The sequence below is a fragment of the Ochotona princeps genome, chromosome 17, assembly GCF_030435755.1.
Source record: "Ochotona princeps isolate mOchPri1 chromosome 17, mOchPri1.hap1, whole genome shotgun sequence".
Lineage (NCBI taxonomy): Eukaryota > Metazoa > Chordata > Mammalia > Lagomorpha > Ochotonidae > Ochotona > Ochotona princeps.
Window position 1 is genome coordinate 20228711 of NC_080848.1, and position 67136 is coordinate 20295846.

A 67136-nucleotide genomic window follows, 5' to 3' on the forward strand; every position below is an offset into this window, starting at 1 on the left:
ATGCTGCTGCCCTTTCTACCCAGGTGGTGCTAATTGGTGATTAACATTTGACTATCTCCAGCTGCTGTCTGGAGCCTGTGTGTAACAGGGTACCCCAGGTACCCCCTCTTTTCTTCCCCCTCCTCTCTTCTGGGCTCGGGTCCACTAACCCTCTGTGCCTTACTTTCTAATGGGCAAAGAGGGAGACTTGGGATGGAGTGGCACGGGTCCACTCCTACAAGGCAATGGCCACCCCTGGGTGGGAAAAAGCAAGGCCATGGTGGTCCTCACCCCAGCCGGGCATGGGGGTTTCAGGATATTGGGTGCATCTGCAGGCAGGGGCCTAGCCCCAGAAGGCTGGGAAAGCAGTTAGTAAATGCTAAGGCTCCCCAAGGGTGGCTGGGGGACTAAAGGTGTAGGCTTAAGTGGTCCTGCTTAGAGACAGCTGGGGAAACAGGTGCATGTCCCAAGAACTTGAAAGAAGAAGGGATTAGAGACAACTTCCTCTCAAGATGGTGAGACCCTGGGCCCTGTACGATAGCATAGTGGTTAAAGTCCTCGCCTTTAACGTGCCGGAATTCCACATGGTTCTAATCCCAGCAGCCCCGCTTCCCATCCAGCTCCTTGTCTGTGGCCTGGGAAAACAGTTGAGCTCTGGGCCCAATGCAATAGCGTAGTGGTTAAAGTCCTCACCTTGAAAGTTCCAGGATCCCATATGGGCGCCGGTTCTGATCCTGGCAGCCCCACTTCCCATCCAGCTTCCTGCTTGTGGCCTGGGAAAGCAGTCAAGGACAGCCCAAAGCCTCAGGACCCTGCACCCACGTGGGAGACCTGCAAGAGCTCCTGGTTCCTGGCTTCGGATTGGCTCAGCTCCACTCGCTGCGGCTGCTTGGGGAGTGAACCATCAGATGGAAGATCTTCCTCTCTATCTCTCCTCCTTTCTGTATATCTGCCTTTCCAATAAAAATAAATAAATCTTTAAAAAAGAAAAGATGATGAGACCCAAGCCGCTCTCCTCTGATGCCCTTTTCTGCTACATGAGACACCTGTCCCCTGCAAGAATGGGGACACTATGGAGCTTCCCTTGTGTCTTGCTATTAGACAGAGACTTTGTTTTACTGGCAGATTTAAGGAGCTTGGAGACAGGGGCTCCCAAGGTTGAGGGTTGTTTCCCTCCACGGACTAGAGACTGCTCTGATGGGCACTGTTGCTTTCCTCCAGACGTTCCTGCTTGGCTCCGTGCACAGCAGCCCTCGGTTTGCATTTGCAACCGACCCTGAGGGCTCCTTGCCAGGCTCCCCCTTCTCAGCTGCCCCCGTGGGTACCTAGAACCATAAAATGTCAAGTTCATGTTCTGCCTATTAGCTCCAGGGTCTAATAAAGGCCACATTTCTTCCAGGTGAATTCTCCAGCAGAGTAAGAGTAGATTCAGCATGAAATTAAGTGCAGGTGTAGGAGAGGTGCCATGGCTAGGAGGGTCACTCACTCCCTGCTGCTTAGAAACCTCACTCAGCTGCCCGCCCACCTCTCAAGTAGGTGGAAAACCTCCCTGGGCAAGCTCACCCACTCCCATCTCCCAGGTACCCAGCGGCAGCGATTAGGCCTCTGTTCTCATCTGTCCCCCAAAGGGCTGTTAGTGATCTTGCTTTCTGCAGAGCAACCCAACTGGTGGACCCAGACGTGTTTGTCAAAACCCCAGCACTTCTGCCTGGAGGCAAAAGGAGACCAGGAAAGGGGCCATCATTTGCTGGGGGCCACGAGCCCCATACCAAGCCAGGGTCCAGGAAAGCTCTCCAAGTGGGTACCCACATCCCCAAGCCCCCCCACTGGTCCTCCATGGACTTGTTTAGAGGATGCGTTGCACTGAAGGCCTGTGGACTATGCATTCCCAGGCCACCCTCTCTCTCTGCAGTGTCCTCCCAATTTCTATTTGGTCTTTGGTTCTTATGCCCTGTGGTGGACAGACCAGGGAGAGGATGGCCTGGACCTTGGAGTTGTGGCGGGAGGGTGCCAAGCCCCAACAGCTAGTGCTCAGATTGGCAAGGACCAAGCTCCCCGGAGTGGTGGTACATTGTGGGAGAAGAAAAGTCACCTTCTCTCTCCCACCCCTCTTATGCCTCCTGCAGAGGCGGCCATATCAGAAGAAAGGCCAAACCTGGTAGGAGGTGGTGGGGTGGGGAGGGTTAGCCTAGACAGAGATCTTCCCCACAGGGCACTTGGGGAGGGAGGGACATGAAAAAACAAACAAAAAAAAGCTTGGGAACATTTATGGGAATTGAAAGGGCTCCTGGACTTGATCAAAATAACGCAATAAATCCCACTGGCAGCCCAGCCCGCCTGTCCACACCACAAGAAGGGCCTGGCGTGCAGAGTCGTGTGAAAGCTTGGAGACTGGAAAGTGGGAGGCCTGCGGGAAGAATTTCCCCCACCCCTTCCCTGCTCCCACTTTACTAGGGAGAATTCCAGGATGTATGGGAGCAGAAAGGACACTGGAAACAGGAAGCAGGAGGACACCCAAAGTGGCCTGAAGCCCACACAGTTGGAACGAGGAGTGTCTAGGGCTGAAGCAGGTGGCATCCCGGGGCTGTCCTGCTGTGAGAGAGTTGCAGGACCATGACCCAGACTCTCCCTGGTTTCATGCCGATGGCTCTGGGAGTGAAAAGTCCCTGGCAGAGACACGCATGGGGCAGCTGGCTGTGGCAGCCCCCACCAGGAGTGACTCACCGCCACCACCTCCTGCCTTGGCCACCACAGACATTCCCAGCCTGCTCCCCCAGACAGGCCAGAGTGACTCACAGGTCTGGCTGCAGAATCCTACCGGAGCCCCAGCTTTTGAAGTCCACTTTGTCTTGCAATTCATTACCTGATTCAGAAAGCTAATTTCCCCTCTGATCCCTTGGACTCCTCCAGCAGAGAGGGCGAAGGGTGACATGATACCTGACTGCCTTGGCCAACCCATCTGGTGTACCCCAATTCTGCAAAAGTCTACTTACTTACGCTTTCTTCTCCAGTCATATCACAGCCGTGGCTGAGGTTCCAAATTTTGTCCACAGCATCCCTGCTGTGGTAATTAGGTCAAGATAAACACTTTTTTTTAAAAGGTTTATTATTTTTATTACAAAGTCAGATATACAGAGAGGAGGAGAGACAGAGAGGAAGATCTTCCGTCCGATGATTCACTCCCCAAGTGAGCTGCAACAGGCCGGTGCGCGCCGATCCAAAGCCGGGAACCAGGAACCTCCTCCAGGTCTCTGATGTGGGTGCAGGGTCCCAATGCATTGGACCGTCCTCAACTGCTTTCCCAGGCCACAAGCAGGGAGCTGGATGGGAAGTGGAGCTGCCGGGATTAGAACTGGCACCCATGTGGGATCCTGGAACTTTCAAGGCGAGGACTTTAGCTGCTAGACCACCAAGCCGGGTTTTTTGTTTGTTTGTTTGTTTGTTTGTTTTTAGAGAGGAAGAATATACTACCTACAGTCTTTTCAAAATACCTGCTACAAGCAATTAGTTTGGAAGTCCCCTCTCAGTTTTAACTTCCACTCGTCTGTTTGTTTTCTCTTTCTCTGTCTCTCTCTCTTTCTTGAGATTTGTTTATTTTTATTGGAAAAAGAATTTTTTAAATATTTATTTTATTTTTTATTGGAAATGCAAATATACAGAGAGAAAGAGATAAAAAGAGAAAGATTTTCCATCTACTTGCTTACTCCCCAAGTGGCTGACAAGGCTGAAGCTAATCCGATCTGAAGCCAGGAGCAAGGAGCTGTCTCTGGGTATCCTACATGGATGCAGGGTCCCAGAGCTTTGGACTATCCTCCATTGATTTTACAGGCATAAGCAATGAGGCTGCACAGGAAATGCAGCAGCTGGGACACAACCCGGTACACGTATGGGATTCTGGCATTTGGAAGTGAAGGATTAGTCAGTTGAGCCATCACACCAGCTCCTTTCTTGCTCTTTTATTTTCTTTTTAAAGATTTATTCGTTTTTACTGGAAAGGCAGATTTCCAAAAAGAAGGAGAGACAGAAGGATCTTCCATCTGCTAGTTCAGTCCCCAAGTGGCTGCAGTGGCTAGAGCTGAGCTTATCCGAAACCAGGAGCCAGGAGCTTCTTCCAGGTCTCCCATGTGGGTGCAGGAATCCAAGGTTTTGGGCCATCCTCAACTGCTTTCCCAGGCTACAAGCAGGGAGCTGGATGGGAAGTGGAGCAGCTGGACATGATCTGGTGCCCATATGGGAGTCCAGTACTTGAAGAGGGAATTTCACCAATTGAGCCACTGTGCCGAGTCCTCCTTTCTAGCTATTTTTAACCACATTAGAAGGGAGCTGGATAAGAAGCAGAGTGGCCAACTTAAATCAATGCTCTGGTATGGGATGCTGGCATTGTAGGTAGCAGCTCTACTTCCTACACCACAACACCCACTCCAATGGTGTTGTTTTATACAGAGAAGACAAATCAAGCAAGTGATTTATTTGATATTCCACAAAAGCCAGCATAAAACAGCAACTAGGATGAATAGTGTTCTCAGAGGAACCTGATGGGTGGGCAGCAAATAGTGCCCAAGGTCTATCCACAGGGTTTTTTTTAAAATTCAAATTTAATTGAGTATCATGTATTTTTCTTGTCCAAATCTGGCAACGTGGGGGTCGGTACTGTAATGTAGAGAGGAAAGCTGCCATCTTTGTGGCAGACATCCCACATGAAAACTGGTTCAAGTCCTGGCTGCTCCATTTCCCATTCAGCTCCTTGCTAATGTCCTGGGAAAGCAACAGAGGTGACACTTGGGATTCTCAGAAGAAGCTCCAAGCTGGGCATGGTGTATTAATCTAGGGGCTAACTCCTTGCCTTGCATGTACCGGGATCCAGCCATTGCGAACACTTAGGGAGTGAACCAGCAAATGAAGATTTTCCTCGTTGTCTATCCTTCTTTCTATAAATCTGACTTCCCAATAAAAATAAATAAATCTTTTTTAATGTGATTTCTTCTTTTTCTTAAAGATTTATTTATTTTTATTGGAAAGATAGATATACAGAGAGAAGAAAAGACAGAGAGGAAGATCTTCTGTCCGATGATTCACTCCCCGAGCGGCCGCAACGGCCGGAGCTGAGCCTATCTGAAGCCAGGAGCCAGGAGCTTCTTTTGGGTCTCCCACGTGGGTGCAGGGTCCCAAGGCTTTGGTCCATGCTCAACTGCTTTCCCAGGCCACAAGCAGGGAGCTAGATGAGAAGCAGGAACACCAGGATTAGAACTGGCGTCCATATGGGATCCGGGCATGTGTGAGGCGAGGATTTTATCCACTATGCTATCGCGCCAGACCCAAAATAAATAAATCTTTTTTTTTAAAGATTTATAGATTTATTTATTTTATCACAAAGTCAGATATACACAGAGGAGAGACAGAGAGGAAGATCTTCCGTCCGATGATTCACTCCCCAAGTGAGCCGCAACGGGCCGGTGCGTGCCGATCCGAAGCCAGGAACCAGGAACCTCCTCCATGTCTCCGATGTGGGTGCAGTGTCCCAATGCACTGGGCCGTCACAAGCAGGGAGCTGGATGGGAAGTGGAGCCATCGGGATTAGAACTGGCACCCATGTGGGATCCCGGGGCGTTCAAGGCGAGGACTTTAGCTGCTAGGCCATGCCGCCGGGCCCAATAAATAAATCTTAAAAGAACAAGAAGGAGGAGGAGGGTAAGAAGAAGAAGAAGCAAGCCTGGCACGGGCCTGACGGCGTGGAGAGTGAATCAACAGATGGAAGATCTTCCTCTCTATCTCTCCTCCTCTCTGTATATCTGACTTTGCAATAAATAAATCTAAAAAAATGTTCATTTTTAGAAAGTTTGAAAGCAATGATCACACCACTTTTTCTAACCCTAGATTCTTCCCACCCTAATTGACTATGTAAACATTATCCAAAAAAAAAGAAGAAACAAAACCTTTCATTTTAAAATCATATCAAGTATATGGAGAAGTTACAAAAATAATTGGAGAACACCACTATATTTCTTTTTTTTGATTGTTATAGCTATTTTATTATAACTGTTTTAATTCCTCATTTTGTTTCCACCACTATAATTCTTACCGAGATTCATCAACTTTTTTTTTAAGATTTATTTTTTTTAAGATTTATTTATTTTTATTACAAAGTCAGATATACAGAGAGTAGGAGAGACAGAGCAAGATCTTCCATCCGATGGTTCACTCCCCAAGTGAGCGCAGGTGCAAGGGCCCAAAGCTTTGGGCCGTCCTCCACTGCTTTCCCAGGCCACAAGCAGGGAGCTGGATGCATACTGGAGCTGCCGGGAATAGAAAGCCGCCCCTATGGGATCCAGGTGCTTTCAAGGCAAGGGCTTTAGCCGCTAGGCCACTGCACTGGGTCCCTGAACCATCACTTGTTGTCTTCCAGAGGGCACGTTAGCAGGACGTTGGATCCAGTGTGAAACAGATGAGAATCCAACCCAAGCACTCTACATTGTTTTTATGCCTACTCCATATTTTTTTCCCTTATAATAAATAAGCAATCTACATGGAGACGACACAAGAATATGCAAATACCAGTTCCTTGGGAGACTTCCAACTAGATGCACAGTGTTGGCTCTTCTGTCTTGAACCCATCTTTGCAACGATGCTATAAAATAGGTGCTTTCCTCCATAGTACAGGGACTGAGTGTCTATCTGTCTGTCTATCTATCTATCTATCTATCTATCTATCTAGATCCAGAGAATTATAGATGGACAAGAAGTAACAGTGGGGCCCGGCGGCGTGGTCTAGCGGCTAAAGTCCTCGCCTTGAAAGCCCCGGGATCCCATATGGGCGCCGGTTCTAATCCCGGCAGCTCCACTTCCCATCCAGCTCCCTGCTTGTGGCCTGGAAAAGCAGTTGAGGACAGCCCAATGCATTGGGACACTGCACCCGCGTGGGAGACCTGGAAGAGGTTCCAGGTTCCCGGCTTCGGATCGGCGCGCATCGGCCCGTTGCGGCTCACTTGGGGAGTGGATCATCGGATGGAAGATCTTCCTCTCTGTCTCTCCTCCTCTCTGTATATCTGGCTGTAATAAAAATGAATAAATCTTTAAAAAAAAAAAAAAAAGAAGTAACAGTGGATAGAAACGTATAGACATACATATAGTTCCTATGCTGATTTGTTCCTCAAGCACCTACAATAGCTCCCATGTGAAGTCAAAGCCAGGAGCTGAGAATTCTCTCCAATCTGTTTTGAGATATTTAAAACATTGTAGGAGGGGCCCTGCTCAGGTAGCCTAGTGGCTAAAGTCTTTACCCTGAACACACCGTGATCCCCTACAGATGCTGGTTCATGTCCTGGTAGCTCCACTTCCCATCCAGCTCCCTACTTGTGCCCTGGGAAAGCAGTCGAGGACCGCCCAAAGCCTTGGGACCCTGCACCCTTGTGGGGGACCTGGAGGAAGTTCCTGGCTACTGGCTTTGGATCGGCTAAACTCTGGCTGTTGTGGTCATTTGAGGAGTGATCCAGCAGACAGAAGATGTTCCTCTCTGTCTCTCCTCCTCTCTGTATATCTGACTTTCCAATAAAAATAAAACTTAAAAATTGCAGGACACAGAACACTGTGGAAGTGTTAGTGACTTACCTATCTAAAATAGATGATCTTGTGTTTTTATGTGTCTGCTCCAGCAAAGCTACCACTACAATCAAAGCAGGGGTCTCAGTGATCCTATCTCCCATCGCATAAAGCATCTGTGAATCCTTTGGAATTCCTTTTTTTATATTAATATCCCTTTTATTTTATTTGAAAAGTAATTACAAAGACAGAGACAGAGAAAGCGATCTTCCATCCTCTGGTTAACTCTCCAAATGGCTGCTAAGGCTGCAGCTGAGCTGAGCCGAAGAAGCCAGGAGCCTGGAGCTTCTTCCAGGTCTCCCAAGTGAGTGTAGGGTCCCAAACATTAGGGCCAGCCTCCTCTGTTTTTCCAGTCCATAAACAGGGAGCTGATTGCAAACGGAGAAGCCCGGGACTTAAGCTGGTGTTCCAATGGGATGCCGGCATTACAAGGTGGCACCTTCACAGCGGCACCACAAAGCCAGAACTCCTTTTATACTCTCTTTCCCAGCACCCCATCCCCCACCCAAGCCGCTGCTGTTTTCAGTCATTGTAGATTCGTTTGCATTTTCTAGATTCATATGTAAATGGACTCATACAGCGTGCAAACCTCTCTGGGATATAGCTTCTTTTGTTTGACCTATTTATTTTGCGATGTATTTATTTTGTAGGATGATCAATACTTTATCATTTTATTGCCGAGTAGTGCTCTGCCATCATATGGAGATAGTTTGTTTACTCATTCATCTATGCTTGGCATTGGGGTTGCCTCCAATTTCTGGCAATTACAAATAAAGCTTACTAGGAGCATTTGTCTTCATATGGGCATATGCTTTTACTTTTCTTGAGTAAATATCTAGGATTGGTGTATGTTTAACTTTTTAAGAAACTGCCAAATTGTTTTCCAGGAGCATTGTAGGGCTGTATGTTCCCACCACACACGGGAGGTCTGGCTGGTCCTGGGTGCTAGCAGTCTTTCACAGCTTGGTCCAACAGACATCTGTCTTGTGGTGGTTCCACCGCGGAATTCCCTGATGACTTAATGACCTGTCATGCCAACCATCTTCTCACAGGTTTATGTGCCACCATTGGGTGCCTTATCAGGGGAAGGCTCTGCTGGAACTTTCTGAGCATTTAAAGGGGTGGAGGTTTTCTTGTTGATGAGTTTTGAGACTTCTTCGCTTACTTTGGATATAAAACTTTGTTCAGATATGTGAAATACAAATATTTTCTCCCACTCTGTGCTTTATATTTCTACTCTTTAAACTACTATATTTTTTAAAGTTTTATTGATTTATCAACTAGTTGAAGAGAGTCAGGGAGGTGAAGCTAAGAGCCTGGAACTATCCTGCTTTAACGCACGGACAGCAGGGGCCCAGGCGCTTCAGGCATCTCTTCTCTGCTGCCTCTCTGGATGCAGTAGCAGCGAGCTGGAGGGGAAGTAAGAGCAGCCAGGACTTGAACTGGTGGCTTCATCTGGTGGTCACAATGCCTGTTTCTTTCCATTCTTTAATAGTCATTTTTTTTTTTTAAAGTTTTTTTTTTTTTTAAGATTTATTTTATTTTCATTACAAAGTCAGATATACTGAGAGGAGGAGAGACAGAGAGGAAGTGGAGCTGCCGGGATTAGAACCAGCAGCCATATGGGATCAAGGTGAGGACCTTAGCCACTAGGCCACACTGCCGAGCCCCAATAGTCATTTTCTTTAAAAATAACTTAGCTCTTAATTTAAAAAATATTAACTCCTTATGAAGAGTTGTAACATTACAGGAAAAAAAAAAATCAGTGGAGGGGTTTGGGAAATGGGGGGAAGGGAATCCCAGACTATACAAAATTGTATGATAAATTTCAAAAATAAAAATAAAATTTTTTTTGTTTAAAAAATAATTTAAAATTTAATGAAGTCCTATCTGTTAATATGACTTTTTATGAATTGTATTTCTGGTGCCATTTTTAAGATATCTTTGCCTGGGCTGGGTGCGGTAGCCTAGTGGTTAAAATCCTCGCATTGCATGCTCTGGCTTCCCATATGGACGCCAGTTCTAATCTTGGAGGCCCCACTTCCCATCCAGCTCCCTGCTTGTGGCCTGGGAAAGCAGTTGAGCATGGACCAAAGCTTTGGGACCTTGCATTCGCCTTGGAGACCCGAAAGAGGCTCCTGGCTCCTGGCTTTGGATAGACTCAGCTCTGATCATTGTGGCCACTTGGGGAGTAAATCATTGGATGGATAATCTTGCTCTCTGTCTCTTTTCCCTGTATATCTGACTTTCCAATAAAAAATACATAAATAAAAATAAATCTAAAAAAATATGATTATCTTTATCTAAGCCCAACTTGTCAAGGTTTTCTCCCAGAAGTTTTTGGTTTTACACTTAGGCATATGGATTGAGGTAATTTTCATATGTATTTTGCAACGGAGACAATGTATTTCAGCACCATTAGTTGAAAAGCCTTTTTTCTCCATTGAGCTATCTTCAGGTTGTGAGATGTGTGTGGTTGCACAAAGACGCCCCAACACTCCAGAGCATGTGGGGTATGGGGGGAAACGTGAGCTGGGACTCACTCCGGGTCTCCCTGGAGCCAGAACGCTAGTTCTGCCACCTGCCTAAGGCAGAGCTCATCCATGAAGTACTATCATCTGTCTCCAGTGCTTGCTGCACTTTCTTGCAAAGTCCTCTCTCTGGCCAGTGTCTCTCTGCTCTTTCCTTTTCTGGTTCCCTCCCGTGCAAAATGTTGGCACTGGGAAAGCTGGTTCTGAGCTGCATCCCTGCTTAACATGCCCAGATCCTGGCTCCACAAAAGACAGGGAGCTGCAACGGATGCTATGGTATGTGTGGGACATTTTATATAAATAAGTCAGACATTTGCTCACACTGAGGCCAGGTAGGACCATTTCAATACCAGGTCCTTTTGCTTTTGGTGGAGTTAGTATCACCTCTGGCTTCTTGTACACAACAGGAGCCCTGTGTGGCCACTTGACAGTATATTTTTGCTGTTATTTGACCAATAAAGAATGTTTCTTTGAGTGACGATGTTTTTCAAAACACTGGACTCACTGGGAAATAAAAAAAGGAGTCCTAAATGGTGCAAATCATGGAAACTACTCATTTAGAGAAAGAAAAGTGGCAGCATGAGCTGTGATGGGCAATGCACTTTCAGATGTGGTCACGCAGCAAGAACGTTCCTGCTTCTCCTTTAGAGATTTCCAGTGAATGCAAAGAAAGTGACTCTTGGGAGTTGAAAGGACCAGTGACTTTGGACTCTAGGACAGACTAGCCAAGTGAGAGTGTCAGTGTGAGCTCTCTCCTAGGGCTGTGTCTCTGCTTCAGCACCTACTATTATAGTTTATTAGGAACCCCAGTGTAATCAATCAGACTTTTTAGCTAACGTCAAAGCCGTAACTGGGATAAGCAAGCTGGCTTGCAGTGACTGGTTGCTAATGGAACGAAGGAGAGTTTCCTTTTAAATTTATTTTCAAGGTTTATTTATTTAGTTGGAAGGCAGAGTTACATGTAGAGAGAGAGAGAGACCTAGAGAGACATCTTCCATCTGCCAGTTTACTTCTCAAAGGGCTCAGTGACTGAGAGCAAATTTTATCTGACTCCATTTACTGGAGTCAACCCCAGTATCTCCAAGGGTGAACATTAGCGGGAAGCTGGCGTCGGAAGCCAAAGGCAGCAATGTCAGGTACTCCAGTGTGGGACATGGACGGTTTAACTAGGCTCCATGTTCACTCCCCAATCTGTTTTTATTATGAAGTGATTTTGCTTCCAGCTAATTGAAAATGTGCATGTGCAGCTTCTTAAGTAACAAATCAGCACTCCAGCTGGCATTGTCTTTAGGGACTGGAGCACCCCCAGCATGTCCGCACAGTGTCCTGAGTGCCTGGCTAGGATGAGTCCTGCACCATGGCCCCGCTTTTAACTGCATTCTGACACTGTGTACTTATCATTAATTTGCTTCAAGGTTTTGTCTTTCTGGAGAAAGCACTCAAGGACATATTGTCTACTTGTGAATTTTTGAACTCACACCAACAGTACACTGCTGGGTGTTTGGACCCACATGGTAGGACTTGACCATGCGAGATGTGTTGCTGAAGGATGTGTTCAACACTCCTGCTCATCTGTCCTCCGCTGCAAGGTGACCGGCTCTGGCAGGTTTCCCTGGTCTTCTGCAGCTGCACCTCTCAGTCTTTTGCTCTTTTACTAAAGTGGAAAATGTTGCCAGGAACATTCTGGAGGCTGTCTTTGGGTACCCAAATGCAGCAGTTTCTCCAATCTTTCTTGCACATACAGTTTGTTTGTTTGTTTGTTTGTTTGTTTTCCCGAAAGGTTTGAATTGGACCAGAGCAATGAACAAAATTAGTTAAGTTTGTGTTGTGCCTTTTAGCCAACGTTTGCCGAAGTTTTTTTCAACCTCTTTGGAACATCTATTTTGTCAGCTGGCTATGTGTGGAGCATGACTGTTCTTAGTATTACTTGTTTTCTGGCAGCTAAAATGAACATATCATTTTTATATTTTGAACAAAGCCATGATTTTGCTTTTAAAAAGATCATAGTAAACCGTATCTAGCACATTTACAATTGGAATCGTTTTAAGTATAAAATTCAGTGACATTAAGTATATCCATATTGTGGTGCACTCTTTCACTCAAAACCTTTTTTATCCCAAATGGAAAGTCTATACTATTAAGGACAATAAGGATATTTATCGGTCTCTGATTTATTTCATTTAGCATGATGTTTTAGAGTCCATCCAAATGGTAGTAGGTGCTAGAATTTCATTCCTTCTGGCTGAATGATTTTTTTTTTTTGTAGCCCTAAAATATTAGACAAAGCTTGTATATCAGACTTAAAATTTTAAAAATCTGTGAAAAAAATGGAATTAATAGATACACAAAGATATAACTTTTTTGATCTGGAACTGGCAATCCTAGATACAGCATCCATGACATTCAAGACACTTTGTGAGACTCAGTCCATTCCTGAAGAACTGAGGGTTCTGGAAATTTTGTCATGCTAATGCAGCCTCTTTTTTCCGATGTGTGCCCTTAAGAATTCCTTACTTTTCAGAAACAAAAAGAATTCAAAAAGAGGCACATCAGGAGAGTAAGGTGTGTGGATGTCTAACAGTTGTCCTTGTGGGCTGAGAGGCATAACGGGGGGGGGGGGGGGGGGGGCGGGGGGGGGTGGGGGTGGGGGAGAAGGACCTTCCTGGTCTGCTTCTGTTTCCCTGCTAACTCTCTGACATTCTTAGCCTTCTCAAAAACATTCTCCAAAGAAGGAGATAGTCTTAGGCTTTCGCTTGCTGAAGGCACAGGAGCAGGGTTCCCTGAGTGTCCGGCAGAGGTGCCCTGCCCTTTGCTCCTTCCTGTCAGTAGCCAAGGCTTTGATTGTGCTTTGTTTTGAGGATTGTACTAGTAAAGCCTCATCTGCTCAGATTCTTTCAAGGGCTGCTCCAGGGATGTGGGGGCAAATTGTGTCAAATATCCATGGAACGCTCTGCGGTTGTGTGCCTCTGATCAGGGTAACCATTTTGGGGAGCCCTGGAACAGAAAGTTGACTCCACTTTAATTTTATAGTCAGGATTGGGTAAACGCAACCTATTGAGATGTCCCTGATGTTGGCTATTGTTTCTGCTACTAATCCTTGGTCCTCTTCCACGAAGTTACAAATACGACTAATTTGATCCCTGCAAGTCGATAGAGATGATGTGCTGCAGGCTTCATCTTGGACATCTTGCCTTCTTCAAACAGGCAAGCCATTTGGAAACGGCTGATTTCTTTGAAGCACTGTCCCCTTAAACATTTTGCAAAAACCCAGTGCTTTCACCATCCCTCCACCCAAGCTTCACCATAAATTTGATGTTTGTTCTTAATTAAATTTTAGCAGATTTCATGATGCTGTAATGAGGCTTTTAGCAAAATGATGTCTTATCCTTCTTAGTGCCTCAAACCAGATCCTGTTCTGACATGTTACACTAGTTAGAATGAGTTTATCTGGGCACACACAAATTTTTTTTTTAAAAATCAACACATAGGTTTCCCACAATAGATACTTTTTATGAACTTTTTGAAGAGAAAAGTATCTCAAAAAGCGTGTGGCACATGGCATTAGAAGATAAAGTTATTTTGGTACCAAACATTTGAAATCTCTATATATGAGAGGTCTTCAAACTATCAATGGAAAATATATATTATGGAAAAACTATGCATGGATTTTTTTTTAGCCCAAATGAACTTATTTTGAAATTCTCTTGTGTCATGAACTTTCTGGACTGTCTTTCTATGAGCAGATATCAGAGGAAGAGTGTGCTGTTTAGTTAAAACTGGGCACAGAACTAGCAACAAGCCCAGATACACTCCTCAGTGCCACCCACGTGCAGCCATTACCTTTAAGTAACTGCATTGACTTGTGTGTATTTCATCCGATGCCATGCTTGTGGTGTATTAATATTTCTTCTCTAAGAAGGGTACATCCAGGCTGAACATGGCATGTTGTCTGATGATAGTGACCAGGTGTTTCAGTGGTGAAAACTTAGTTCAGGTATTTTTATTGGACACCTGTCAGCATTAGTTTTCTTGGATACTTCATTGTTGGCTTTCAAGAATTTGATACAAAAAAGTGCAAATAACAAAAGTGCTTACAACCAATAAAAAACACAGAAAAATGATATAAAGAATTAAAGTGTCTAGTGAACCCACAGCCAACAAATGTGGGGATCAGGCTTGGGAGGGTTCTGTATCTGAATCTTTCTGGAATTTTCTTCCAAAATGTAGCAAGTTTCCCCCTTTGGGTGTAAAAAACAGGTCAAACACCTCTGCATCTGTCTCCTTTGCCGGATCTAACAGTGTGAATGAGAACAAATTAGTGATGTTGGAAAACGGAGAGGGAAAGGGGAAGGCGAGAAGAAAATAAAGTGTGGACAGGTATAATGATTCAAAAAGAGAAGAAACGATTTGAGGGGCAGAGGAACAGGGGGACAGAAAAAGGGGGAAGAAAAGTAACAAAGAAAAAAGAAAAATTGAAAGGAGGGTAAAGGTAAAAGAGGGGAGGAAAGGAATTGACAGTGTCGGGAGCAGGAAGAAAAATGGAGGAACAAAAGGAGAGGGGGAGGAAGAGAGTGGGGAGAGGAGGGGGAGGGGCAGGGAGGAAGAGGAAGGTAGGGAAGGAGATAGGATCAGGAGCCTCATTTCAAAGCAATTCAGACAAAAACTACTATTTGTTTCCTGCACATTTTATAATAAACACACTTTGATGCATGAAAAGAAAAATCCTAAAAATGGATTCAAGAATTCATCTTACAAATTCTGACCAAATATTTTCAGGTTATGTGTAAGAATGGAAATTAGATTATCTTAAAAGGAAATGTTTCTTAAAAATGTGGGGGTGTCTTACGGAAGATGTGAATGAACTGAAGGTCTTTCTAGATTGTTCGCCCAGGAAAATTAAAAGTCACTATTAGAATCCTATCACGGTTTAGTCAAACAGCCAGATTTTTTTTTTAATAGCATATTATTTGGCTGGGTTTCTTTGTAAAACTGGTTTGCATATGAAGAAAGGCTGAGATGTTTGTAAGAATTCTTTTGTGATAAAACATTGGTGAAATAATATATGTATTAATTTTTTGAACCTAGAAAATTACAAAAGCATAACATTTTTCCTTAAAAATTCTGAGATATTTAAAATAGTTCCTAGGAGGGAAAATTCTGACTAGAAATAGGAGTACAACTGATGAACTGTATCAGGAATAATTTTTTTCTTTAAAAAAGCAAACAAATAATTATCTTTCCAGTTAAAAAAAATTCTTTGAGCTTAAAATATAAAGGTTTTGTGGAGCTAAAACTGAGTTAACTTCATGCAGTTAACTTACAGACACTGTAAGGGATTCCTTTTAAATTAAAGTCATTTACATTCTTAGAAGATTTCAAGTAAAAAAAATCTTCATTACTATTTGCAACTAAAATAATATTTAGATATGCAACCCCTCTTTTTTGTTGCTTTTTAGAGTTTTTTAAATTTGAAAAGCAGTATATACTTTCTTGGTAGTACAGTTTTTCTCCAAATGAACCAGTGATCTATTTTATTTTTCATGCTGTAGGAACTAAATAAAATTGTTCCTTTTCTTTTTACCAAATTATTTTGGTGTTGAAAAATTTTCAAAAGGCAAAAATAGTATGTGCAAAGAATGTTATTGATGATTTTTTCCTCATGTGTTAACAAGGGTTAGCGGAGTGCTTTAATTTGCCGACAAAATTATTTTGAAAAATTATTTTAAAATTATTTTAAAAAATGTTTATAAAACACATGATTATTTTTCTTTCCTAAAAATTTTTGCTGCATATCTAGCCAAAACAAAAAGTTAACTAACCCATAGAAAAACAAATGATTTGCTCTATATTTCTGTAAAATGTAGATTCCTTGGTAAGGTTTTAAACATTGAATAACTTTTTTTTGAATACCTTTTGTTTTGTTTTGTTTATGGTGGAGAATGGGGATAATAATTGAGTAAATGATAATTTTCAGGAGGAAGATATCCTTGTTTTACTTGCAATTCTGTTTCACTTTATGACACATCTCAAACACAATTATCCTTATTTGACAGGAGATAATGCTGCATGCACTTCTTAAACTGGGACTAATTTACAGTTTGACAAGCTTTATAGGCATTTAAAAGAACCACACCAAGACTTCAACTTGTTGGAAGAAACAAAACATCACAAGGCAGTGGCAATGCGTAAACAAGCACACAACAACAAAAAACATTTAAAAACAAACAACATAAACTCTTCCAAAGACTTTGAAAATCAATGCAGTCATGAGTTAAGAAGTGAGGATTTTTTTTTCTGTATTTTGTAACAATTATTGTTTTATTTAAAAGTTATGATACAGAAGCACATTTTAAAAGTCTGTTTAAAGTATTTACTTCCTAATTTTTATTTTTGATGGTATTTATTCTGTTTTGAAACATAGTCAACTTCTTAAAAATTGTTAAATGTTAGGTTTAAAATTCCATCTTTATTTTGGGGATTTATCCAGGGGAGCTAATTCAAAAAAGAAGGAAAACTTGGGTGTCTCAAAATAACTGTTCAAAGCAAACAATCTGATGCAACTTGTGTATCTAAACATAATGATTATTGATTTACAGCTACTGAACTGGATAAAAATGAGATGAAAACTCAGAAGCAGTTTGTGAAAAATACTTTTCATGCAAAAGTAAAAACCAAGGTATAAAAATAAAATGTCAAAATATAAAACAATTACACATGGGACAAATGCTGGGAAAAACACTTTAATGTTGTAAAATGGTGGAATTTTTTTTTGATCTTCTATTTCCAATAATTTTTATTTCCATTTTTTAAAAAATAAAAAGTGTTTTTTGCAGGTTCATGTTGGAAGAAAATGAATCAAAATCCCATCTCAAATGGAGTCAAGTTCTCAGTGTTTTTGAATTCAGAAAGGAGCTGGGTTGCAGAAGTAGATCAAACAAATCCCCAGGAAAAATGGAGAAGAGAAGGAAGAAGTGTAGTAATAACAGTTACTCTTAAAGAAATAATTTGTCCTGCAGCAAGATTCAACTTTCAGAAACTAAATTTTACTCTCTATTGAAAATCCAGCTTTCCCAAAGAAATCAGAGGGAAAAAACGTTGAAAATAAATACAGCTCTGTGTTGCTTGTCTTTGATACCAAAATAATTAAGAAAAGTTAGATGAAAAAGGATGGAGTTCCAAGTTTGCCCATTCCTGTCCCTACCCTACAATGTGAGTCTGGATCAGAAAGAAGCCTTCTTTCAAGTTAATTTTAGTGTTTGGGGTCGCTGAAGGCCAGCAGTGGCAACACCAATCAACAGCCTTTACTTCCCCCAACTCCAGCCTAAAATAGCCAGGTCACTGAGGCAAGGCTGATTTGGGGGCTCAAAAGAATTCTCACTGGGAATCTCTCCCTCTTGTGAGGGAGCCTTTAGAGCCCCTGACTGCACACACAGAAACCCCCTTCTCCGGGGTGGAGAGGATTAGAATCCAGTGAAACAGCTGATTTGAAAAAAATAATTAATCCGTTTCTATTCAGCCGTAATTGGTACATTTTTAAATGATTTAAAACACTCCGTTTAAGCAAATTTATATTTTAGCCTTCACTGGGGATATTTTGAATTGCAGCTAAACAAAAGAGAAATTTGGGCTCTGTGTACAGTACTATTTTGGGAAAAAAAATCACTCCAAAAGAAAACTGAACGCAGTATTTTTTTTTTTTTTAATTTTGCTGTCCTTAGAACTGATGGTAGGAAAAGGTGGGCTGTATTTTGCAGGAAGTTCAGAACTCGGGGGGGGGGGTGATTTTCGGGTTGTTTGAAAAATGAAGAGACAAGATGTGCTGTCCAGATCGGAGGTATTTTTATGAATACCTACCGATTTTAAATTCCCACTCAAAAGTGCTAGCACAGAGGGGTGTCCTGATGGCGTCTGCTCTTGCCCTGCTCCTCAGTGTAACAAGAGATCGGAGGAGATGCGGGCCCCCGTCCAGGGCAAAGGCCACGGCACACAACAGCCCAGACCATCCTGTAGCCCTTTCAAAATCCACACAACAGAACCGCGTCCTCGGGCAACGCGGACCCCATGCACTCGGCCCAAGATAATCTGCTTTTTTCCCCTCCCCCTTCTCGCCTTCTGGACTTTTAATTTTCCTGAAAATTCTCGTGGCTCGGCACTTAGTATTAAAATAATAATAATAATAAAGGCCGAAAACCAAACCATACGGCAGACACCGTTCCCCGCACTTTGGTTCGGTTAAAAATGATGCTGTGGACCAACCCCACAATCAGGAGTCAGGGTAGGTGTAGTGGGTGGGACGCGGGCGTCTCCCACCGCCAGGCACGAGCGAAAAATCACTGAATATTTTAATTCCTGTTGCTTCTCAGAAAAAAAAAAAACAAACCACCAGAAATGCGACCAACACGTGGCTGGCTAGAACAAAACGGCTATTTGGGAGCCAGGGTTCCAAAGGTGGTGGAGGCGGTAGCCGGGTGGGGCGCCCGCCACTGCCCCGTCCAGGCCGAGCGCGTGGGGGACGGGGCCCCAGGGGGGGCTTGGACGCCGTCCTCCCGCGCCCCACTTTCGGAGCTGCAGGGCGCCGGGCCGAAGTAGCAGCCAGCCCTCCGACTCTACAAACGAAGCAATCTTCACAATGCACACCCGAACGGTTCGCGTCGGGGTAGTAGTCAACACGTGTTACGGGGGTCGCCCGGGCCCCAAGCGACGCAGACAATGGGGTCGGGGACCGCGGAAGGAATGACCCCCTTCTTCACCTGCCCTCGTCCGACAGAATCCTTCTCCTTTCTCCCCGCAGGCCCCCCAGAAAGACCGCCTCCCACCTCCCGCCTAGCCCTGGGGGACCCCGGCATTCCAGGGGAGGTCCACCCGCGGCCATTGCGCCCCTCCAGTTTCCAGGGCGAGGGGTTCCAGGGTCCCCCCGGCCGCCCCCTCCGCTCGGCCGGGGGACCCCGGGCGTGCGCTCGGGGCGCGCGTGCAGCACTCCGCCACAGATCCCGGACTCCGGAGCGCGCGATGAGCGGCCTCCTCCCCCACCGCCCAGACGGGGTGCGACCGCCCACGTGTCGCCCCCTTGCCCAGTGGAGTCCTTCCCTCGGGCTCGGGAGCCCGAGGCTCCGGAACGAGTTGGTCAAAGACGAGGGAAGGGATCTGGGCGGATCCGCTTCCCCCTCCCCACGCTCGGGCGGTGGGGCTGGAGGGGGAGAGACGGCCGCCCCCTCCCCTAAGCTCCCGCCCCTCGCTTCCCCCAGCTCCGAGCGGAAATTGCCCCTCCCCCTGCGGGTCTGACCTGGGGACGTGGGCGGGGCCTCGCAAGGGGCCCCCGCCCTCCGCCCCTCTCCCGCCTTTCCGAATTCTGCGCCCCCAAACAAAGTTCCGAGACCCCAACCCAGCGCCCGCGAGAGCGGCTGGCGGTGTCCCGGGTCCGCCGGGCGCAGGGGGCTCCACCTGTCTGCTGCCGCATCCGGGGAGGGGGACGGGGGTTCTCTCAGGTCTTCACAGGGTCACGCCCGGCCTGGGCTCCCCCCTCGGGCCCCTAACCCCTTGCTTCTTCTGTTCCCGGGGTCGTCCCGGGCCTGAGCCGGGCGGTCCCCTGGTGCGAGCCCCCGGTGTCTTCAGGGGGATCCCGAACACGATTTCCTGACGCGGGGTTCCTGGTTGCCCACGGCGCTCTCCGGGGCTCGCAGGGTCCCTGGTGGTGGCTTCCCAGGGGTGGGGAAGACTCCCTCCCTTCGAAATCTATGGAAAAGGCGCCTGTTTTTTGAAATCACCGGCTCGTGCGACCCCCTCCTGAAGACCCCAGAGTCCTCGGCTTCTCTTTGTCTATCTCGGCCGTTCCCCGCCTGTCAGTCGCTAGCAGTTAACTGAGGTGGGGTGGGCAACCCCGTCCCCCAAAACGCACAAAATAACACTACATTTTACCATTAAAGACCAGAGCTGGGGGGTTTCCGACCACCCTCTCCCCCCACCCCGCCCCACTCAGGCCTGGGCAGAGGAAGGGGGAGGGGTGGGGGCGGAGCGCGTCTCTGGGGGCCAGGTTCCAGCCAAGGGGGAGGGGGCGAGTAGCTCTTCGTTGGCTCACCCCCACCGGCCCGGGATCGCCCCCCTCGGGGGGGGGGATAGGCTTCTGCCCCCTCCCTGCCCCCGGGAGGGAGGCTGTAGGGCTGCGCCAGGTTTGCTGGGCTGAGGGGCCCTGTGGCGTCGGGGGTCTTTCCCTGCAGGGTGGGTGGGGGCTGTCACCACGTGGCTTCGTCTTTTTTTTTTCCGCTCCATTTTTTTTTTTCAAGTCGGTTTTATTTAGAGGCGGCGCCAGGGCGGCCACGGAGAAACGTGACACACCAACCCTCTCGCAGGGTTTTCGGACCGAAGGCGAGGAGCAGCGCCGCGCCGTCCGCCTCCAGCGCGCCGTGGACACTTCCCCGAACTCCCCCGCGACCCCCACGCGCCCTCAGGTCGCCCTCCGCGCCCTGGCCTTCGGACAGATTCCAGGGTGGGGTGCAAAGAAAGTTTGTGGCCGCTGCCTGTCTTCCTGCGCTCGGCCTAGGAAGCTCGCCGCCCTCGCCCGCCCGCTCTCTCGGCCTCGCCCGGGACCTCGTCCTTCCCCGCCACCGCCACCATGAACAAGCTATACATTGGAAACCTAAACGAGAGCGTGACCCCCGCGGACTTGGAGAAAGTGTTTGCGGAGCACAAGATCTCCTACAGCGGGCAGTTCCTGGTCAAGTCCGGCTACGCCTTCGTAGATTGCCCGGACGAACACTGGGCAATGAAAGCCATCGAAACTTTCTCGGGTAAGCGCGCAGCCATCTCCCCAGGCGCCTAGGCCGGGTCCTCGGGCCATGGAGGCCTGCGCCCCTCCCGCGCGGCGAACTTATGCATCCGCAGGCCTGTGGGGCCCGGCCTCGCCGCCGACCCCCGACATGCCTCCTCCGACGCCCCCGCCTCTTCCCAGGAATATTCGCGATTTTCCCACCCCTTCCTCCCAGCCGCGCTTGGAAGCTCGGACGCCCTTTGCGTCCACCCCGCCCCCCACCGACGGGGCGGTAGCCCGCCTTGAGGGCAGTGGTAGCGGGGAAGGTGGTCTAAGCGCTGGGCTTTAATCGCTTGTCCAACCCCTCTTTAGCGGCCGCTGGACGGCTCCCTAGCTAGAGCAGCCCCCCACTCCCTAACCCTAGGCCTGACCAGGCGTGCAAGGGATCCCCGCGAGGCCCCCAAACTCCCTTGTCTCCGTGGGGATCACAACTCTCGGGCCTGGCTTGGGAGAAAGGGGATCCCGCCTCCCGCCCAAGGCCCAGGGTTTGAGCCATTTTGATTTGAAAGTGGGGCGTGAGCGGTGGCGCGGCGGCGCGGGTCGCCATGCTGCTTCCCGAGACGCCGAGGCCGGGCCGAGAGGCGCGCGTCGCGCGGGACCCTCCCCGCCTTGCCCCGCCGCGCTGTCCCAGGGCCTCTGCTTTCCAACCGGCCCGACAGGTGATCGGCCTGCGGCCCGGAGCCTTTCTCCCAAGTCCCGCAGAAAAAAATAAAAGTTTCATTCTGCAAACATCCCGGCCCTCCCCCAACCTCAAAAAAGTCGGGGCTCCTGGCTCTCCGGCTTCTGCTCCTCACTTGTGGGAGCCACCGCGGCAGTGTGCGCACTCGAGTCCCCACGAACCTTTCCAGGTTGGGGGGGTCCTCCTAAGCGACCCATCCACTCAGCTAGCCTCAGTGGTTCCACAAAACAGAAATCAAGAATTTGTGGATGGCTCTCAGGTTCCTGCGGCGACCTTAACGCATCTGGCTGGGGACGCCACTCACTTGTTACCGAGGAAAGATTCAAACCCTAGCAACTTGGGTTTCCCTAGTTGTCCCTCTTTCCCCAAGTTCACCAGTTCACGCTCCCACAACTAATACCTTATTATTATTTTTTAATCCTTAGGAAAAGTAGAATTACAAGGAAAACGCCTAGAAATTGAACATTCGGTTCCCAAAAAACAAAGGTAGGAGAGAGCTCTTGCGGGGGTGGCTAGAGGCTGTGTTTCGGGGGTCCCCCAGCGTCTCCGGGGGGGAGAAACTCATTGCTAGCTTCCCAACCTCTACTCCGGATGTTGGGGGCTGGGAGGGAGGAGCGGCCGAGATCTGGTAATGGGTGGTTTACAGCTTGCGAGAGGAAAATAAGTCGGGGCTGGAGTGGGCAGAGATGACTTGAAGAATTAAAGACGCGGGAGAGGAGGGGAGGCTCGATAGAGGAAAACATCTCGTGGGGTCTGCTCCAAGTGTGGGGCCATTTTGGTGCGGAGGCTGTAGATTCGCGGGGCCATGCTGTGGCGGCCGCCCGGGTTCCTTCCTTCTCCCCACCCTCTTCACACCGTGGCCTTCCAGTGGGCGTGGGGGATGCTTTTCTGCTCCTTTGCACCCGTGGGACGAGCTTCTTGTTCCCTTAGCTCCCCCAGCCCTTGCATTTCTGGCAACAGGCAAAGGCTTCCTAAGGTACCCCTACCCCCCCAGTTCCTACCCATCCCCCTCAACTGGGTTTCCCAAAGAATATGCTTTGGCCCTACTATCCTGTGGCGCCCCCACCCCCACTGCTTCGGCCCATTGTTACCAGGGGGCCATCTGGGGTGAGAGCTTTGTGTTGAAGCTGCGAGCTGGGGCTCTTTGGAGGGTCTAGAACTCGATGAATGGAGTGTGTGTGTATATATATGCACCCGGCGCGGCAGCACCCCCAGCCCTCAGCAAAATGGGGTGCCTTCGTCATGCTTTCTGAAAATGCACAGTGTGTAGTGTGTTTCACATCTCGCCTCGAGTTGAACTCTGGCTGAGGAAGTGCGAGGACAGCGTGTTGGCTCGTTCAGTGGTGACTCTGCAAGAGTGTACCTCGTGTTGCTGGCTGGGAGCAGCCCTTAGGAAATCTTGGGCCCCCTCCCCACCATTTTAACTGGAAACTTGCCCCGTTTCAGAAGCCTCAATGGACTCTCTGAGTGGGGATGTTGGGGGGTGAGGGAGAACTTTGCGACGTGAATCTAGAAAGTTTAGCCAGAGAAATCTGTTCAGTGTGGTTCAGCTTGTTGTATTTAAGTTGGAACTATTGTATCAATAGATGATCAATACAGCTTGTTACTATGTTGGTAGAACTTGTGACCACCTCAGATGCCTGCAGTACTGTTATCGGAAAGGCAATTAGAATAAGGAGTAGACAGGTGACACCACAGGGAGAAACAAGTCTTACTTCATTCGAAGCCTTTTCTGGAGAGGAGGATCAAGTTGGTGGAAACCAGCACATTTGTGGAAGAGATTATGGAGAGTTGGTGAAAAATGAATGTGGCTGACAAGAAATACCAGAATAACTGCAGATTCTGAAATGAAGCGATATTCTCTTCTGCTATTGAAGATGGCTTACATTTTAAAGGGAATGAAGTGCAGAGGAAGAGAAATAACAAAATGTGATGAAATGGAACTCAAAACATTTATATTTTAATTTTCATGGTGCTCTGTATTTGGATCTCTTTGCCCAAACCATCTGCTCGCCTTTAAGCCATTTCTGGTCTCCTTGTTTCCTCCAAAAGGGGGCTTTTTTTTCCCCTTTGAGTTGGAATGGGGAGGGGGTTTGAGAAGCTTGGTTTAAAAAAAAACTTTTTACACACATTTTAAATTTAATCTTTGTTATCCAAACATTTAAGTCCAAACATTGCATTGAATAGGTTCTCTTTATTTTGTTTTTGGGAGTGGTGGTGAGGAACGACTTGAGTTTTGTAGAATAAATCCATTTTTTTCAATGCTCAGGTCTTTTTTTAAAATTTGTTTTCGTTAAGTCAGTTGCCTCTATCATTTTGTGTTGCTTGAGGAAGCTTGCTGTGGTGGTTGTCTTCATTCTGTGTCTGAAAAGTATTTCAGTTGAAATTTTTTCAATGGATGTGGCATAGGAAGTGGGTTTACTTAGTTACTAAGATTCTAAGCAAATTGAATTACTGCAGGTATAGAAATTTTGTGTGTGTGTTTATATTCTTGATTAAATTTTAAAATAAAGTTCTGGATGCATTTTGTTTCAATGTATTTATGATTTCAATTTTTAACATTCATAAAAACTCAACCCAGGGGTTTGGGAATTGTGTATCTGTGTTTTGTTTGTTTGTTTGTTTGTTTTTTTGAGGGGGGAATGTAACAAAAAACAAACTACAGCAGTTACTGTTGGGCACCCTGATTGTGAAGTTCTGAATCTGTTTGAACAAATTTGAATCTCTTAAGAATTCACACTGCATATTTAAACTAAAAACAGCAAAGAATCTGATTTTTTGAAAGCAACCTTTCCCAGATTCTCCCAGTGTTGGAATTTGCCTTAAGATTTAGGATTTTTGGTTTTGAGAATCTGTATGGTCATTGCCACACATTAATAAAAGGCAGAAAAACAAAAAGCATTTTTAACAGTTTTGGAAAGGATTTGTAGTTTTATTCTGAGAAATTGAGAGTCGTAAGGCTTGGGTAAGACTTGTTTATTTGGGGCAATGATTTGCATTTTAAGGGAATTAAACTTTTGTTACACTTGCCTTTGTGGTCAACCTCTTCCTCTCAAGGAATGTGACTTAAAGGCTACTGGTGTCATCAAAATAAAGGGTGTTGTTAAGATAAAAATGAAAGATATGTTGCACTTCGTTAGGTGAAATGTGTTCTTAGTTTGGTCATTTGTTTAGGCAGTTTAATGGTTGTTCTCTCCTCTTGAGTTGACTTTGAATGAGGTGAATGAACATTTTCCCCTAAGTATCCAGCTATCAAGCAAGAATTAGTCTCATAACCAGAAGCTTGATTCCTGTCTTACAGTTTAGTTTTTCCAAGTTTGGGCTTCAACAATCTTTGCAAAGGGATGTCTTGTAAACAGTAGGAAGTAGGTGATTTGTGAAGTCTCTGAAGAAATCACTTGCATCCCTAAATGTTTACAAAACAAGCTAAATACTTTTGCCCTCGGAACTGGATTTGCATTTAGGGTGTGAATGAATGGGGGTGGGGTGGGAGTGAAAAATAAAGAAGTGGAAAGTGCTAGAGTGAGGATGATTTTCAGGCACTTTTACTTGAATAGTTATGAATTAGTATCCAGATTAAAAAGAAAGTTAAGCAGAAAGCTGGAAGAGACTTGGTGATCACTATTCAGCAAGTAAGTTTAATGTGAAAGCAATTTTAGGATCCTTTTAGTAAAAAGTGTTTCTAAGTTGGGGCTGGATCTTTTGTTTGTTGTTTGAATATAAATGAAAAAATGGTTTTATCTTGAATTTTTTTTGTTTTGCACTATTGCAAGGAAAGGTAGAAATACAGCCTCAGGCTCCTTACTCCCTGTGTAAAAAAGAACTTGGCAGGTCCCTAAGTTGAGCTTTTTGGACCCAGAGGGAAGTACCTACATTGTTACTTAATGGTCAGTTTTTCAAGAGAGGATTTGTCCAAAGACAATGGGGGTTAACTAGTCTCTTGTTTTTAGAACCTCTTATTTTCTAACCTAAATTAGAAAGGTGATATTTTACTGTAATAGTTTCTTGGATAAAGAACTTTCTTTCCACTTAAGGGAAAGCATTTCAGTTCTCATCACTAATTTATTCAAAGTATAGCTAACTGCTCCAAATGTAAAGTTCTCATGGCACAGCTTTTGGTGGAGAAAACCAAAATGTTCTTATAATTATGCTTTGGAGATGAAATACAAAACATACATTAGCAAGGGAATGATCTTGATTCAAAGAGTCTGACTTCTAATCTTTTAAAATTGCCTTAAAATCTATCATTTGAATCCATTTTGTGTTATGGGTGCTTTTAAGCATATTTCTTTTAAAGAGTTTATTTATTCTCTTAATGTCTAACATTAAGTTGACAAAGATACCATTGAGATAGGCTGGTGGGAATACACTTTTAAAAAATGGAGAAATTTTTTCCTATTTGGATTGATTGCTGAGTGAAAAAAGGAGACCAGGAAATGGTACTTGTTGAGGGTTTATAGAAATTTTTTGTTTAAGATTTATTGATTAGACGTCTGATTTGTGTGTGGGGTGATGGTGGTGTCATTAGAACAAATGCATGAATCTAAGGCATTTGAAGAACAGACCTTGCCCCTAAGATCTCTTAGAATTTAAATTCAAGCTTGCTCAGTCTCATTCATTCTCTGAAAAGATGATTCCAGTGTGGCTAGGATCTTCCAGAAAGTGCTTTTTAAATTTTGTGGGTGAACGCGCAGGGGGAGAAAGGGGAGAGCTGGGGAGCCGGGGTAAGAGAGGGAGGGAGGGGGCCGTGGATTTCCTGCTCCCCCTTGCGGGGTGGGGGCGAGGGAGTTCGCGGTCACCTCCAAGGAAACTAACCGGGAGCCAGTGGTGGGGCCAGAAGAGCTGGGCAAGGCTGCTTTTTGCTTTCGGAGTTGTTCTTTTTTGTAAATTAGAAAGGGACAGAAAGTGGCGGCGCACTGGGGGCCCTCCCCGCAGAGTTCGCGCGGGCGCTGCTGCTCTAACCCTTGCTCACCCAGCCCGGTCCTGGCACGCGCAGTCTCTGCCGCCTGTCTCCTTTAACAAGCTCCCGATGGAGCCTTGCAGACTTACGTCTCGAGGAAAGAGCTCTTTTCCCGGGGTCCCCAGGGCGCCCCCTCCTCCAGGCCACGGTGCCCCGTAGCTCCAGTGCACCTTAGGTCCTGGGTCGCAGCTTCCCCGCGTGGAGGGTTTCCTTCCCGCGTCGTCGAGAATCCTCCAGTCCTTCCGCATTGCAAAGCCAGGGACTAGCTGGGGGCAGTGAAGTGCAGAGGCTGCGGGCATGAGAGAGGAGGAGACAGAAAATGGAGGGAGCTGGGACCCCTTGGCCATGGCAACCTTAAGAGTTAAAGGGTGTCTGTTTAAATAATCTCGTTGTGGATGGGCTGTTTGTCTCTCTGGCTGACCTCTGCTTGAAACAATTACTGGGGGCCCTGTGAATGGATTTTATTTCTGTTGTATGAGTACGTCACAGGTGCTCCAGGTGGGCTGCGGCTGAGGCCTTGAGGTCTTAGCGCCTTAGTATTTGTGAGCTTAAAACGGTCACTTCCCAGCTATTTCTACTTTTCCTTTCCTTCTCTGTATCTTTGTAGACAACTGTCTGGAAGTGAAAGCAAGTCTCAAAAGATGTGTGCCATGAGAAGATGCACACTCATTTGATTATTGATTTGGCTCTGCATGAGCCTGCGAAATATTGTATATTACACGGAGATCCAAGGATGCGACCTCTCCAGGAAGGTGTTCCCAGCTGGAGGAGGTGTCCATCAACGGCGGGGACTGGCTGTAGAATGGGTGGCGAGATGTCGCTCTGGTTTCGAAGGGTGTCACAGCGCAGACTTTCTAAATCCTGCTCTTTCTTTTGCAGTATAGTAGATTTGCAATAAACGCAACAGGCTGGGAACAAGCATAGTGGTGCTGGAATAAGATATGCCCTGATTGTGGCACATCCCAGGGAAAAGTAGACGCAGACCTTGTGCTATTGACAGTACGTGGTTGAAGCAAACCTGGTTGCAGCAGATGGAGAAGGGACTGTGTTGAGAAGAGATAGCCTCAGAAATGCAGCCTATGCCTGGCAGCCAGCAGCCAGTGCTGGGGAACAAAATGCAAATAGCTGGATGGCAAAGGAATATTTGCTTGGGCTACTCGGGTCTTTTTCAAGACCTTCCCCCCCAAGACACGTCTTGATCATGAAATAGCTTTTTGGTGTGCCGGAAGGCAAATATGGAACCTATTTTGGTGTGGAGTGGTTGAGAATTTAGCTCATGGTTTGGACCAAGACTCTGGGAACATTTCTCTCCTGTTAGATAGAGGAAGCTGGAAGAAGTGGAAGATCTCCATTTTCCTGTTCCTCTCTACTTGTTTGTTCTGTGGATTTTGGGTTAAGCTTCCCCACATTTCCTTTAGACAAGAAGGTTAAGCAGAGAGTTTTTTTTTCCCCCATCCTATATTTTGCATTGATTTCGGTGAAAAACATTCCTCCAGATGTTCGGACCACTTGAAATGGAAAATGTTCAGTCAGAGTGAACTCTGGTCGGACATTTTGGTTGATGGGGATAGAGAAATCAGAGAATCTGGAACTTTAAAAAAAAAGTTGTTCTCTGGCCTAAAGGTGGTTTGTGGGAATCTGACTTTGCACGTGGAGGGATGGGGTTGCAGGCGCAGAAGGCTGAGGGCACCCCTGGGTCCCACTTCCTCCAGGGAAGATCCAGGGCGGAGGCAGGAGTGCATGTGTTTTGCGACAATCCAGCAGGGCTCCTGTGTCCAGGAGCCACTGTTGTCTAGGCTGTTTCATTTGGAGTGTTTGCCTCTGCCCGTGTCCATTTGGTGCTGCTTGCCTGACAGCTTGGTGAGGGTGCCATGGGGGATGGCAGCCAGGGAGTTGCCAGCAAGCTTCCTAGGGGAATCTGTGGGCTGCACTGTCTGTGGGACAGTGATTGCAAGGAAAGGCTGTGGAAGGGGATCTGCGTGTAGGGTGCTTGGGTCATTCTCCTTGTGTGCTGGATGGGAAAGCCACCTACCTACCTTTGAGAGGGGGAGCTGAAGCCCACTAGGGTAGCCCTCTAGAGCGTCTCCACTTCCGTGTCCTATTGATTGCTGCCCGACCTCAGGCAAACGAAGCAGGCGCAGTGCAGAATGCTACAGATGTGTTCATTAGGGCAAATGGGCTAGGTTCCTACCAGGACTGTCACACTTGTGATCCCATGAAGGCAGTGTGTAGGGCATGGAGCATGGTGTGAGGGGAACCACCTGCACTGCAGGGGCGGTGTGGTGAGTTCTCTTGGTGAAGGCGGCTGGGAGAGCAGCTTCCTGCAGGTGATGGGAGGTAGTAGAGGTGGACATGTTAAAGTTTCAGCTCTTGCTGAAACTAAGGGTCCCAGCATTGCTCTGGAGGGGATCTACACCATCATCCTCTCTGCGCTGCCCTTGTGGTGGCCATATGGTCTCTCCCAGACCCTCTGCTCCCCGGGTGTGGGCACAGCCCCCATGGATGGATTTTTGCAGAACCAAGTTGCATGCTCACTTCCTCTTTGCTCCACTCAAAAAGCACATGGCAGGCACTTGCACAGGTATATACATGCATGCTTATCCACAACCCCTGCACACACATGTTCCCACAGCTACAGCCCAAAGAATGATAACTGAACCTTCTCTTCCTGGAGCGGGGCGGGGGGGGCTTCCAACCCGGATGTGGGTTTCAGCCCTTTAACAGGCTTGTGACTTTAATCAGCTCCTATAAAGGATTTTACAATTAGTTTATGCAGAAGGATGTGTGTTACTTCTGGCTGGATTGCTTGAGGCTTGTCAGCTTCCAATTCAGTCCTGTGAGGAGGAGAAATTGAGGGGTGGCAGGAACTGGAAGGGGGGCTGTTGGGTGGAGTTAACTTGTTAAGGATGTGTATTCAGAGTTAGAAATATTTATTCTTCTTCCTCTTGGAGGTCTCCAAGTTGCTTTGGGAGGAAAAGTCCAAGCATAGCCGAGAGCAGTGGCTTTGGCAGGAATTGGAGATGGGGCCCTAAATTAAAGGGAGTCTTCTCAGGGAGGCGTGGCCATGGGGGACAGCAGCCAAGGTATTCCCAGCAAACACTGGGTGGATTGGGCTGTGGCCGGGAACAAAGAATTTGGAAGAATCTTTTCTTCACTCTTAGTGTGCATTCTGGAAACCTTAGAAAAATAGAGAGATCTTCCACCTAATGGTTCACTCCCCAAGTACCTGCCATAGCCAGGGCTGGGCGAGGCTGAAGCCAGGAGCCAGGAGTGTCCTCCAGGTCTCCCATGTGAGTGGCACTTGGATGATCATTTGTTGCCTTCAAACCTGAAATAGCAGGAAGCTGGATGGCCAGGGGAGCGCCTGGGATGTGAGCCAGCGCTCTGGTGTGGGACCTGTGGACCTCACAAATGGAGGCTTGATGTTCTGGGCCACAGTGCTCCAGCAACCTTTGATTTAATTGTAAAAGTAGGGAAAATCTGGCTCAAGTTGCCTGTCTAGAGGGTTGTAGCCTCCCACTGTCGCTCCCTGTTGGGTGCGGCCACTGCTGGATTGTGCTTGCTGTCTGGGATGAGCTGTGGGGGAGGCTCGGGGTGGAGCAGGACAGTATAGACCTCAACTGTCTCTGAGAGATGTCTCTGTTTCACTTCCCTAGGCTGGCCCTCCTTGCTGGCTGTTCCTCAGGAATTTTCCTTTACCTTTTATTGTCCCTGGGGGTGGGAGGAAGAGAAATCCCACTTTGATCTCAACAACTTCTGCAAGAGCATATTCTTATCGCCCATTCATTGGTTTCTTAAAAATACAAATTTACTGCGGTGGCTTAGTAGCTGAAGTCCTGGCCTTGAAAGCGCTGATCCCATATGGGCGCTGGTTCTAATCCTGCCAGCCCCATTTCCCATCCAGCTCCTTGCTTGTGGCCTGGGAAAGCAGTTGAGGATGGCCCAAAGCCTTGGGATCCTGCACCCATGCTAGAGACCTGGAAGAAGTTCCTGGCTCCTGGCTTTGGGTCAGCACAGTTCTGGCCGTTGCGGCCACTTGGGGAATAAATCATTGGACGGAAGAGCTTCCTCTCTGTTTCTCCTCTATGTGTATCTGACTTAGCAATAAAAAAAAATCTTTAAAAAAATACAAACTTAAAACTGAAATCCATGTGCGAAAACAGTGAGCAACATGGTACTGATTTTGTGACAGCTTGCGTATTGGTGCAAGGATTGCTACCTCTAATCATGTAGTCATGCGTGCCTGCATGCCTTCATCCCCTTTTATCTTCCTATTAAGAGTTTGCTGCTGCCTGACATGCCTTCAGCTAGGTCCTAGAAATACAAAGAACCAGAGAAAGACTGGTCTTGCAAGGGAGGGGAAAGAAGCCATAATTTATCAGCTTATTTTCTTTTTATTTTTTAAGATTTATTTACTTTTATTATGAACTCAGATATACAGAGAGGAGGAGACACAGAGAGGAAGATCTTCCGTCCGATGGTTCACTCCCCAAGTGAGCTGCAATGGCTGGTGCTGCGCTGATCTGAAGCCGGGAATCTGGAACTTCTTCCAGGTCTTCCATGCCGGTGCAGGGTCCCAAAGCTTTGGGCTGACCTCGACTGCTTTCCCAGGCCACAAGCAGAGAGCTGGATGGGAAGTGGAGCTGCTGGGATTAGAACCGGCGCCCATATGGGATCCCGGGGCGTGTTCAAGGCGAGGACTTTAGCTGCTAGGCCACGCTGCCGGGCCCGATTTATTTTATTTTTTATTGGAAAGTCAGATATGCAGAGATGAGGAGAGAGAAAGATCTTCTGTCCAATGATTCACTCCCCAAGTGAGTGCAATGGCTGGTGCTATGCACTTATCCAAAGCCAGGATCCAGGAATTTCCTCCAGGTCTCCCACATGGGTGTAGAGTCCCAAGGCTTTGGGCCGTCCTCAACTGCTTTCTCAGGCCACAAGCAGGGAGCTGGATGGGAAGCGGAGCTGCCAGGATTAGAACCAGCGCCCATATGGGATCCCGGTGCATTCAAGGCGAGGACTTTAGCAGCTAGGCCCTATCAGCTTACTTTCTTCTAGAAGCTTTTTGTTGTTGTTGTTATTGTCTTCTTGATATTACACAGATGTTTTTGTTAGATACCTAAGACACGACATTGACCAGCATAACCATTTTGGAGTGTACAGTCCCCCTTGGTGTTAACATTCCAGGGTTGTTCTGCCATCACCAGCATCCTTTTCTAGAAGGTTCTTCATCTGGGTCAAGTGGAACTTTGTATCCATTAAATAGTCACTTCAGTACCTGACCATTTGCAGGATGCAGTGGAGCTGGGAAAAACTCAGAAAAGAAAAAGAAAAATCCACAAAACAAAATAGGCAACTCTTGACATTGTGTGTAACCGCTGCTGGGTTTCCTTCCTTCCTTCCTTCCTTCCTTCCTCCCTCCCTCCCTCCCTCCCTCCCTCCCTTCTTTCCTTCCTTTTTTTCTTTTCTTCTTCCTTTATTTCCACATTTTAAAAATTGTTTTTTATGTATTTTTTTATATTTTATTTTTAATTGTATGGTACAATTTTTTTCTTTATTTTTGACATCCTTTACATAATTAATTAGGGCAAAAAGGTTCAAGAGCTACAGAAAAGTGGGTAAGACTATTATTTCCACATTGTTTTTGTCATGTATCTGGGGTAAAGGGAGAGATAAAGGGAGAAGCCCCAGCCAGTCTCCCACCCATCCCAGGTCCCTGATGTGGGGCATACTCCGAGGGTCTTGCTCAAGTGGTTTTGATAGTTCAACAGTTATGAATTGCTGCCAGTCTCGCCATTCCAAGCACAATGAGATCGCTGCAGAATCCGTTGATTGACATAGTCCACCTTAGAGTCTCCATTTGCCCAGTTTTTCACTGCCAACATATGACTGAGGTAGTTGACTGACTTATTCTGTCCTCTTGTCTTTTCATGGTTAGGGTTCTGAGTCTGGCAGTTCGATTGGGGGGGATACCCAAAGAAACTTTGAGGTGTTCCCAGACCAGGTTCTTGTGTGTACTTGCAAGTACAGGGTCCGTCACAGTCCATCGCCCCAATCAGCTGGTGATTGCAGTTGCTGGGTCAGTTCTCTTTCCAGCACTGTCTTCCACTGGAACCAATGGGTGTTGCAGTCCTGGTTCTGCCCAGCACACACTTGGCCCTCACATGAACCAGTGGGAGCTCCAGCCTAGTCGGAGCGACCCACAATAACCCCACCAGGCTCGCCCTCTATCCTGGTTTGCCAGTATGTGCAGCAGACTAGTCCAGTCTGTCCCACATCCCATTCAGCTCTCATGTATGTCAATGGGCTTTGAAGCCTAGTTCAACACAACCAGCTCTACTGTCCACCCCACACACATGCTATTGGGTGCCTTTCTGTCTAGCCATCCCAGCCCCTGTCCTGGTTTTCGTGCCCTCCAGTGGGAGTGGTACCGCTGCCGGGTTTTCTACATGCAGTCACCTCTCCTCCTAAAGGCAGTTTTGGGGAGTTTCACTGCTGTTGTGTGAGTGGTGCGCTCAGCGGCTGCTGTCGGTCCATGCTTCCGCATCTCCCCGAAGCCCATCGGTTCCAGGTGCCCCTTGGATTTCCTTCCTGAGATCATGCCCACCCATAACCCCCATACTAGGTCCTTTTGGGGTGCTTCTCTGTTTCTTCCACACCCTGAAAGGAAGCCATCAGAACCTTCTGCTGTCTTTAGCAGCCTGGGTTGAGGTGTGCTCTTCTCAGCACTTTGGGCAGTGATGAGGGTTCACAGGCAGTTCCTCCCACAGAAACGGAGCGGGAGCCGAGCTACTGCTCCTAGCCCAGCTCTGTTACCTCCTGGAACCCGCCCTAAGAACCCTGAAGATGTTATCCTTACTCTGCAGAAAAAGCTGAACTGGCAGAAAGGTCAGGCTAACACTACAGTAAACACACGTGCTGGGGTTTCACCCACAGGCCTTTGTGGTTCCCAGGCTGGGCGCCTGTGACACTCAGGGGAGCCTTGAGTGTTTTGGAGGAGTCTAAGGTTGGCAAATAGGAGCCTGTCCGTGGCAAACCACCTGCTTAGCCTCCCTCCACCGCAGCAGTTCATCCCTGCTTTCTGTGTGCTTCCCATACCTTCATGGGAATTTTCAGGCCATCTTGAGTGGCTGAAGAAAACTCTCTTAAGAATTGATTTATTGGGCCTGGTGGCGTGGCCTAGCGGCTAAAGTCCTCGCCTTGAACGCCCCAGGATCCCATATGGACGCCGGTTCTAATCCCGGCAGCTCCACTTCCCATCCAGCTCCCTGCCTGTGGCCTGGGAAAGCAGTCGAGGATGGCCCAAAGCTTTGGGACCCTGCACCCGCGTGGGAGACCTGGAAGAGGTTCCAGGTTCCCTGCTTCGGATCGGCGCACACCGGCCCATTGCGGCTCACTTGGGGAGTGAATCATCGGATGGAAGATCTTCCTCTCTGTGTCTCCTCCTCTCTGTATATCTGACTTTGTAATAAAATAAATAAGTCTTAAAAAAAAAAAAGAATTGATTTATTTGGGGGCCATGAGGTGGCATAACACGATAATCTTCAGCCTGCAACACCAGCATCCTATATAGGCATCTGCTTGTGTCTTTCTCTGCCTCTCCCCTCTGTAAATCTGACTTTCCAATAAAATAAGTGCATTTTAAAAAAAAGGTTTATTTTATTGGAAAGTCAGGGTTACAGAGAGAGGAGAGAAAGATCTTCATCTGCTGATTCACTCCCCAAGTGACCGCAACAGCTGGACTGAGCCAGTCTGAAGCCAGGAGCCAAGAACTTTCTCCAGGTCTTTGATATGGGTGCAGGGTTCCAAGGCTTTGGGTTGTCCTCTACTGCTTTCCCAGGCCACAAGCAGGGAGCTGGATGGGAAGTGAAGTAGCCTTGATTGACATGAACCAGCACCCATATGTGATCCCTTTGCATGCAACGCGAGGATCTAGCCACTAGACTACCGTGCCGGACCAAAATAAAATAAACTTTTAAGAAAACAAAAACAAAAAGATTAATTTATTTGAAAGCGTGATAGGGACAGGGAGAGAAAGAGAGCCTAGAATTGCATCTAGATCCCTTACAGAGGAGTTAGAGCCCAAGCAGTCAGGCCTCCTACCATGCAGTTCCATTAGTTTCCCGGGTGCATTAGCAGGGAGCTGGCTCTGCAGTGCAGCAGCAGCTGGGACAGGCACCTCAGTGGGAATGCTGCTGTTTCCGCACCTGCGTGGAAGAAGACAGAGGCATGGGTTAGAACTTGTCTGGTTGGGCAGCTAACATGGGAAAGGGCCTTCTGCTGTTGCAGTGAAACAAGGCACAGAGAGGGAGCAGACGCAGGCGGGGTTAGAACTGAGGCCTCGCCTGTGCTGTCCCCTGAGGTCAGTGTCCCTCCAGGGTCTTTGTTTGCTTCCTCTCGCCTTGGGGAGAATATCTGCAGGCGCCTCCATTTTGGGCTAGTTCAGCAGCTCCAGGGTTAGAGCGAGTCTAGATGCTTCCCTTCCCTTCCTTCCCCCCCTCCCTTTCAGGAAGGGACAAAGAGCTGACCTTTGTCACATACCTGTAGATCATAATTCATAGTTCACACGTAGTAGCTTTTTTTTTTTAAGATTTCATTTTTTTTGAAAGTGTTATAGAGAGAAGAGGAAAAAAAAATACAGAGCCACTGGTTTGCTCCCCAAATGGCTACCACAGCCAGCAGGCCAGAGCTTCTTTCAGGTCTCTCACTGGGCCATTCTCTGCTGCTCTCCCACACGTACTAACGGGGAGCTGCATCAGAAGTGGAGAGCACTTGGGATGTCTGCCTGCACCCAAGGTGACAGCGTTCTGTGCTGCACCACAGAGCTGGCCCCTATACAAGGCAGTTTCTGAGAAGCAGGAGCCCAATACCTTTGTTCTGGCAGGAGGAAGCAGGCCACACGTTGTGGTGACATTGCCTGGCTGGTGCCACTTCAGGGCAGTCGCTTGACCTGTGCAGAGTTGAAGTGGTCTCCCGTGGTTGTGGGCATTCCCCCACTCTGCTGAGAATGTTTCGGCCTGGGAAGTCCTGAGCTAGGGGACCTTGTAACAAAAGCATTCCTCGATGACAGCCAAAAGACACTGACCACACAGGTCTGTTTGAATCCCCAGACAAAAGCCCTAGTATTACCTATGTAGGGTGAGATAGTGATTCTTGGGTTATAACTTCACTGTCGAATCTTCTAGAAGGCCATGGGGCCTTGCTCTGGGAGGAGAGGGTTGAAGGCTCCTCAGTTCCTGCCTGCTCAGTGGGAGGCCTCCCCAGCCAGTCAAGGTCTCTAAGGTATGCCGCCTCCCGGGCCATTTTCTTCCCTCCAGCTCCTGCGGCCCCACTCTCAGCCTCTTCCCAGCTCCCTACCCCCAGCCCTTTCCCACTTAAATGCTTGCAGGCCTGTTTGCAGGCGGGAAGCCCCCTCCCCCACAGGACCACCTCCGTCACAGCCCTGACCACCCGGAGGTCGCGTCTGGATTTACTAAAGGACCCGGAGGGGAGCCTGCCCCTTTCTGGCTGCCCGGCCCCGCCAGTGGGGTTGGGTTTCGGCCGGTGGCTGAGAGAGAGAAGAGAGAGAGACACACACACAGAGGGCAAAGTCCTGGTCTCCACCCCCACCCTGCAGCCCCCAGCGCACAATCCCTCCTCCACTGAGTCCTGGTGCAAGTCAAGGTCCCTGGGGAACTGCTTAGGGGGCTGGGGGACATGCTACGTCCCCCTCCTGTGTCCTGCCCACCCTGGGGGTGCGCAGTTAGCCTGCTTGGTTAGGTGAGAGGGGCTGGGGGAAGGGGCTGGCCCCGAGGGGCGCAGGCTGGGCCTCTCAGCTGCTCAGGCCTTCTCAATTGCTTCTTCATGGTACTCCCCTCCCCCACCCTCAGCTGCTGCCTCCCTTCGCAGGCGGCTCCTCTTTTTCCTGGGGACTGTTCCACTGTGAGGGGCTGTGTTCAGGGCCTGGGTCCTGCAATTGCCACCCCCCTCCCCTGGGCCAGCGTGGGCGAGAACTGGCTTGAGAGGCGCTGTCCATCCTCACAGCTGGGGAAGGATGCCTGCAGACCGGGTGTTGAGCCTCAAGGCAGGCTGAAGAGCTCCATGGTGTGTGTGTGGGGGGGGGGGCGGGGGCGACACCCACTGCGCTGCCCACACCTCCCCACCACAGACAGCCACAGGGGAGACAATCGATACTGTTTTGCAGGAATTGGGCACTGAGCATGGTTCCTGGTAGAAGTATGCTGGGACTCCCCAGCCAGGCACAGGAAGGATCCAGGGGCACCTAATTCCTCTGGGAGCTGAGCGGCTTTCGTTTTTCCTTTTTCTTAAGATTTATTTTTATTGGAAAGTCTGGTCTCCACAGAGAAAAAGAGACAAAAAGATCTTCCATCAGGGAGCTGGAAGGGAAGTGGAGCAGCCTTGACATGAACCGGAGCCCATATGGGATGCTGGGGGTTGCAAGGCGAAGATTAGCCACTAGGCTACCGTGCTGGGTCCCAGAACAGCTTGCTTTCTTCCTGCTGCGGCCCGCGGCTCCGGACCCCCAGGGGCTGGACCTTTAGCCTTTCTGCCCCCTGCACGGGAGAGGTAACCTAGGCAGCACCTGGTGAAGCGGGCTGGGGCTGGAGATGAACTTGGCGCCACCTGCCTTCCTTGTTGGCTTCTGGCCGAGCTTGTTAACCTCTCCCAAACTCTAAGGATGGTCTCCAAGTCCCTTCCCACTGCCAGGACGGAGAAACCTAGGGACAACTCACCGTGCTGCCCACGCTGAATCACCTGTGTCTGCTTGTCCACACTTCACATTTCTCCTGGTTTCCTCTGCCCTGCCCCACGTTGCCGGCCCTGCTGAACTCCCAAATGGTAAAGAGCAAGGTTGGGAGCCGAGTTGGCAGTGGTCCCAGGAGGACTTGGAATTTGCCTGCGAAGAGATCGCCTGTCCCGGCGCTTCTGTTTTGGCCTCCTCTGGCACTGCCCAGATAGGCAAAGGAAAAAGAAAAAGCTATGGGTTCCCTTGTCAAACCATTTTTATCTGAGCTGAGTGAGTTAAGCCAAGCGTCCTCGGCTGCCATGGTGGGGGCCAGTTAACGCCATCCCCTCGCCGCGTCCTTACACACTTCAGTCTCAGCTGCACTCCAGAGACAAGAGTGCTGGGCGGCTACTCTTTTTTCGCCCTGCGAACCAATCTCTGACAGTCACCCAGCCGTGTTATAGGGTAGTTAGCTTTTCTCCAAGTTTAGTCCCATGCCCAGATCCGAGCCGCATGCAGGGAAAGCCAATTGGCAGCTGCTTTACCATACAGAATGTGGGCATGTTTCCTGCTACTGACACTGGGGCCGCGGGCACACTCGTTGGCTGTGGTCACGCTTCTCCTGGGAGAACGCAGTGCCTGCTGATGGATCGCTGAGTGAACCCAGGCCGGCCTGGCAGGACTCCATTCAGCTCCCGAGTTTAGGAAAGTCTTCTTCGCTAGGCTTGATTGCTCCATCTAAGGGACCAGAGTTGCTGTAGGAAGCTCTGACTTGAGGGGCTTAGCTCCCTCACCACCATCCTGCCTCATAGTAGGAATTTCTTCAACTGCAATTTGACACATTAAGGGGTGTGTGTGTATCTATGTGTTGCTGCCATCTCCCGGTCTTGCTACTAAACACCTGTAGGAGAACCCTCTGAGGGAGAGGGGTTTGGGGTGCTGCTCAGAGCCACTCTCGGAGATGTGCTGCTGTTCTGTTCTCCTTTTCTTGCTCTCCTAGGAATTGGGGTGCATATGGGATCGTGTGTTTGTGCCACACAGATTTCTGTAGGAGATGGAGTATTCTGACTTACCGGTGCATTCCAGGGGTGCCCCTGGTCGCCACCACCCTGGCTTTTGTCTCCTGTGGTGGCATCTCTGCCTTGCCTGGTCCCTCCTACCCGTGTCCGCGGGCCACCCGATGGCCGGCCTGTCTGGCCGCCCTGCCTCTGGATCAGCCTGGCACTGGGCCCTGGGCACCGCGCCAGCTCCTCCTCCTTTCTCAGCTCCTGCCCTGACTGAAGCGTGCCAGGCCCGCCCCCCTCAACTTTTCCTGGACGATTTTTTTTTCCCTGTCACTTTTCCATCCTGTATGTAGACTGAAGGAGGCAGGGTAAGGAGGAAGGACTAAGTTAGTGATGATCTCCTAGAAGAGGCACTGGTTGGTACTTAGGACCTCCAGTTGGGGGAGATAGCTGGGAGGGGGCCCGCTGGGATCAGAGGACTCTTCTGCCCCTGGGTCAGCCCTGGGAGACCCTCTTTTTGGCACAGCCCTCCTCTCCTGCAGGAGGGGGGTGCAGTGGAGCCCTCCTCCACTCTGCTCCTGACACTGGCCATTACCACCCAGCCCAACCCCGTGGGGGTCACTTGCTGGACTAGAAGCTCTGTGGAAGCGGTGTCTTGTTTGCCACCTTGTGCCTTGCTTCACATGTTGTGCAATGCCCAGCATGGCCCAGGAGAAAAGCAGTACGAATGTGTCTGGGGGCTTTAAAGTCTCCAGTCACCACGATGAAAAGGAACAAGTATGATACACTGAAGTCGCCGCCTGCGGTGTTGGCTTCCCAAATGAGTGCCGGTGTCCCAGCTGCTCCACTTCCCATCCAGCTCCCTGCTAGTGACCTGGGAAAGCAGCAGAGGACGGCCCAAGTGCTTGGGTCCCTGCACCCACATGCAGAACCCAGAAGAAGTGTCTGTGTTTGGTTAGGCTCAGTTCTGGCTTTTGCAGCCATTTGGGGGAGTGAAATCTATGGATGGAAGGTCTGCCTGTGAAAAATGAGGTGAAGTTAGATTTAAAAATCTCCCAATACATAAAAAGATTATCCTCTCAATTTACAATACATACTGGAGCCGTTTTGTTGTTTAGTGGGGGTGGTTATCCAGTGTATGTTTTACACTTGCAGTCCTGTCAAAACTCACATGCTAAGTATTTTATTGGAGATATCCCAGTTTGTACTTGGATTTCATTAAAATGTAACAGTTGACAAAGCTAAGTGTGAGAACACTTTTAGTGAAAAGCAAAAATGCGGTTTCTCATTGGGGCTAATCACATTGCAAGTACGTAGTAGTCACATGTGGTTAGTGGCTTTCGTAGTGGACAGCGTAAGCCCAGTGTGGAGTAACTGCCAAGATAACATCTGTGGAATAAATAGCTCCAGCAGCTGGACTCCTGCCAGAGACTGGAGTCATGGCAGCCAGCCTCTTGACCACCCGTTAGAGACCGGTACCTGTAAGATACGGGGAGCATGGTAGACTGCTGGGAGCTGCTGCATTGCCTACAGTGCTCTATTCAGCTTTCTAATGACCACCCCAGGTTCACGCCCAGTCTAGCCTTGTTTTCTTTTTTTTTTTTTTTTTAAAGATTTATTCATTTTATTACAGACAGATATACAGAGAGGAGGAGAGACAGAGAGGATAATCTTCCGTCCGATGATTCACTCCCCAAGTGAGCCGCAACGGGCCGATGCGCGCCGATCCGATGCTGGGAACCAGGAACCTCTTCCAGGTCTCCCACGCGGGTGCAGGGTCCCAATGCATTGGGCCGTCCTCGACTGATTTCCCAGGCCACAGGCAGGGAGCTGGATGGGAAGTGGAGCTGCCGGGATTAGAACCGGCGCCCATATGGGATCCCGGGGCTTCCAAGGCGAGGACTTTAGCCGCTAGGCCACACCGCCGGGCCCTAGCCTTGTTTTCTTTTTTTTTTTTTTTTTTTTTAAGGATTTATTTTATTTTCATTACAAAGTCAGATATACTGAGAGGAGGAGAGATAGAGAGGAAGTGGAGCTGCTGGGATTAGAACCAGCGGCCATATGGGATCAAGGCGAGGACCTTAGCCACTAGGCCACGCTGCCAAGCCCTAGCCTTGTTTTCTTAAAAAAACTTTTTAGGGGGTGGAGGAGAAAGACTGGTATGATGGCTCAACCAGCTAATAGTCTGCCCGCAAGTGATGGCATCCCAAATGGGTATTCCGGCCACTCTACTTTCCATCCAGCTCCCTGCTGGTGGCCTGGGAAAACAATGGAGGATGGCCCCGAAGAAGCTCCTGAATCCTGACTTTGAATCTGCTCAGCTCCAGCTGTTGCGGCCACTTGGGGAGTGAACCAGTGGATGGGAGATCTTTGTCTCTCTTTGTAATTTTGTCTTCCCAGTAGAATAAAAATAAATAATTTTTAAAAAACTTTTTGAAAAATAGAGATCAATGAACTTCCATCTGTTTGTTCACTTTGTGCATGCTTGCAATAGATGGGACTGGTCCAGACCAAAGCCAGGAAGCTGAGGCTCTGAGTCTTCTCAGCAATGGTTGAAGTACTTGGACCGTCACTGACTCTCCCGTGGAACGCATCAGCAGGAAGGTGAAATCAGGAGCCAGTCTGGTCTTCCCATATGGGATGCTTGCGTCCCCAGTGGCCCTAACTGCTGGACCTGTAGGCCTCCCTGAGACTTGGAGAAGTTAAATGTGTACGTGTGAGTGAGGTTGGTGTGTGTGCTTGTGAGATTTCTGGCTGGACTCAGATCTTCGTGAACCAGGGAGTCATGAGATTGTGTGCAGCTGATTAGCATTTTCCTGGGGGAGTGTTCTGTGTTTTTTTTTTTTTTTTTTTTTTTTTTAAGGCAGACAGAGATAGAAAGAGAGGTCTTCCATCTGCTGGTTCACGCCCCAAATCTCTGCAACAGCCAGACCCTGACTGAAGCCGGGAACCCAGAGCTTCTTTTAGATCTCCCGGGTGGGTACAGAGGCAGAAGAAGGGAGCTGGATCAGAAATGGAGCGTCTGTATGGAAGGCCGGCAGTGTGGGTGGTGATTTAACCGGCTAAGCTAAAGTGCTGGTCCATTTTCTTTCATCGTGTTCATGGAGGGAGAAAAAAAAGAGGAGGAAGTTAGACTTTAGGGAACAGAAAATCCCTCCAGTGAGAAAGTGGTCTGTCCTGGGTAGGTAAGGACTGGTCCCTGAAAGACGGGGCTAATCCTACTGTCCCTAATTTTCCTGATCTGAGAAGCTGAGAGTTGAAGGCGCAGCCTTGGGGAGCATTGGAGGTGAGGACGAAAGGCCAAGTCCAAAGAAATGAATGTCTAGGCTTGGCTCACTGCAGGGGCTGTGGGGGACTGGTGCCCCTGAACCTGTTGAGATCCCCCAGACTGCTGATGCCCTGCTCCGTCCACTGGCTTAGCCCTGCCCAGGTTTCCAGGGAGGGGTGAGGCCAGCAACAGGATTGAAGGGGTCACTCACTGTCCCCTGTGGATGGCAGGTGGGAAGAGGGTTAGAAACATCTGCTTTGAGGCCTGGTTCTGTCTCCCTGGGGGTTGGAGATCCTGTTTGTAGCGTGTGCCCCTGGGAGGCTGCATTGTGAATGGGATCTTAGCTTGGGAATCCACTCCAACGTGTGTGTCTCCTTCATGCACCCAGGAAGCCATCCTGGCTCTGGATTGTGGCTAAGAGTAATAGGAGAACCTCATCACTGTTGAGTAGGTTCCATGCTTTTGGAAGCTTTGCTGACTTCAGAACTGGGCGGGCTTAGGGATTGCTTATGTTGGTTTCACTTTTTTTGCTTAAACTGTTGTTTTCTTACCGGAAGAAGTACCAGCGTATCAGAGAGGGTAACGTAGCAGGCCACCAAGAGCGTGCCCAGAGGCCAGCTGTGGCAGTTAGAGCCCACCCCGGCTGTTTGCATTTTCCTTCTCCCCTGATTGGGGTTGAAGTGAATCCTAAGTATCTGTATTTGTGAAATAGAACTGCAGTCCCGGAGGTCTGTAACAATGTGGGTCCTTCTTTAGTGTTCAGTATGGCAGAGTCACTTTTCAAGTAATGATGGCAGAGTACAGTTGGAAAGAGAAGTTAATGGCTAAAGATGGGATTTTTTTTTTCCCTGACTGAGCATCCTGTGTGACTGGCCCCCAGTCAGTCTGTGGTGTGAACCCAGTACCTTTCACCAGCCCTCAAGCCTAACACAACTGCACTTGGCCGAAGGCGGTTTGTCAGCTTTGTGTCTTCCTAAAGGCGTCTCCTGAGCAGTGCTGAGTATTCCAGCCTCCTGTCGTGGCCCTGCCTCTTACTCGCAATGGGACATGGGTCAGCTATCCATTAGCCATCTCGGGGGCCCTAGCAAAACTCAGCCACAGGCACCACCTCCTTGGGCCGTGGGAGGATTCTGTGAGACGATCATGCTTGCCTGCTGTTTCTCTTGGGTTCAGATTCAAAATTGGGCTTTGTCCTAACTGTGACCTGTGTTCCTTCTACCCCCTGTTCCCCCACCTCTTTCCCAGCCCTCCTGACTGTCCCCAGCATGCAGGCTCTGCTGCCCCCATGCCCCCTCCCATCTTGTGCAGGACACCCCTCCTACTCGTTCTGTAGGTCCAGGACCGTGCAGGTGAAGTCTGCAGGGCAGCCATTAGGCTGACACAGCCCTTGCCTTTGTTGCTTGGGGTTGGCATTTTCATTCTAGTTCACTCCCCAAATGGCCGCAATGAATGGAGCTGAGCTGATCTGAAGCCAGTAGCCTCTTCCTGATCTCCCATGTAGGTACAGGGTCCCAAACACTGGAACCATCCTTTGCTAATTTTCCAGGCCATAAGCAGAGAACTGGGTGGGAAGCCTGAGCCGTCACCACGCTGCTGGCAGCACAAGCAGAGGCACTGGCCCCAGTGTTTTAGTGTTCTATCCCTTTAAGCAACTCACCCGCCAGCTCTGCCTGCTTGCGTCTTTTCAGAGGGCCTTAGATGCCTGGGTTCATGAACTGAGCACTCAACCTGCCTCGCATACTTTCTGTATTTAATAAATAAACAAACAAAAATGCATTACACGGGTCTCAGTTGGTTAATCCTCCACCTGCAAGCGCCGGGATCCCATATTGGCAATAGTCTGTGCTCTTGACTGCTTCATGTCCGATCCAGCTCCTTGCCTGTGGCCTGGGAAAGCAGTAGAAGATGACCCAAAGCCTGGGACTCTGCACCTGCACGGGAGACCCACAAGAAACTCCTGGCTTCACATCAGCTCAACTGTTGCAGCCATTTGAGGAGGTGAATCAGCAGATGGAAGATCTTTGGCTCTCCTTTCTGTAAATCTGCCGTATAATAAAATAAGTAAATCTTTTAAAAATTCATAACACAGGACTGTGAAGGGAGGAGAGAGATCTTGTGTTTGATTTGCTTCCCAAACAGCCAGGGCTGAGTCAGGTTGAAGCCAAGAACCTAGAACTCAGTCTACCACGTGGGTGGCAGCAAGCAACTCCAAGAGCCTTCTCCGGAAGCTGGCATTGGAATAGGAGCAGGACCCTTAAACCAACCCAAGGTGGCTGGCATGCTGGTGTTTCAGTGCTCCCGCCCCCTAGCCCCGCCTCCTGAAACTGCTACAAAGCCTTCCCCAGAGGAAACCAAGGAGGCAGTTGGGGTGCTTCTGGCTTCCCCTCACTCCCCACCCCGGCTCTACCTGCCTTCTAAGATCTTGTGTGAGTGTGGGATGAGTTGAGTTTCCCAAGGGGTCCGCAAGCGAGCGTCCTGTCACAGTTGTACTGTCCTGGTACTGCCCTAGAGACCTCAGGTAGCTCCACTCTTAAGGGGAAAGTGGGCCAAGGGCTCAACACACACGGGGTCCCCACCACTGCTCTTCTCTCAGGCCCTCCATGTTGGCGTTTTCATCTGGGCTGGGGGCTTTGCTGAGAGTAGACCTGGGAGGGGCCTGGAGAGGGTTCCCAGGGTGGGGTGTATGCCCTAAAGGGGTGGGGGAGAGCAGCCAGGATGTCTCTGCCTTTCATTGGTGGAGTGGCCCTGCCCTCCTCCCCCTCCCTCTCCTGGAACATTCCAGACATTCCAGACGATCTGACTGCCATTGCTTTCAGGATATGGATTAACATCCCAGCAGAGATTTGATTTCACCTCCACCCTTCTCAACCCCCTTCCCTCCCTGAAAAAAGACCCCCTAAAAGAGCTGGGAACTAAAGGGGAACTTCCACCTCGATTGTACTAAGGGGCCATCTTGAAGGAGCAAACTTGGGGGTGCTTAAAGGCCTTAGCCCCTAAGCCGCCCTTGATTCAGAAGGGTTTCCTGGAGGGAGGGGCCTGGGCCATCCTTGTCTCTTCCTGTTCCTCTGTTCTCCACCCCTTTGTCTTTGTTGGCAAGGGGTCCTACCTTCATGATGTGTGGCTTGGCTAAGTAAGCAGGGCTGTGGGCAGAGTTCCCTAGGGGGCGCAGCGAAGTCACCAGGTGGCATGCTGGTGGGCTTTGAGATTCTGGCTCCAGGCTGGTTTCTTATTCCTGCCTGCTATTTTATCCTGCTTTCATCTTCCCCACTTGGGTCAGGTTCATGAAATGACCTAACCAGAGAGCCACAAATGTCTGCGCTTCGACCCATCTTGATATTTCTTTCTCATTCTGCATCCCCAGAAAGTGCGGAGTGAGAAGGGAGACCCAGAGGTGGCAGGGGCCACTGCTCAGGACAGCCCAGCCCAGCACATCTGTGGTTAGCCTGGACGCTTGCTGCTGAACAAGAGCAGACACGTCCCTGTGTGGCGAATGTGAGGCAGGACGTGGCTGGCAGATGGACATGCTCTCGGGCACAGGTGGAAGGTCAGAACCAGACTTTCTTGCTTTGGGATCCAGTTTGCCTTCAGGCCACTACAATTCTCAGACTGTGTTTTTTTTACAAAGTTCGCGATTTGGAAACTAGGAGGAAAAAAAAAAATCTATTGACCAGCACATTGGGTCATGCCTGAAGACATTTGATGTTTTCAACCCACAGTTGAGGGCTCAGGATAGAATGATAAGGGAGCCAGCCCAGAGTCATGGCTGAAGCTGTGAGTCGTTGGGGAAAATCACTGCGAGTGACAGGGGTATGGGGTCTTCTCCCACCGCACTTAGAAAACTTGAAGCTAAGCTCTTCATCTGCTACTGTTCCCATGTCCCCACCCGCTCTGTGGACACGGTTTGTTTGTTTCAAAGGAGGGACTGGGTCTCCAAGAAGGTGAATACTCTGGTTTGAGATCAGTGCTAGTAAATGGGGTTTAAGTTCATTTCTGGACCAAGGGCCCCCAACCTCTGCCCTGTGACCCCACCATCCTGGGCTCTGGCATGTTGTCTCCTGGGATGGGATGGGATGGGATGGGATGGGAGCACCCCAGGCCAGGCTGACTTTGCTTCTTGTGTGCGGCTCTAGCATCTGGAATGAGATTGATGCCAGTGAGAGAGTTGTCGGGTTCATCAAGAGATGTATTTATTTTATTTGAAAGACAGAGCTGCAGAAACAGAGAGAGAGAGAGAGAGAGAAAGAGGAGAGAGAGAGAGAGAGAGAAATCTTTTGTGTTTAGTTCACTCCCCAAATGGCCACAACAGCTGGGGTTGGGCCAGGCCGGAAGCCAGGAGGCTGGAGTTCCACCGGAGTCTCCAGCTTTGGCTATCTTCTGTTGCTCTTTTCCTAGGCTCGTTAACTAGCAGGGAGCTGAATCGAAAGTGGAGCAGTTGGCTTTGAACTGGAGCTTGGATTCCGACACCACAGGGGACGGCTTAACGCACTGCACCACAACACCAGCCCCTCTTCCTTCTTTTTAAAGAAATTGTTAGCAGGATGCCCTAAGCTTCTGGGTCTTTGCTTCCCTCGGTAGCAGTGACATCAACTTTGGTCTCTAAAAGCAAGATGCCCTTCCTGAAGGCTGCCCTCCTGAGCACAAGGTCAGGCATCCTAGGGTCTTAAGACTTCCAAGTCTGTCATGATTAACTCTTTTCCCTCTTCAATTTTAGGAGTCGGAAGATTCAGATCAGGAATATTCCACCTCAGCTCCGATGGGAGGTAAGGGGGAGCACCTAAGAGCAGGACCGGGGCAGGGAGGAAAGCGTCCCGGGAAGGTAGGGGAGGTGTTCCCCTCTCCCCAGTGGGCTGGGTCAGGCCAGGCCACCGTGTCCCCCAGCTCTGCGTTTGGTTGAGTCTCCTCCTTCACTGGGGCTTTCTGGTCTCACGGCGTGCATCAGCAGGGAGATGGGCACAGGATTGGCTGAGCACTGTTGGAGGTGGCGGTGGCGGTGACTGAAGGCGACAGAGGTGTGTGTTGAGACTCCTGCTCCGGGTTGCCACCATGGCGCTCCTCGGGGAGGAGGGGAAGGCTGGCAGGCCATGCTGGGCTCAGAGCGCTCTTCTGAGCAGGGCTGTGGCTTGGGGCTGCTCCGTGGCTGCCTGGGGGAGCTCAGGACCTTTCTCTCTGTATACCCGCAGGTGCTGGACAGCCTGCTGGCTCAGTATGGCACCGTGGAAAATTGTGAACAAGGTAAGAGTGAACTGTGGTTATTGGTGGAGTTTGGGGGACCTGCTCACTTCCTGGGATCAGTTCTCCCTGGAGGCTCTGCAGAAAGACACACATGCAGATAGAACAGCACAGAGTAGCTTCCACCCACTGGTTCACTCCCCAAATGGCCTCAAGGGCTGGAGCTGGGTCAGTCCAAAGCCAGGAATCGGGAGCTTGGGCCCTCTTCCCAGGCTGTTAGCAGGGAGCAGGATTGAAAGTGGAGTAGCTGGGACTTGAACTGGCAGCTTCCCTGGCTTGAGCCACAGTGCTGGCCTCCAGGGTTGTGCTCTGGTTAATGGCAGCCACGTTGCTGCTTCCCAGGTGGAAACACAGTTTAGGAACAGGAATTGTGTGTTCCACCTCATTTGGTACCCTCTGACTTTTCAAAGCCTCATGCACTCTCTCTTTCTGGCGGGAGCAATCCGTGAGTTGCTTCTTTTTAAGCTCACAGGCAGCTACATGTGCCCTTGTTAATTCATAAAAAATGCAGAGGGTTGGGCCCGACGGCGTGGCCTAGCGGCTAAAGTCCTCGCCTTGAAAGCCCCGGGATCCCATATGGGCGCCGGTTCTAATCCCGGCAGCTCCACTTCCCATCCAGCTCCCTGCCTGTGGCCTGGGAAAGCAGTCGAGGACGGCCCAAAGCTTTGGGACCCTGCACTCGCGTGGGAGACCTGGAAGAGGTTCCTGGTTCCCGGCTTCGGATCGGCGCGCACCGGCCCGTTGGGGCTCACTTGGGGAGTGAAACATCGGATGGAAGATATTCCTCTCTGTCTCTCCTCCTCTCTGAATATCCGGCTTTCCAATAACAATAAAAAATCTTTAAAAAAAAAATGCAGAGTGTGTATGATACAGTTGGAATGACAGGTAAAGGCTTTTGAAGAATGGGTTCACAGAGGCAACTTTGAGGAACTTTGAGGTAAAAGAGTTGGCTTTGATTTTTGAAGCTTCTTTATTGCTAGGATTGTGAATTCTTTTCTGTGGGAATGGGCCGAAACAAAATGCGGCGCGGTTTTCGGTCAACTGTAAGATAGTGGTGAGGTGGACAAGAATGGTTTAGATTTGGAGATCTTCAAGGAATAAGGGGATCATCGCTTCGCCCAAGATCGAAACCCACAGTTCAGCTCTGCTCACCAGCGTGCTAGATGAGCGCTTACAGTCTTTGCCTGCCCCAGGGCCTGAGGTGGAGCATCTGGGAGGCTGGCCCCAGCCGTGTCCAGTGCCCTGCACTGCTCACGGTGTGGATTAATGAGTTACTCTGAGACAAATAGAGTACGAATGAGCAGTGGCCCAGGAAGCAAGCGCCTGCCTGAGGTCCTTCCCACCCCTCCACACCACTGCAGGGCTCACAGCAAGGTCTGGTGTCACCAAGCCTTGCTGGGGAGCTGTGACACATGGTGTCTGGGGACAGTCGGGGAGGGGTTGCGTTTTGTGGGACATCAGAATAGGGAAGGTCCTCAATTCTGTTCCAGTGTCACCTTTCATTCATGATCCACCTGTCTGTCTGCCTTGTTGGAGATCGTCTCCTCCTCTTCCTCCCAACTTGGGTCTCGGCTTCTCCGCAGCACGGAGCGCTGGGGGAGGGTTTGTTCTGGATTGTGTTTTGTTGCCCCCTCTCCCGCAAGTGTGATCTCCAGGGAGACCAAGGTCAGGTGGGTGTGGGGGGCGCCACTGCAGTTCAGCCCCTGAGCAGTTTCTCTTGGCCTCCAAGGTGGCTGAGCCTTGACAAGGGGTTCCGAGTGTGCTGTGACCACGTGCCCTCGTTGTGGCTCTCTCCCCAGCTGAGCAGGCACAGATCGCAGCAATTCAGAAATCACCAATGTGGAAAACAGAGGCACATGTTAACTACAGTGAGAAATGTGCAGCCACATACTGGAATTCTGTTTACTTAGTATTTGAAAGGAAGGTGACAGAGACAGTTCTAGCCATCGTTTCATTCCTTAAAGAACCTGCAATAGCCAGGGTCTGGCCAGGCTGAAGCCGGGGCGGGCAGAGGAGGAGGGGCTGGTGTTGAGGCTGTACGTGCCTGAGCCTTCACCTGCTGCCTACACCTGCTGTGTGCATGAACAGGAAGCTAGAATCGGACCAGGGTTAGAACCCTTGGGCACTCCTCCAAGAGATGTGGGTGTCTCATGTAGTATTTCAACAGATGCACCCAATGTCCATACCCAAAGTGATCTTACACTGTGGCTTGCCTTGAATTGAAGTGTCCTGGTGTGAGGGGAATCCAGAGAAAACCCCCAGCTTGTTTGTAATCAGAGCCAAGGGTCCTGCTGGGATTATACTGGCTGGGGTCCAGAAGCTGCGGGAGCCCGGCATGCCCACGTGCACAGTGTTGCGAATATTCACCTGGAGAGGGTTCAGATCAGCGCCTCGCCTGTGCAGCCTCTGAACCTGTCGCCCATGGGGACCCCGTAACCCAGCCTCAGCACCCCAATCTGCTATGGTTGGGATGTTGCTGCAGGATCACAGCCCTTGTGAGCATTCAAGTCTTCCTTGAGCTGTATCGTGGCGTATCGGGCGCTGCAAGCCGCTCAGCTCACCCGATGTGTTGATTTTTAACTAGCTTAACCTTGCAAGGCTGTATTCATTGCCTAGGTGTGGGATGCCTGTGTGGACTTCCTAGGTGGCTGACGTGGCAGCCGCAGGCTCGGGGAGCGGGGCGGGGAAAAGGACGAGAGGAAAGGAAAACACAGGTGGTCACTTGAGCTTGGCCAGAAGTTCTGACGAAAGGCACTTCAAGGGAAAAAAAAAATCTTTTGGGTTTTAGTTTTATCTGTCAGCTGACTATCCAGATGTGTACATCGGCCCCTGGCTAGAACCGAATTTGGGAGCTGGGAACTCCATCCAGGTCTCCTCTGTGATGCCCACGGTTTGGGCCGATCTCTGCCATCTCCCAGGGAGGAGGGTGGAACGGAACCCAGGCACTTGGAAGCATGCCTGCCTCACTGTCATCGGGAGGCTGCCTCCGTAGCCTGAGACCACAAGGCTGGGGCTTTGCTGTGGTAGCGTGCAGGTGCGCTGACCCTAGACTCTTTTTCTCCGTCTCAGTGAACACCGAGAGCGAGACGGCAGTGGTAAACGTCACCTACTCCAACCGGGAGCAGACCAGGCAGTGAGTGTCGGGAAATGAGCCCTGGGGGTGGGAGTGGGCACTGCTGGACTCCACTGGGGCTCTCTCTCCTTCCAGAGGTGGGTCTCTTAGGTCCACTGTTCTGGGATCTGCTCGGTTCTGGGAAGGCGAAGATTGTGTGAGTGGCAGAGAAGTCCTCTTAGCCATCTGCTTGCCCGCGGGCCTGCAAGGACTTTGCTGTGATGATGTTGCCATCTAGTGGTGCTGAAGGGGGACTGTGGGTCCAGAAAGGTTTTTTTTTTTTTTCTTCTGTGGCGTTGAAACATGCGTTTTATTGACACCCTGGTCAAGAAGCTGGTGGCTTTTGTTTTTAGGATTTTAATTTGAAAGACAGAGTTACAGAGAGAGCGAGGAGAGAGAGAGAGGGAGGGAGGATCTCAAATGGCTGCAACATCTGGAGCTGGGACAATCCAAAGCCAGCAGCTCTGTCTGGGTGCCCCATGTGGGTGCAGGGGCCCAAGGCCTGGAGTCATCGTCTGCTGCTTTCCCAAGTGTATAGTAGGGGGCTGGATCTGAAGGGGAGCACCCAGGACAAAACCAGAGCCCTTTGGTGATGCGGATGCCACAGCTGGAGGATATGCATGCCAGGGGACCAGCCCCGTAGTAATGCTTTCTAATCCCTCATACCCAGAGTTTTCAGCTCCTTGGCCCTTGGGGTGAACAAGTTTCATCACACCCAGCTCATTGGAAATTACTGCTGTTATCTGGAGCTGACCGTGTTCCAGGATTTTTAGTGGTTTTTTTTTTCCCCTTCTGTTTGTCGTGTTTGACCTTGGGGGTGGGTTTTCTTGCTGCTTTAAAGTGCAGCCTGTTCCAACCAGGTGATGGTGATGCTTTGTAAAACTCGCTCGTTTCACAGCCCCCCAGGCTCGGGGTTTCCTCGAGGTTTCGCTGCCTCCTGCGGCTCCCTCTGCGCCTGAGCACTGGGATTAGATGACAAGTGCTGACTCTCTCCCAAGCCCGTTCAGCCTCTGCTTACATTTCTCCCCTGCCCCAGAGGCGTCCGTGTGTACCTGATGAGACAGCTGTGTTGTCTTTTTCAACTTTGCCGTCCAGGCTGGACTGATGGTGCAACTAATCTTTTGGAAGATTGGTTTGTTTTCATTTGAAAGGCACACTTAACAGTGAGAGAGACAGAAAGCTCTTCCATCCATTGATTCACTTCCTAGAGGGCCACAATAGTTGGAGCTGAGCCAGGTCTCCCACATGAGTCCAAGAGTCCCAAGGCTTTGGGCCATCCTTGACTACTTTCCCAGACCACAAGCATGGAGCTGGTTGGGAAAGCGGGGCCACTGGGACATGAGCTGGTGCCCATATGGGATCCTGGTACATGCAAGGAGAAGATTTTAGCTGTTAGGCCACCATGCTGGGCCCAGACCTTTCCCAGAGCTGTTCGGATCATGTCTGTGTGCCATGGGAGCCTAGACCTGTTTATGGTCAGCTGAGGCACCAGGAAAACTTCAGTGTGATATCCCCGTACACAAAGATGGACTTGCACACATAGTGAGGCCAGGTGCAGGGTGTCAGGTCGGAGGGTGGACACCAGCTTCCTACTGCGGTGCTGGGCATGGCTGCTGGGTGCCCAAGGATCTTGGCCCCACATTCCCTTAAGGTGTCTCAGGGTAGGAGATTCAGGGCTTCGCTACCCTGAGCTATTGGTTTCCTTCTTGGTACAATGAAGGTTTTGTAACTGGTAGAATTCCTTGTGCAGCTACCTCCAGCTGCTGTGGGAATGCAGGGACTGGTCTCTGCCGATACCCGTGGCTGCCAGTGGTCCAGAAGTACACTTCTCCAGTGGTCTACCTGAAAGTGAGCCATTTGTGCCAGCCAACGTGCTGGACATGCCAAATTAGCATCCTTTCCCACTGGGGGGGAGGGAGGTCTCTAGCTGTTCAGTCTGGAAGTTCTCCAAGGTGGAGGTGGGATGTGTGAGCGAATGCCAGGTGTGTTGCTAGCTGCGATGATATACAGTGCTTTGTGCACTTCGCTCGGGGTAGAGGAGTGACCCATTGACTCTGCCTGTATCCCCAGAGCCATCACGAAACTGAACGGCCACCAATTAGAGAATCACGCTTTAAAGGTCTCCTACATTCCTGACGAGCAGATAACCCAGGGCCCCGAGAACGGACGCCGCGGAGGCTTTGGCTCTCGGGGTCAGCCCCGCCAGGGCTCCCCCGTGGCGGCCGGGGCCCCGGCCAAGCAGCAGCAAGTGGACATCCCCCTTCGGCTCCTGGTACCCACCCAGTACGTCGGCGCCATCATCGGCAAAGAGGGTGCCACCATCCGCAACATCACGAAGCAGACCCAGTCCAAGTGAGTCTTGGCCAGAGAGAACAATGGCTGGAGTGTACGGAGGTCTCCTAGGGACCCACCTGGGGTGAAGGGGCACCCGGCCTGTGGGGAGGGAGTAGGGGCCTGGGGCACATCATTGGTGGCAGTGGCTTGGCCATGCACTGTAACTAGATGTTCTAGAAGTTCTTGTGCGGAGTGTCTCAGGGAGCCTCTGGCCAGCCCGGTGGTGGGTTGGGGCTGGCCTGTCTGGCCTTGATCTGAACATCAGGCCCTCCTTTCTCTAATCTTTGCAGCCGATCAGTGTGCTCAGTGGCAAAGAACGGGTCATATTAGCGGCACGATCATTATGAATTCCATGTCTATTCTTAGCTGGGGACAGGGTGTTGTGTTCCTGTTTCAATGGTGGTAGTGGTGAGGCATGACACTCCAGGGGGCAGGGAGCCAGGGTCGTGTCATGGGTGACGTTCTACCCTGAGCCAAATCTCTGTTAATGCAGACTTACCGGCCGTATCTGGCTCACCCTTGGCCCTTCCCAGTTCTGACCTGATTTATTTATTTGAAAGGAGAGTGATGAAGAGACATCTTCCATTCACTACTTCATGTCCTAAAATGGAAGCTGTAGCGGGGTGGGCCAGGCCAGAGCCAGGAGCCTGTGCAGGGATCCAAGCATTTAGGCCGTCCTCCGCTGCTTTCCCAGCACATGGATGAGTAGGGCGCTGGACTGGAAGTGGAGCAGCTGGAAATGGAGCTGGTGGGCTGCCAGAAGTAGCTGACCAATCTGCTCCCCCACTCCGGACCCCCCAGCTCTACCTTCCATTAGCTTTATTCGTAGAAGAGCAGGTTCTGTGCCTTTGACTCCTGTGAGTTGTGTGTTGGGGGGAACACCTGGAGCCGGGGTGTGGCTGGTGATGGCTAACCGGCTCTGCTTCCTGGCCTCAGGATCGACGTGCACAGGAAGGAGAATGCTGGCGCAGCCGAGAAGGCCATCAGCATCCACTCGACCCCCGAGGGCTGCTCCTCGGCCTGCAAGATGATCCTGGAGATTATGCATAAAGAGGCAAAAGACACCAAAACGTGAGCGCCCCACCCCTTCTGCCTTCCCTGTTTATCGAAAGTATAGGGTTCTGGGAGATAAGGGGTGCACACTCACAAATGGAACTCTCCTTCTTACTGCATTGTGTGATCTCTGAGGGATTCTGTGTGCTCACAAACGAGAGAGAGAGAGAGTTGGAGGGGGCAACGTGGGTGGATGTGTGCACAGGTGTTTTTTGTTTTTTGTTTTTTTTTGAAGATTTGTTTTTTATTGGAAAGTCATATATACAGAGAAAAGGAGAGACAGAGAGGGGAACATTTTCCGTCCATCGATTCACTCCCCAAGCAGCTACAATGGCTGAAGCTGAGCTGATCTGAAGCCAGAAGTCTGGAGTCTGTTCTGGGTCTCCCACACTGGTACAGGGTCCCAAGGCTTTGGGTTGTCTTCAAGTGCTTTCCCAGGCTACAAGCACAGAGGGAGCCAGATGGGAAGTGGGGCTACCGGGATACGAACCGGCGCCCATATGGGATCCTGACACGTGCAACATGAAGACTTTAACCTCTAGGCTACCGCTCCGGGCCCAGTCTCCATTCTTAAGGATTTAGGTCCCTGTGGGAAACCCAGACGGAATTCTGATTACCCAACTTCGACCCCGCACAGTGTTGGGAATCACGAGCAGATGAGAGATTTCTATCCATCTGTCTCTGTTTTTTATAAGTAAAATAGTGAGCATGTCCCTTGACACGTTTATACACCTGACCCTTTTTATAGCATTACTGAGGCTCAGTTTGTGGACAATAAACCACATTTTTCCAGAAATACTGATTCATTTCAAAGGCTGAGAGACAGAGAGATGGAGGGAGGGGGCCCATGATAGCCGGGATGTGCCTAGGCTGAAGCCAGGAGCCAGGAATTCCACCCGGGTCTCCTACATGAATGAAAGGGGCTCAAACAGGTGAACCGTCCTCTGCCACCTTTCTGGGTGCACTAACGGGAAGCTAGATCAGAAGCTGGGGAACTGAGACTCAGGTCGGCACTCCGACATGGTGGCTCATCCACAGAGCCACGTTGGAGACCCTTAAATCAATCATCCGCCTTCAGAGTGCACGTCTTGCTTATCTTCCAGGGCTGACGAGGTTCCCCTGAAGATCCTGGCTCATAACAACTTCGTGGGGCGTCTCATTGGCAAGGAGGGCCGGAACCTGAAGAAAGTGGAACAGGACACAGAGACGAAAATCACCATCTCCTCGTAAGACACTTACCCTGTGCTGGGGAGGGCGCGGCAGTGGTAGGGGGTGTACACAGGGCCCGTGGGGGCTGCCTCTCTCCAGCTGTCTCCCTCAAACCTGGACGTTTTCCTGATGGGGCAGAGAGCCCATCCCATTGTCTCAAGGGCTGAAGCATCTCCTTCCTGCCACCTTAGGGTGCTGGAACCTCCCCGGTCATGCCAGGTCCCTGTGCCTCACCCGCTACGCCCCATAGAGAGTAGCATCCGGAGGCAGGGCCTTGCTGGACCTCAACCTCTTCCTGTTCTCGTGCCCGGGGTGGGTGAGCTCCTTGCTGAGTAGTGTCCTTGAGTCACAGGAAGGAATTGGCAGCCATGGGGGCAGCGTGCAGGTACCAGGCCGCCTCCCTGAGACTTGCTTGCCTGAGTCTCTACAAGGTCAGGGTTGAAAGGACAGAAGCTGAAGAGCCTGTGGACATGGTGCAAAAGCCCCCCGACCCTGGGTTTTTGGGCTCACGCCCCAGGCAAGGCCTGCTCCCAGGCTGCTGCTGGCAGGTGACCCCGCTGGCTTCTCCCCCTGCAGGTTGCAGGATCTCACCCTCTACAACCCCGAGAGGACCATCACTGTGAAGGGGGCCATCGAGAACTGCTGCAGGGCTGAGCAGGAGATCATGAAGAAAGTTAGAGAGGCCTATGAAAACGACGTGGCCGCCATGAGCGTGAGTATTGAGCCAGAGCCCAGGGTACCACGTAGGCGTCAGGGAGCCAAGTGCTTGAACTGTGACCTGCGTGCCAGCATGGGCATTCGCGGGGGGCTGGCAAAAGGAGTGGGGTCAGGACTTGAACCCATGTACTGTGGGCATGGGGCGAGGTCAAGCAGTGTCTCGGCTGCCATATGCACGGTCCCAGAAGGAGGATGGCTTCCTGTGGTTCCCAGGCTAGGAGAGGCTCACCTGGGCTACTGAGCTCCCAAATAGGGAGTAAGATTTGTTGTTTAAGGTTCATTTATTTTTATTAGAAAGGCAGATTTACACAGACAAGGAGAGACAAAGAGAAAGATCTTCCACCTGGTGGTTCACTCTCTAAGTGGCCACAATGGTCAGAGCTGAGCCGATTTGAAGCCAGGAGCCTATTGCTTCTTCTGGGTCTCCCACGCGGGTGCAGGGTTCCAATGCTTCGGACCATCCTCTGTTGCTTTCCCAGGCCACAAGCAGGGAGCTGGACTGGAAGTGGAGCTGCCGGAGAGGGCGGCCCTCTGGGGCAGATCCACCTGTTGGCTGTTTGGTGGGAATCGGTAGTTGTCAGTGTGGCGAGCATGTCACAATGCTCATGTGATTGTGTGGACACCACGGTGTCAGAGTTGGTTGCAAGTGCTCCTGGTTCCTCCTGGTTTGGGGGCTCAGTTTTCCTTGGGGGCTGTCAATCCTCACATTGTGCCGGAATGCACGCGCAGTGGCCAGGGGAGCCGCAGGCTGATTGCTTCATCTTTTTCTCTCCAGCTGCAGTCCCACCTGATCCCCGGCCTGAACCTGGCTGCCGTGGGTCTTTTCCCAGCCTCATCCAGCGCCGTTCCCCCACCCCCCAGCAGTGTCACAGGGACGGCGCCCTACAGCTCCTTCATGGTAGGTGCAAGGTCAGGCTGCAGGGGACCTCTGGGCCTGTAGGGAGCAGGAGGGTGGGTGAGGATCTTCGGGGATACCTTGCTGATGTCATTCCTAGCAAGTGGCATTGCACTAGCCCCTGGCTGCTGGCTGTTCTTCCCTCCTCCTCCTTTTTTTTTTAAACTAATCCTTTTTTTTTAAAGATGTATTTTTATTTTTATTACTAAGTCAGATATACAGAGAGGAGGAGAGACAGAGAGGAAGATCTTCTGTCCGATGATTCATTACCCAAGTGAGCGCAACAGTCAGTGCTGCGCCAATCCAAAACCGGGAACCAGAAACCTTCCGGGTCTCCCACACGGGTGCGGGTGCAGGGTCCCAAGGCTTTGGGTCGTCCTCGACTGCTTTCCCAGGACACAAGCAGGGAGCTGGACGGGAAGTAGAGCTGCTGGGATTAGAACCGGCGCCCGTATGGGATCCTGGCACGTTCAAGGCGAGGACTTTAACTACTAGGCCATGCCACCGGGCCCTCTCCCCTCCTCCTTTAGTCCTGGTGTCAGAGGAAGTGGCAGTGTTCCTTGGGAAACCCAGTGTGGTCAGTCTGGGTGTGTGCAAACCCCATTCCTCCTGGATGGCAGTCTTCAGGGGAGTAGGCCTTCAGGCTTCTAGGCTAAGCCCCTCGGAGCCCCTGGATGATGAGGCCTCCTGTCCCAGCAGCAGGCCCCGGAGCAGGAGATGGTACAGGTGTTCATCCCAGCGCAGGCCGTGGGCGCCATCATTGGCAAGAAAGGGCAGCATATCAAGCAACTGTCTCGGTTCGCCAGCGCCTCCATCAAGGTGAGCCCCCATGCTGTCTTCTGGCTGCAGCACTGCAGTGGGCTTGGCCTCTGCCCGGGCCTCCTCCCTGTAGTCTGTGGTGCCATCTGCATAGCACTTTATGGCCCTTCGAGCTTTTGACCGCATTGCCCGTAGCTTTGTCTTCTGAACTCCCAAGGTCTAGGCTAGCTGCCTCCCACTGTCCCGGGTCCACATTGCAGCACTCCTTCCCTGTGTGCTGTGAGATCTGAACCCTCTCTATCCCTTGAGTGTTGTGCCAACCCTGCTGCCAGCGTGGTCATTGCCTGGCTACCACCCTGAACAGGTGCTGCTTGTCTTATGTGACTCCCGGGTTCATGGACATGGGAGAGAGAAAGCAGGCGTTACTGAAACTAAGGCACTGTTCAGTTTCGTAAATGTTAATCCAGCCATGTGGATGCCCGTGGACTTAAGGGCTTTGGTTCAAGGCTGTGGTATCTCCAGTGCAGGTTCAGCCGGCATCTTCCCAGCTAACACATCATGTCTGTGTCCCTGGCTCTCCACCAGGCTCCCCTGAGACATCCCGAGAGACTGGGACGGGTTGAGGGGTAGGGATGCCCTGTCTAGGAATTGTTGTTAAAATCTGGTACTGCTCTCACCTGCCCCACCTACTCTGCTGGCAGTTTCGGATGCATGACTTGTTCGGCATGGGCATCCAGCAGGGCTGACGTGGCAGGGTTCTTCCACAGCTCCTCTCTGACCCCTATTTGGTCCCCAGATTGCTCCGCCTGAAACACCCGATTCCAAGGTTCGGATGGTTATCATCACTGGCCCCCCGGAGGCTCAGTTCAAGGTTTGTATCTCTGTTTTTCTTGTTTCTTTTTTTTTTTTATGGATTGATTAATTTGTTATTTATTTGAGGGACAGATTTATAGAAAGAAGCAGAGACTTCTACGCTGGTTCACTCCCCAAGTGGCTACAACAGCCGGAGTTGAGCAGATCTGAAGCCAGGAGCTTCATTCTGTGTCTCCCATGTGGTTGCAGTGTCCCAGTGACTTGGACCGTTCTCTAGCTGCTTTCCCAGGCCATAATCAGGGAGCTTGATGGAAAATGGAGCAGCCAAGACTCAAAACTGGCTCCCATATGGGCTACTGACACTGCCAACCCCACCTCTGCTTTTCTAAGCTAGAGATGGTGCCCCTGGGGTGGGGTGGGGTGAGGGGCACAGCACATTACCATGTCCAAATACATGTCCTTATCCCTGGTCAGCACTCACCCAACAGTATCCCAGGGAGCAGGAGGCATGGTGGCAGGTGGCCCATCTGAGCCACTTACATTGCCTGCCTCTGACTAATGGTCCCAGGTTGGGGGTAATGGAGGGGGCGTGGAGCCTGGCAGTTGTGCCCCTGGGCTCCCATGATACTGGGGCCTTCTGGTCACCAGCATGGCCCTGATAGACGATCATCTTCTTTTCTCAGGCTCAGGGAAGAATCTACGGCAAACTCAAAGAGGAGAATTTCTTTGGGCCAAAGGAGGAAGTGAAATTGGAGACCCACATACGGGTGCCGGCCTCAGCAGCTGGCCGGGTCATTGGTAAAGGTGGCAAAACGGTGAGGCTTATGGGCTGCCAGTCTCTGGCCCTCTGCCATCCCGGCCGGTTCAGCCTTGGTGCTCCCCACGGCTTGTCCCCTCTCCTCCATCTCTTCCTTCGCTCCCCTGTGACTGGCAGCAACCTGAGCTCTTTGCTGGCTTTCCCCCTGCTTAGGTGAATGAGTTACAAAACTTGACAGCAGCTGAGGTGGTGGTGCCACGAGACCAGACCCCAGACGAGAATGACCAGGTCATCGTGAAGATCATTGGGCATTTCTATGCCAGCCAGGTGTGTGTGGCACCTTCCCCTATTGGGAGGGTGGTGGGCGCCCAGGGAGCAGTGCAGCCCTGGGCACCTGAGGTTGACTTGGTGGCCATGACCTGTCCCTGTGACTGTGACCTGTCCACCTGTCTCTGAGCTGTGGTCCTTCCCTCTGAGGCGCAGGAGTGGGATGTGAGGGTGCTGTATTCACTCCATCTTCATATCATGTCTCGGAGCTGGGACTTTATGTGTGTTAGATAACACCAAGCCTTTCCATTTGTCCAACCTTAAAGCCGTCTATCCCTCGCATGCCTGGGGAGTACTGCATGGCAAACAGACCCTGGGAATGAGCTCTTCCCACTCACTGATGAGGAGAGCTGGGCTCTCATGAGGGTGGCAGGAACCGTGTAGAAGCATCACATCTCCGCCAGTGTCTGCCTCAGCAGGGAACTGGAGTGACTCATGAGCTGCAGCTGGGAAATAGACTCCATTATTGCACCTGTCTAGCGAGTCAAGGAATGCACTTTGGGTTCAGGAGCATGATCAGCAGTGTCAGCTGCCCCTTTTCCTCCCCTACCTTTGCCCACTTATCCAGGGGATGCTCTGGGTCCACCCAGAGGCAGAGACAGAGGGGGGTCACAGAGCTCCCCACCCTTTGTTGATACAGATGGCCCAGCGCAAGATCAGAGACATCCTGGCACAGGTGAAACAGCAGCACCAGAAGGGACAAAGCCACCAGGCCCAGACGCGACGGAAGTAACCAGCCTCCCCCAGGATGGCGTGTGGGCGTGAAGCGCGTGCTCTCCCGGGCAGGCTTGAGAATGAATGGGAATCAGGGACAGGCGGGCCGGGCTGTAGATCAGGTTTGCTCGCTTGCTTGAGACCGATGGCTCCAGTGAATCCTGATCGTTTGCCCCCCACCACCCCACCCCAGCAAGCGGCCCGCCCCGAGAGATGTCCCCTTGAAAAATTTTAGCTCAGGGTGCTTTTAAACGTGGATTGTTCTAAAGAAGTTCTTCAGGCCCCCCTGAGACGGTAGGGGGGTCTGACCCCAGTGGGAAGAGAAATAAAATTTCCTCTAGGTTTTTAAAACATGCAGAGGGGTGTTTTAATCAGCCTCCAAGGATGGTTTGCTTCTTGAATCTTCCCAGTCCTTTTCCTTCCTACCTGGTTAGTTGATGGAAGTACCTCCTTTCTCACGCTCAAGCCACCTCCTCCGCTAGTCACCCTGATTGCTTTATCTTTACTGGTACCAGGGGAGAAAAAAAGGACATGCCTTGCCTTGTGTACAGTATTGACCCAATGGGGAAGACCCGTCAGTATCTGTAGTTGAATTCCAGTGTCTCTCCACAAACCGATAGGTACAGCAAGGAATAAAGAAGGGGGAGAAAAAAATGATTGAAATATTTAGTAATCCACGTTTAAAAGGAGTGCCCTCGTGGTTCATTTAGGTCCCAGGTCACTGTCTTGAAAAATTGGCACAAGTGAAATTGTCCCCCTCTCTGGGGCTTCCCCTCTTGGATTCCCCACCATACCCACCTCCCCCTCACCCTGCACGTGGGTGAGACCAGGTGCTACTCAGGATAGGGGCTCACCTCTGTCCCTGATTCCCGTCATTCTCAGGCAGATTTTATATATATTTTTTAAAGTCTATTTTAATGATTGGATATGAGCACTGGGAAGGGGACACTAACTCCCCTTGTTAACAAGTCTCTCAGTTCCACAGAGGACTTGGCGGCCAAAAGGCTGCTGCTGTGCCCCCCAACCCCAGCCTGTGTGTTCCCATAAGGGCTGGCTCCCAGAGGCCGGGGCTGCAGGGCACTCCCCACCACAGCACTGGTGGGCCATGGAACCCAACCCTGAGCTCCCGAGAGAGCAAACGTCTGTCATCTGGCAATTTCAGTAGCTTGGAGAGTCCTGTTTTCATTTAACTGGTATTTAACTGGTGGCTTCTGCCTCCATGAATTGTCAACATGATGAAGATTGTGTCAGAAAAGGAAGGAAAAAAAAAAAGAAAATGATAACTCAAATGAGTACCAGTTGCATTATGCACATAGGGGTAAGCTTAATTTATTAATTCACTAGGCTCAGTACGATCCCGTTGGAGGATAGCAGCCATCAGTTGAATGAGGCTAGGCCTCTCTCCTCCAAAATACTGTACTGATTATCAATGCATAATTAGCCAGGTGATGCACTTTAGCTACCCTGGACAAATACGATCATGTGTGCTGGGAATGGAGGACGGGAAGCCCACGCAGGGGGCATCCCATCCTCCTGACATTGCAACAACCGGAACAAGACAACCATGGCGTGTGGGCGAGTCAGGCAATGCTGTGTGCGAAGTGAACTACCTCAAGGTATGAAGTTACCTCAGCAATGATGTTCCTTTTTGTTCTCCCAAACCCCATTTTTCTTGTTTTTTTTGCTTTTCTTTTCTTTTTTTTTCCTTTTTTTAAATTTAAAAAAAAAAATTTTTTTTCTTTGCGGCTTGCTGATATTTTATATAAAAAAAGAAAGTGAAGCAAAAGAGAAGCTGATAGTCTTGAATATTTTATTTTTTTAATGAAAAGAAAAAAAGATGAGAAAGTTATGTTTCCTAATTTCCTACAACGTGAGCCAGTAGCCCTTCAGCAACTGTGTGTGTGGAGAACAGGCCCTGTGGGAAAGGCAGCAGGGGCTGGCCCCTCAGAGGGGAGCCTGGCAAGGTGGGAGGGAAGAAGGCCCCCGGGCCAAAGAGCCCTGAGCTTGGCCTGGCTGTGAACCCCAGCAACACAGCCTGCGCCTGGCTGAGCCCGGACGGGATCAGTGTCCTACTGCGGCCACTGGGCCCCTAGCCTCCCATCTCCTCCCCTTTGAAATAGCAACCCAGCCGGTTTTTCCCACCAGTGGTGCTGTTGATATTTAAACTAGTGCCTCTGTTTTATCGAGGAGAGAAAGTAAATGATAACTAAAGAAAATATACCCTTTAAAAAAAAAAACCTATATTTCTCCATCTGAAAACATGGAAGCCAAGATTTCATTCATGGAAGAAAAACCAGGCCACCGGCTGCTGCTCCCAGAGGCCCGCCTGGCTGATGGCGCAATGCTTTTCATGTTTTCATTTTTGTGGTGGTTTCATGTCCATCCCACCTTGCTATTCTTTGTCTATTCCCATGGACTGAGAGGCAAGCAGCTCCTCCGAACGCTGCCCCCACGCCATCTCCCTATGGGGCTGTAGAGTGATCTGAAAGTGGACTCACATCTAGGGGGTTCCTTTGGGTGGTGAGTGGTTCGTAGGAGGGGCAGGAGCACACGGCAGACCCGGTTTGGGTGGGCAGGGCAGGTTGCTGTCTCTCGCTGTAGTCTGACCGCTTTGCCCCCGGGCCAGCCCTCCCCAGGCCCCCAGAACTGTTTAGCCCAAACACAGGAGAAACAGGATAGCTTTTAGGGACACGTGTGAGGCCTTCAGACTGAAGCCTCCTGCCTGTCTGTCCCAACCACAAAAAAGGGTCTCCCAACTTTCCCCTCTCTGGCTCTCTGTTCTTTGTCCCAAAGTGGAGCAGATCAGCATTCAGACATTGGCCATTTAGTGATTGAGAGTGTATTTCCAGCAGCAAGCATGCTTTGATATCTGGTTCAAACCATCATCAGTAGAAGAACCCGTAGTCCCTGGAACGTGATTGTCGCAGTGTTCCGTTGCCACAGGGGCCTGCTCCCTTGCCAGCGAGCGCAGGCCAGGTCCTTTGGCCATCGGCCAACTCTGCTCCTTGCAGAGCCCTGGATGCGTGCATGTATATGTGTGGAGGGCCTGGGACGCTGCCAAGGGGTGAGCGTGGCCCCACACCTCGCTGATAACTTGCCCAGCAGGAAAAAGAAAAAGTTTCATGACCAGAAAGCAAAAGGACATGATTCGGTGGTTTTAAGGTTTTAGTGAGATGGAGGGCCCAGCTCTGGGGTCCTCCCTTGACTGCAGAGGGGTGGTTGGCTTCAGGGCCAGTATTCGCCCTGCTCAGCGCCTCTCTGTACCCATCCTTGGTGAGATACCAAGCCACTGTGAGAAGAGTGACTTTGAGCAGAAGGCGTCCTTCCGTGCTCTGAGGCGTGCGTGTGGGTGTGGTGGGTGTGCATGTGCCATGTTATAGTTTTAAGGAAGGAGCATCTCTGTTTTAGACTCTCTTGTTTAAATTCTCTGGAACAGATGGAAACCAAAACGGTTAGTCGATTGACTTGGAAGCTGCACCTGCCAGTTACACCCCAATGGCTTTAATCCCCTCTGGGGTTCTTCTCACTTCTGCAGTTGGGTCAGGATGTGGACTTGGCTCCCCGGGAGTGGGGTGGGGTGGGGTGGAAGAGGGACTCGGTAGGACTGCCTTCCTTCCCGTTCTGCCTACACAATCTTTCCCCCGCTTCCTCTGAGCTCCCCACTTTGGGGGCAGTTGAGAGCTATTCTTTCTTATGCCTTGCTTCTAACCGTGAGCCCATGTCCAGCCCAGAGACCACTGGAGAAGGATGCTCCAGTTGGTTTTGCTTGTCCGTTTTACCTCTGTGCCAAAGACAGACAGAAAGACCGAGGCTGAGAGAGGCCATTTCCAAGTCCATGCAGGAATTTCTCCCTAGAACCCCATTGACGCCCAGGCCTCCTGGGGTTGGGGTGGGGTCTAAAGGTGCTATCATAGGCCAAGGGGCGGGGACTTGAGAAAGGGGCCCGTGGCCTCCGCGTTGCACTTTGGGGAAGGAGGGGGAGGCAGGGACTCCTTCTTGGGGGCCCTTCCCTGTCGTCCCTGTCCCCACTGCAGAGATGGGTTGCAGCTCCCTTCCAGCTTGCAGACTGGCGTTGAGGAGGGGCCTCAGTTAGCTGTCAAGGGTGCCTTCCCCTCCTCCACCCCAGCTGGACCCTCTGCCCAGCTGGGAGCCAGCCGCACTGCTAACTACCTCGCAGCGCCCATAGGGCCTGCCCCAGCCTCCAGGCCACCGCCATATTCCCGCCTCATCACCTGGTGCACCTCCATGTGCCCTTGTGGTTCCAGTTCTGGCTGCTTTCCCAACCAACCAGAAGGAAAGCACGGCCTGTCACTGATGGCAGCAAGCAGAGACCTGGGGGGTGCTTTGGAGCCATTTTCTTTACAGTGCCCTAAGACTTGGATGCACAGCTCTCTCGCCCACACACTTGAGTACCACCAGCAGGCATCTTCTCTGTGTCTTTCTTTTGGGTGCACTGGGGCTTCTCCAGTAGGGGAGCAGGCCTCAGGGCCCAGGGTGGACGGAGAGGGCAGCCCTGGCCCTCGCCCTGGGCACCACCTCAGTACACACAGTTAGCAAGGTGCCCTGACGGGCGCCAGCCCTAGGTTTGAGTCCGGACTGACAAGACAAAAAAGAATTTTGTTTTTTCTCAAATGAAATAACAAGCTCTTTGGGAGCGTGTGTTTTGAGTAACCACAGATGATGGATGCTATGCGTAGAAACGGATTAGCTACCTCAATCCTTACAGTCAGATTGGAAGCTGAAATGAATTGAAGCTTGTGTCCTGAAAATTTGTCCCTGTGGGTGGGGGGACAGGCAGGCTTGCCAGGGACATCCCCTTTCCGCCACCCTGACAGGTTAGGCTCTGGGGACTGTTCCTTCGGCCCCCTGTATCTTCCTTGCCCCTTGCACCTCCTGCCTGCTGGAGCTGAGTTGGACCAGATAGTGAGGAAAGGCATTGCTATCCCCTCAGAGCCAGAGGGGTTGTGCCTGCTGGGGCTAAGGTCCGGATTTGGCCTGGTGTCCATCCCATGGCAGAACTGGGACCCTTTATAACAGTGTCTGTGACCTGCTACCTCCCCCTTGGGCCACCGTCGCTATGTTGAGTGCGACATTGGCTCTGGGCGGTGAGGAGTTGGAGCAGGGTCCTGGGGCTCCAGGACAAGCCAGAACCCCCCATCCTCTGGCTTGCTCAGGGGTCTTCGTAGTTGGGGAGCTCCACTGAGCATCACCAGCCACTCCCCACTTGCTGATGGACCCCCCTCATAGAAGCCCCATTTTCATTTTTGTTTTTTTATCTACCTCTTAGCAGACAATAGAGATGAATTAGGTAGTGGCAACTCCACTTGCTTAGGTTAGAGGGGGGAAAAAGATTTCTTTTTCCAAAGGAAAAAAAAAATATTACCTTAAAAATACTTTCCAAAAAACTACAAAAAGAAAAAAAAAACAAAAAAATTTTCATAAAAAGGAGATAATTTCCAGTGATCACTGGATTGTTTTTAAATTTCCCAACTCTGTTCTCCCCCCGCCCCCCGCCATCATAATGAAGTTTCACTCTTTGGCGATTTTCTTCACGTGTTTAGGATAGTGCGCTAGCTGTTCTAACAGGTGCAGCTGTCACGCTCTGCCCTCTTCGCTTGCCTCTCCCCCTCCCCTGTTCCTGCTAGCCAGTCCTATCTGGGCCCCTCACCTCCTCGCCCTCCCAGTCACGTGACGTCAGGTGCCCTGTCAGGAACAAAGGCATGTGTGTACGTATGTGTGCGTGTGGTAGACGCTCAGCTCTGCCGTTTTAGGGGCTGGGGAGCCACTTGTAACATTTCTGCTTGAATTTGCTGTAAGCCACTGTTACGGGAAGCTGTTGAGAATGAATTGCAGCCCATTGTGAGTTAGCTTGATGCAGGAACCACGTCCGCCAGGGTGTGAGTTCCCACTCTTTTTTTTTTTTTCTTTTTTTTTTTTTTTTTTCCTCCAAAAATCCTGACCCCTGGTCCCTGAAGCCAGCGTATGTATGTCACAGGATCCGTCTTGCCTGGATCAAGTGGGTTGATGGTGCAGTCCCGAGACATCGCTGACAGCAAAGTGACAAGCTTGTTTTTGTAAATGTTGATGGGGGGGAGGACTGAGGGCTCCTCTTGTGACTATTGTTTTTGCTTTATTGTTTTTCTTTTTCTTTTTTTAAACGAGTGCTACCTTACTCTGTAATTGTGACAACGTTTGAAAACTGTACATTACTGGAAACCTGCCAGCCATAACCACCCTGATTCTGATTGTACCCCTCTTCCAAGCCTTGAGTCTGTTCTGTCCTTGTCTGGGGTCGGGGGCAGCTGGCTCGGACCTGCGGAGGCTGCTCCTGTGACAGACGAGCCCTCCTCTGCTTCCCTTCCCCGTGATCAACCACTTCATTCCGCTGTTTGAATTTCAAAATAAAAGGAAACTTATATGGAAAAATCTGCTGTGACTGTCTCTGGAGGGATCTGGGACACTCATGAGAAAGGCGCATTTGGTATTTATGGGACTGGTACAATGGCTGTACTGGCTAATCCTCTGGGATCCCATATAGGCTCCAGTTCGTGTCCCAGCGGTTCCACTTCCCATCCAGGTCTCTGCTTGTGGCCTGGGAAAGCAGCGGAGGATGGCTCGAAGCCTTGGGAGCCTGCTGCCCTTGTGACAGTCCCGTGTGGAGTTCCAGGTTCCTTGTTTCAGCTTGGCCTGGCCCTTGTGGCCATCTAAGGAGTGAACCAGATGCAGCAAGAAGGTGACCCTCAGCAGTCCCAGGCAGGAAACCCCAAGAAAACCAGACCGACCCCTGCATTCTGGGAGTTATGCCATTCTCGTTCTCGACTCCCAGCTTTCGCAGTTCTAGCAAGCTGTGGCAGGCAACCTGCGGGCTGAGGACGCACCATGAAGACTCAGAGTGGCATTGGCTGACGCACCCACCGCAGTCAAGATACCATGATGGTAAAACTGCTGTGGCTGACTTCCTCATGCCTGTCACACACCTGATGCTCTGCCGCTTCTGAGACTTCATAAAAGGGCAAGAAAATGGTTGGGACTAAAAATCCCTGGAGCTCTCCACATAGTCTGAAAATTGCCCCAAACACCACTTCCTAGGGTTGTTCTCCCAAGATCATGTCAAAGGGATAATCCTTACTCAAGTATGTTCTTAGAAAAAAATAGTAATAATAAATAAATGGGCCCTATGCGGTAGACCAGCAGCTAAAGTCCTGTCTTGCATGCAACAGGATCCCATATGAGTGCTTGTTCTAATCCCAACATCCCTGCCTCCCATCCAGTTCCCTGCTTGTGGCCTGGGAAAACCGTGGAGGACAGCCCAAATCCTTGGGGTCCTGCTCCTGTGTGGGAGACCCAGAAGAGACTCCTGGCTCCTGGCTTTGGATCTACAGCCATTGCAGCCATTTGGGGAGTAAACCAGCAGACAGATCTGTCTCTCCTCTCTGTAGATCTGCCTTTCCAGTAAAACTAAATACATCTTTACCAGAAAAAAAAAAAAAAAAAAAAAAAAAAAACTGGCCTCAGGTGGAGGGAGGGACCTTTGATTTCTCTGGGCTACCCGTCCTGCTTGACTGCCTGGCAAATTTGAGAATGCCTACACACTTCCCAGTAGCCTTTGATTCCTCCACTTGAAACAGCAGGACAAAAGTAGATTAATGTTGCCACCTCTCCAGCATGAG

The 67136-nt window shown here is 50.2% G+C and overlaps 1 protein-coding gene across 2 annotated transcripts; it reads left to right on the top strand.

Annotated features, from left to right (window-relative positions):
• Positions 1-19849: 19849 nt before the first annotated feature.
• IGF2BP1 (insulin like growth factor 2 mRNA binding protein 1) lies at positions 19850-59636 on the top strand. 2 transcript variants are annotated; one of them, XM_058676668.1, is made up of 16 exons: positions 19850-19968; positions 20387-20890; positions 22015-22075; positions 46259-46307; positions 46728-46779; positions 49846-49909; positions 51959-52240; positions 53159-53293; positions 54379-54501; positions 55061-55196; positions 55977-56099; positions 56796-56915; positions 57652-57726; positions 58352-58483; positions 58639-58752; positions 59393-59636. In XM_058676668.1, exons 2-16 carry the CDS (start codon positions 20716-20718, stop codon positions 59483-59485), a joined length of 1734 nt encoding a protein of 577 aa, XP_058532651.1. In that variant the 5' UTR covers positions 19850-19968; positions 20387-20715; the 3' UTR covers positions 59486-59636. The 2 variants fall into 2 exon arrangements, with proteins under 2 accessions (XP_058532651.1, XP_004591143.1); XM_004591086.2 differs by lacking the exon at positions 19850-19968 and having other exon boundaries at positions 20345-20890.
• Positions 59637-67136: the final 7500 nt, after the last annotated feature.

Coding starts and splice junctions, on each gene's coding strand:
- IGF2BP1 (XM_058676668.1), top strand. CDS start 20,716: ATGAACAAGCTATACATTGGAAACCTAAACGAGAGCGTGACCCCCGCG. Junction 20,891..22,014: donor AGCCATCGAAACTTTCTCGG/GTAAGCGCGCAG, acceptor TTTAATCCTTAG/GAAAAGTAGAATTACAAGGA. Junction 53,294..54,378: donor GAGGCAAAAGACACCAAAAC/GTGAGCGCCCCA, acceptor CTTATCTTCCAG/GGCTGACGAGGTTCCCCTGA.